Raw genomic sequence first — 66,577 nt, forward strand, 5'->3', positions numbered from 1 at the left:
GAAATTATTTTGCCCATAAGAAACAAATTTTGGCTACTCTCACTTTCTACACCCTACCCACTGCGCACCATCTGTTCTACATTTACATTTACAGTGAACTTTGAGAAGCTTGAAAAAACCACCCTCAATCAGTCTTGCTTAAGTGTCTCCCTCCCCAGGGTTGAAAACCATTTTCGTCCAGAACAAAGCTGTTTTTTCATTGGTAAAAGTTGAAGTCAAGAAAGGACATGTGAATCTGTGAGTGATGCTGTATAATATACCGAGTAATGTACAGTTGACGCTCTCTAATTCGACGTTCTACTATTCGATACGCTCCATTATTCGATAATATTGAAAGTCTCCGTTAACAAGAAAATGTCATAAACGACGTTCTACTATTCGATACGCTCCCTTATTCGATGAAAATCCAATTCCCTGTGGAAATCGAATTGGAGAGGCAGCTGTATATCAAAAAGTTCAAAAAAGTAGTAAAGAAGAAAATGTGTCGGAAAAAACTCCGACAAAGCTGTTGAATAGGACGCACTTTCATTGTACTTCCGACAGATGTATGACGGAAAGACGGAAAGAATGAAAAATCTAAAACTTCCCGTCGGGTGCTAGCCGGCAGGTTTTCAAAACCGATCACTTCTTATTCTCAGGATAAGATAATCGAAACAATTATTTTCAATTCTCTGTCACATGATATGACATGTGACGTTTTTTATCAACAACCCTACAATGATTCGTTATGGAGCATCATATAATGGGTGCCACCGCACGATATCTTGCCGTATACGATCATAGAAGAAATATTTTGCTCCACTAATAAGAGGCCTTTTTATTGACTGTAAGTTTGAAAGGGTACTAATTGAATGTCAAAACTTTTTAGAATTGGTTGGAGTTGAAAACAACAAATCGAAATAGTTTGAAATCAAGTAATTTATGACAAATCGTTCAGTTTTGGGCAGTGGCACGAATGTATAACATTTGATCCCCAAATCACACCGTTCGGCTAATTTTTTTTTTGCAGAATAAAACAGTGATAGTATAAAACCTCAAACTTAAGTGTACAATTCTTAAACGTGCGAATCAAATTTTGAAAGTAGCTCTATTGCTACACTCCCAATATTCACCGAAAAATGATATGAGACATCAAAGAACTGCAGACCGGCATGGAGTTTTGTCGTTCCGTGACAACAATCAGCTGTCGTGCATAAGATTTTTTTGTGGGGAGTAAGCGAGAAAAAAAAAGGAAGAGAATTTTTTGATTGTCTGAAATCATATTTGTTGTGTCTGACATTTGCACTTCCGTCAGCTAAAACTCTTTAAGTGATTCGATTAATTACTTTTTTATATAGTGGAAAACTTTTTTGAATATATTTACAAATTGGGAGCGTATCTTTAAATTAATTACCCTCCTACAAGTGCGTGAGCGAAAGCAGCCACACCGAGGGCAAATGATGGAAAGGCCGTTCCGGAGACCCCCCTCAGCTGGAAATGGCCTAGGCGTTCCGGGAAAATTTCATAAAGTTTGCTCCTGGAAATGCATAGCCGTTCCCTGGAAAAATTTTGAAAGTTCTTTAACAATTCTCCAGCTGGAAATTCACACGCGTTCCAGGCTGATTTTACGGAACTTTTTCACAGCTGGTAGAATTTTGGAGCTGTTCCTTCAACCAACTAGCTGGAAATCTGGAGCCATTCCCGGGACGATTTCTAGCTTCTTTTTCTTTTTTTCTGAGCCGTTCCTTGAGTTAGCTAGCTGGAAATTTGGAGGCGTTCCGGTAGATTTTTTCAGAGCTTTTTAAAACCAGCTCGGATCAAGATGTTTCCTGGAAAAGCACCCTACTGTAGGGGAACGGCTCATTTTGATGTTTTGATTCGGCGGACTTATTAAAAATTGACCCGTTCCACTCCAGTAGGGTACTTTTCCAGAAACCAGGAACGATTTGTATATGTTCCGAGCTGTCTTAAACTGCAGTTGAATTTTCTAGCAAAGTATACTCTTTTACTTTTTTCCGACAAAATATTAAAAAACTCAATCGCGAGTTCACCATTTACAACGCGAGAAAAAAGAGCGGTAACTAGTCTTGCTCAAAACTCGATCTTGGAGAGTAAAATGCCGAAACAGAAATGTTTTTTGAAATTTCTCTCTGATTCTCGTATTCTAAAGGGATCTATTTATCGTTTAGCAGTGTTAATATTAACTGAATTAGTTTTTGACATCATTCAACTATACGTGTATAAAGTTTGTAGGTGTATTTTTCAGTGATGATGGAGATACAGTTAGATATAATTTTTAAGGGTGAAATTTAAAGTGTCTAGCAAATGGTTACCAACTGCCAATATGGATTACAAAATGCAATAACATCTCTGTATTTTGAAATTTTAGAAGTATAGAATCATGCCTGTTATAAGTCTCAATCAAACTACCTTTAAAATTTGGATGCAAAAGAAAAAAGAGCTTGGATATACACAGAAAACACACAGTGCATTTGCACATTTTCTGGTAACACATCTGACTGCTGGTGAGAGTGAAAGTGAACCAGAAACTGATTCCTCAAACAGCCAACAAAGTGGAACAGATGAAGAAATAATTGTTGCTGATGTTATTGAAAGTGATGACGAACAACAGACTGTTGATGTCACTGGTGGTCTAGAACCTGAACATGATGATGGCGATGCTCTTCTTCAGCAAGATACAGAGTGAGTGATTCTTATAAATCCCTAAATTGCAGTAGCAATTTTTACTGCAATTGCGGTATAAAAATCGCTTTTAAATTTTTCACATACCCAGGCAGTGAGTGTCAATTGAACTGTTCGATTATCCCAGACCCGATCAATCGAACTTGTCGAACCAATCGAACTAATTGAACTCCATCAAACGATTAAAGTTCGATTAAAAAAATTAATCGAACCTAATCGAACACTCACAATTTTTGAAGCAACAGCAGTTCGATTAGTTCGGTCAGTAAAAAGTTCGATTAGTTCGATGATATTAAAATCCTCATATCTTCCCTCGCTTGCAAAAATTTTGTCCTGGCACGCGATTGCCAATTTCGACAGTTCCCGGACTTAACAGCTTGATGTTTATTGTACCCAGATATTTGTCTATCCGGAAAAAAAGTCTGTAGCCCCTCTGTTTCGATTTCAAGCGCGGCCGAGTGGCGGAATACTACGCCCGCCCCAACAAACCGCTTCTTCTGGCGCTAAAAGGATACAGAAAAAGTGTGTAATCCGTTATCGGAAGTAATTTCCCGATTTACATTCCGGATTTGGCTTTGAAAAGAAGCTAATATACGGTGGCGGAGCAGTACAAACTTGTCGAATAAAATTGGTTTATCGAACTGATCGAACCGAAACCCATTGATCGAACTTAATCGAACACTCACAATCTTTTAAAAAATCTTAGAGTTCGATTAATTTATTTAATCGAACTTTAATCGTTCGATGGAATTCGATTAGTTCGATTGTTCGATTGGTTCGACAAGTTTGATTGATCAGGTCTGGATTATCTAACCAAGGGATCTTCGACAAAAAACTTTCGAATTTTTTATCGGCATTGGGCCGATAAGGGGGTGGGGGGGGTCCAACTACATACCGAAAAAAAAACAAGTATTGAGACGAAAATCCTTTCAGCCAATTTCTTTCTGATTTCGTCCACAAGCTCCACTGAAAGCATATGATTTCACTTGCTTTCACCTTTGCGCGCAAATTCGCAACTTTAAAAGTACAGTTTTGAAATAGCTTTGATAAAAAACTCATTTTTCATTGGCCAGCGCGCTGCCTTTTCCTTCGAAATGTTGCGACTTCATCCCGTCATTTTAACTTTCGTTTTGATTAACAATATCAATGCGGGTATGAACAAATTCAATGTTGGTGCACAAATAGACAAAAATTCAACGATGACGGGTGGGAAGGTGATGGCGGACAAGATTGGAGGAAATTGTGTTTTCAAAGATGTAAAAGTTGGATTTGAAAAATTTAGGCCGATAAGAGCAAGGGGGGAGGGGGTCTGAAGCTTATCGGCCCAATGCCGATAAAAAATTCGAAAGTTTTTTGTCGAAGACCCCTAATCGAACTTAATCGAACCATATCAAACGATAGCTGTTCGATTACCGAACCCAATCGAACACCTATCGAACTGAGAAAACTTTTGTAAAGTTTGATGACTGTTCCATGGACCTTTTTGCCTTTCCATCCGCCATATTGACAGTTACATCAAAATGCCTCGAAAATGTCAAAATGAAAATTGTGTAATCAGAGACCGTATGTCTCGCTCATTATCAAAAGGCAGTGACAAACTTTCAATAATTGGATTGTAACATCGAGTTAAGTCTCTTTTGTTAAGTCACCAGGGGGTAAATAAAACAGACCTTGATACATTTATCTTTCGTTTCAACTTGACGATTTGTTAAAACTCAGCCTCCTAAATATTTGGGGTAGGTAAAATATGTACAAAGAAATTCATACTTTTCCAACCCGGTGAATCTTTAAAAAAGAAGCGAACAATAAAATATAATTACCCTTTCCAAATAAACCTCTTCGGTGGCGAGCGTAGTCTACTCTGACGTAATTGTAAAATTTATATGATGGAAGTTTAACATAGTAATGTAATGTTGTTTGGGGAATTATGAAGTTCTCTGGAATTTCAATTGCATTTATTCAGGTTGATTTTTTATGACTTCTAATGGTACTTTTTCTAACGAGTTTTATTACTCTGTTCTCACACTTATGTCTTTTTTTTTCGCGTCCTTTTCCATGATTACTTTTATTTATATTTTTAAAGACAGGTAAGAAGGCATATTGATGTAACTGATTGAATTGTATGCTAAAATTATGGTGGCCAAATTGCGGATGCAAAAAGGAAGTATTAATATAAAACTTACATGCATGATTGGCATTATATTAAAGTAATCTTGTTGAAGAAAGATTAAAAATTTGCTTCTCTTGAAATCTAAAAATTTAAAACTGCAATTCGGCCACCATTTCACCGAACCTCCAAAGTCATTTGATTTGAGTTAAGGAACGGCGTATTTAAAAGTACACGATTTCACTTTCAATTTTACAGTAAGTGAAAATACAGACCAGATATGCAACAGTCCTATGTTTCGACCAATCGTCCCAAGTTAGAGGAGTCGACGGTACCCAAATCAAAACAACATTTAACACGCAAAGAATTTTTTAGTAGACCTTCTTACCGAGAACTGAAAATAATAAAAAGAACCCAGTTTTCTTTTGAATCTAATGTGACCGCCATACTGGCCGTCACGGCGTGCAGCCTCTTAGCGCCTAGAGCGTGTGTTTTTGATAAATAAGGAAGGGAAATCCAGGCTAAGTGCGCAAATTATTTTTATCACCTGACTTGAAGCGTAATAAAGTTCTAAAATTTTAATATGGATGTTGTAAAATTTTAATGATGGATATGAGAAAGTGAAGAGAAAGTTTGCATGCGCTTCATATGTTGTGTAAAATTGTATATAATTTGGCTTCTTTTTTTATTGAAAGGATTGTAACGTTTACTGAACTTCTAGTTTGATGGATGAACTTGTTTGATAAGAATGATACCAAGAATTTCATTCAAGGTTTGTTTTGAATAAAAATAAAAAATAATAAAAAATAGTAAATTTGTATCTTGCTTTTCTCAAGCATAAGAATCGTAAATTCCCTGCTAGCACTTCTGTTTTTTATTCAAAATTACCTAAACTGATACCCTTCCATGGACAAAAATTTCATAAATTTCCAAAATAAAAAAAAATTCTGACCGACCAACCCACCTCCAGTCTGGGAAATCCTCTCAATTGCACGCTTATGTTCTGAGGGCGTAAGCGCGCAATTGCATGGTTATAATTTACGCCCGCTCCTGCCCCGGTTGAAATTGCTTAGGGATTTCAAGGGGTTCAGAATTCTCTAATTCGGGCGAAGGCATGGTTTAACGGGCAATCCAAACTGCCCTAGGCTTTTGAAATTCAACAGAGCTTTCGAAAGGAATTGCGTGTCAAAAATATAGGAAATTTTAAAGCGTGCAATTGCACGCTTACCGCAAAAGCCGTCACCTGTCAATCTTGCTTAACGCTTACCGTCTGTTTCAGAACAATTTCGACACACGCTTAAAAATTCTGCCATTTTGATGGTAACCGTGCAATTGCGCGCTTACGGCCTCGGAACATAAGCGTGCAATTGAGAGGATTTCCCAGACTGACCTCCACAATCTAGGGTGATGGCAAACCAACAATTATTTAAGCCCAGCCCCAGCTAGATCTATATCGATTCCTTTTTTAAATTGAAGCAAATTATAGGTCCTGCTTTTATATATCATCACAACACATTGTTGGTGCATTTTTATGTAAACAAAACTTGAGTTCACATTTTTGTCTGATTGTATGTTTGATGGCTTTTTGAAAGAAACTTATGTTCAAGAGTAGCTTTTTTAAAAGCTATTTCAAATTTTTGCTTTCAGATCACTCAATGTAACCCACGATGTAAATATAATTCGGATAAAATCAAAGAATGAATGACTAATTTTTCATAGGAATGTTTGATGATCAAATGTACTCTACAACATTGGGGAACGCATTGAGCGCAGTCATCTGTGAGTATAACCTTTTTAAACTGAAATTCTATTACTACACATTTTAATGGAACTGCTGTAAACAACGTCACTTCTCAGAGCTAAATGAATTAAAACATTTTTCTAGCTATTTTCATTGAAAAGTATGAATTCTGGCCCAAATACTTTTAAAAGGCTTTTTCGTGAAGGTGAATGCCTTTTTATTATATTAAGAATTCTTAACAAATTGCAAGAGTTTATGCTTGTATTTACACATTCAAATTTTTTTTAAATTTGAAAATCTTTGAAGCTGTGAAATCAAAATTTAAAATGTCCCTAGTAGTAAAATCAATCATATTGCCTTAATTTTAAGACTGACATTTTTAAACATTTTTTAGAATTGCTGATAGTGAAAGAACATTGACTGAGAGTGAAAGAACATTGACAGCATTAAACTTGTCAACACATGATGAAGGAAAAATGAGTGGGTTTTTACAGAAATGGCGATGAACGTGTCAAGGAAATTTATTCAGACAGACAGAGGGAATCAGAATCAAGTGATGAAGAAAAATCTGCACTAAATGTAGCATCCTTGATGGTGGACAAATAAGTGACTGATAATGAATATGACAAGGATATTGATACATACACAGATACTGAATCAGAATCGGAAAGTTCAAGTGATGAAGAAGAATCTGATACGGATCAAATTGAATATATTGGGTATGTTTTGCTTACTTTTTTACTTGATCATGATATCCAATCTGTTTTTCCACTGGTTCTCAACTTCAATTGAGCTAGAATCTGAGAATGTACGTCTGTTAGTCAGTCAGTATGTCACCTCAATAAAACATTTGGACAGACTGGAGACTTCAAAAATGGTCAGATTTGGCTTAAATTTTGCTCACTTGTTCCTTGTGTGAATATCTGGGTTTTTTTTTTTTAATTTACAATTTTGTAAGCAACAACACAATGGCCTTACTTTTTTCTTTCTTTGTTTGGATATGTGACAAAATTATGTAAATTCGTTCAACCTTATCTGGCAGATGTTTTTTTTATCGTTGTTGTAGAAATCTTTGAAAATCGGGAACTTTTTAACTGCAATTATGTATGAGAGCATTTGATTTGATTTGTTCTGAACTAACCATAAACCTCTGTCAGTAGAGGTGCTAAAAACTTGGAGCATGTGGCGGCAGGTCTGATAGTATTATCTTTTTTCTGGACCTGGTTAGCTCGGTTGAAGTGTGCCAATGATTATAAGATGGTTATCTTTCAATTAGCAAAATGATTTGATTTGATACACATGTTATGGATATACCATGTGGCTCCCTAGATTTTGTAGAGGAGGAGATCTCCTATAAACAACTTAACTTAAATTATTTTAATAGCTAAAAAAAGACATGGGTACAAGCTTTTTGCTTATAGCTATATAGGTAAATACTTTTGAAACATGAGCAGCCATGTGTCCTACATACAGGTGACAGGAAGAGATTCATCCTCAAAATTTGGCTTTGCTTCAAGTTTTACTAGGCTTTGCTTCAAGTTTTACTAGCCAAAGGAATATTCTTGCTAAACATAAGATGATTATGTTTATATATTTCCTACTGTCTGGATTTCTGTCTCATTTGAATGGTAACTCTTTAAATAATACACACAGAAATAAGAAAATAACATAAGAAATTGATTAAAGTTTATGAAAATGTTTGACTTTATCTGTTGTTTCTATTTATTATCAACACTTGCCTTTAATTCATGGACATATACCTAAACTTCCACTTACATTTCCATTTGTCAGATATTTTTTATGATCAGGCAGACAAAGTCAAGAAAATGAGATACGAAAACTAATATTTTGTAGTATGAGTGCATAGTGCTTTGTGACTTGGTTTATTGTACACTCAATGATCGATATATTTCATATCTAAAAAATTTGGGTTGGGAGACAAGATACATGGTGACGACGCGCCCCTCGAACTAGCTTATTTTTTCTATTTATTTTTTCATATTTTCATAGATTCCAGAGTTGTTTGCGACTTGCCTGTATCTTGTGATTTTTTCAAAAAACAAAATTGTCTCTCGGGATTGATATGGAGCGACGCGCTCCTTCTTCCAAGGCGTTTGCGAACTACAATACTTTCCCTTTGAGATGATTCATGCTAAATGGCATTAATAAGTAAAACGATCATAAGAAAAACCATGACAAAGCATCACAGTGTGTTCATAAACAATACAGTTAGTCAGCGTTTAATGAAATATATTTGTTAGATCTGGTCAGCTTAGCGGAGTCAGTCTTGGTTTACTTGTGATTGGAAAATCTAATTTCATATCCTAAAAAATTTGGGCTGGGAGACAAGATACATGGTGACGACGCGCCCCTCGAACTAGCTATTTTTTCCTTATATTTTTTCAAATTTCTTAACAATTTATATATTTTAAATTTAGTCAGGAATATTTTTTCCATTTTTATTAGACATTAGGGATTCCAGAGTTGTTTGCGACTGCCTGTATCTGTGAGTTTTTCAAAAACAAAATTGTCTCTCGGGATTGATATGGAGCGACGCGCTCCTTCTTCCAAGGCGTTTGCGAACTACAATACTTTCCCTTTGAGATGATTCATGCTAAATGGCATTAATAAGCAAAAACGATCATAAGAAAAACCATGACAAAGCATCACAGTGTGTTCATAAACAATACAGTTAGTCAGCGTTTAATGAAATATTATTTTGTTAGATCTGGTCAGCTTAGTGGAGTCAGTCTTGGTTTACTTGTGATTTGAAAAAATCTAATTTCATATCCTAAAAAATTTGGGCTGGGAGACAAGATACATGGTGACGACGCGCCCCTCGAACTAGCTTATTTTTCCTTATATTTTTTCAAATTTTCTTAACAATTTATATATTTTTAAATTTAGTCAGGAATATTTTTTCCATTTTTATTAGAAATTAGGGATTCCAGAGTTGTTTGCGACTTGCCTGTATCTTGTGAGTTTTTCAAAAACAAAATTGTCTCTCGGGATTGATATGGAGCGACGCGCTCCTTCTTCCAAGGCGTTTGCGAACTACAATACTTTCCCTTTGAGGTGATTTATGCTAAATAAGCAAAAAAGATTGTAACCAAATCAATACCAAGCTACAGTTTATTTATATACCAAAGACATGAAGTTAGATAACTTATGATGAGAAATAATTTGAGAATGTTTGTCTTTGATTTTCTCTTCATCTGTCTGTCTGTCTGTCTGTCTGTAACTTCAAAGATGTTCGTTTTTTTTTAGGTGAAACCTGGGGTAGTTTTTGTTTTAACCAATAGGTTTACAGTTTCTCAGGCTTTGTCATTTCAAAATTCCAGAATCATTCCAAAATTGCACTCCTAAAAAGTACTTTAGGCATGTGATAAATAACTTTCGTAGTAAAATCCAAATTTATGGCCTGTGTTTGATCGCACTCCTCAAGAATTTTAGGTGTGCGTGAATTGTTAATTCAAACAACTGCGACCCAAGTTTTTCTTTATACATACCATAGATACAACAGAACATAAATTTATCTTTAAAAAGCTCTAAACACTAAAATAAAATCCTCCAAAAGCCAAAGCAAGCTTGGAAACACAAAAATCCTTCCTCTCGCTAAGGACGTCATCTTGGTTTGAAAATGTTTAAATCAAAATTTATCATGGATTTCAGCGAATGGCAACATTTAGTGGGAAAGAGGATTTGCTGACTATTAAGCAGCCTCTATAAGAAACTTTTTCGTTAAACGATGAGCAGAAGCCTGGAGACTTCCAAAGACTTAAAGGGGAGTCTTTTATTTTCAATTTCCTAAAGGAGGTTACCACTTAACAGGGAGGATTCCCATAAATATCCGTTCTCGTGATAATACTTGAAAATAGTATTTCTCAACCAGTACTATTGAATTATTTCCCCCTGATAATGATATTGTCAAACCTTTTTAACAATAAGCTTGTCATTCAAGGCTTCAGGGGACTGAACAAAAAAATTTAAGGAAGTTTTTATGGGTGTTTTTGAGGAGATGTAAATCTGAACCTTTTCAGTCTTGAACCCAAAAATTCAAACCTTCAGACAGACAGGAAATCTAGTACTATTATTCTGGAAAGATGATTCAAGTTCTTGTTGTTTTTGTTTTGATTTTTTTGTTTACTCATGAGGTCCTGGAAATGTTCTCGATCTACACGTTATATTATTAGTTTTAACAAATTACTAAGATAACTGCTTTTGCAGCATTCTTTGTAATGCCAAATTTAAGATGGACTGAAATTAATAATTGAGTTTTAAAAAGAAATCATTTGCTAAAAGAAAACTATTCAAATAATTGATAACCAAATATGAGGCACTATTCCTATCACTGTTATCCAACTTGTCAGATTGTCATACTTTGAAATTGAATTTCCTCTATTTAGCTTATTTAATTTCTTACTTAGACAACATTTCAGAGGAGCCGTGCTTTCAATATGTGAGGGGACCTGGAATATTAGTTGAAAATTCTTCTTGCACTTATGGTAAATGAGAAAGTGAAAAATATGACTTATTTTAACTGCTTCTGCTTACTAGTTTGTTTTTAATTTGATTGGCTTGCCTACTTTTAATCGAGTCTGCTAAATTGCGTGGGTTGCGTGGGTGCGTGGGTGCGTGGGTCGATATTTTTGCGTGGGTCATTTTTTTTGCGTGGGTGCGTGGGTCAAAATATTTTTTGCGTGGGTCAAAAATTTTGCGTGGGTCAAAATTTTTGCGTGGGTCATCATTTTTTTTTGCGTGGGTCATATTTTTTGCGTGGGTCATTATTTTTTGCGTGGGTCATTATTTTTTGCATGGGTCAAAATTTTTGCGTGGGTCAAAATTCTCTCTGTAATTCGAAAAAATGCCTTCCCTTGAAATTCGAACTGGTCACATCCAAAATGTTGGATTTGTTTTACATAACACGTTTTGGTTTATTTTGTTTATTTTGCATAGCTGTACAGTTCCGTACTTTCTGAATAACAATATGGTGAATTAGTTCCAATAAACGAGGTCGGAAAGAATGTTTCCAACAAAGGAGTGTCTTTTTATAAGAGGAAGCTTTATAGAATCTTTTTAGAAGCTTTATAGCTTCTTATAGCACGCTTTAATCTTTTGGGTTTCCTTTGAGTGTTAAAGAACAAAGCAAATGGCGACAAAATCTGAAAATTTTTCTACAAAAGTTATATTCATTAGGCGACCGATTACTAAACAATTTAATCGTTGTCAATTATTTCGTCCACCCCACTTGTAATTTCTCTGATTTAAGTACATTAAAGGCCAATTAAAAAAATTGGACGAAATAAAGACGCTGTACTTTTTTTCAAAGCAAGAGAAAAGGGAGGAAAAAATTCCATAGAAAGAAAAGAAGCGGTCATATCTCATTTTTTTGCTTAAAGTTATAGTGTTTATTTCCATGACACTGAAATCCTGAAATATAGCATGCTAAAATTCAAAAGTGTGATCCTGAAGTGTGTCTACAAAAATTAGACGGGTGTGTGTTGATTCTGTATAATGTTATAGTAAATAAGTGCAGCTATGGAAAATAAACCACAAGGTGTTACTACATAAAAACTGTGTGCTTTTGTTTAGTTTTCGTAGATATATACACAACACATTTTTGTATAAGATAACTTGGAAATTTTAATTTGACAAAAAAACGTCTTAGCTAACTCGAAAGTTTTAGTTTGGTAAAAAAAAATCGAGTTAGCTAAAAAATCACCAACAAAATAGTGACCCTCTCAAAAACTTTGACCCACGCAAAAAATAATGACCCACGCAAAAAATATGACCCACGCACAAAATAATGACCCACGCAAAAAAAATATGACCCACGCAAAAAATATGACCCACGCAAAAAAAATTGACCCACGCAAAAAAATTGACCCACGCAAAAAATACTTTGACCCACGCACCCACGCAAAAAAATGACCCACGCAAAAATATTAACCCATGCAAAAATATTGACCCACGCACCCACGCAACCCACGCAATTTAGCAGACCTTTTAATTGTGATTTGTTACATTCTAGTAAATTTGTGTTCCTTTGAATGAACTACTATAGCATTTTTATCTACGTTTTGTTGATACAATATTTTCAAATTGAAGAAAAAGTTTGAATCAAATATTTGTAATCTGATTAATTTTTTTTTCACTCTAGTGATCAAGTGATTTATTTTGATGGATAATCAGCATTCAAAAGATGTCCAAATTGAAGAAATGGTAAAATTATTGTTTCTTGGGTTTAATGGAATATTACATTCGGAGTGGCAAATGTTTCATTTCAGGGAGATTCTGAAAGGAGAAAGAAGGAGAGTATGGGAAAAAAGTTCTGACAAAGCTCATACCATTTGCAGCAAATTTTATTACTTAGCAGTTGAAAAATCGTGCATTATTGGTTAACTTACAAAGGGCTGAATCACTTTCTAAAAAGTATGCATATTTTTGGCAAAATTTAAAAATAATGGGCTAAACGTCTCAGAGGGAGGGGCAAAAGATGTTTCCATTTTCTGGTTTGGAAGGTAATTTTTTGGTTTACAGACATTGGAATAGAACCTTTAGACCGGATGATGGAAAAAAAATTAAAATTAAATTATTATTTTTTTTCAAACTTGAATTAATGGTTGAGAAAATGAAAGAAATGTGTTTTGAGATACCAGAAACACACGAAAGTTTTGTAGTAGTTAACTTGTGTTAAGTGGTCCATTAAGGAAGCATACAGTATTGGAGAGCTTTTGTTATTCCTTTCTATCGCATCATACCATATCATCCGATACGATCAGTTCCATTGATATCCTGTGTCGTGTGGCATTCTTGGTAGAAAATTAAAACTATCCATCATGACGCCTGCTTTTAACCATGCAGATCATGGCTTATGATTGAAGCAATTCCCTTTCCATTTTAGCTGTTAACTGTATTTTGGACATTTATGCTGCCATACGTTGAAGTTCTTGAACGAAATTTGAAATGATAACAACATGATAATACTTCAAAAGACTGCCATCGGAGAAAGAGTATCGTGCTATTTCAATTGATTGACGGAGAACAAATTATGGTAAACGATCGAAAGAGACGATCCAACTTGTAATGGTTATATATTACATGATTTTTTTAGAAGCATACAAAAATCCGAAAACAGGCTCAGAGATGCTTAGGTCGAAAGCTCGAATAAGCTGAAAAATGAAAAAATGCTGAGGGATGCTTAAATCTAAAGCATAAATTTAGGAAATGCTGAAAATCCGTGAAAATCCAGCCAAAAAAGCCAAAATCAGGAAAAAAATATTTTTTGTAGGCTCAAGCAATGCTTGCTATATGCTAAATTTTTCCCTATATCTGAGCCTAGATATGCTTATAAGTGCAATGCTTATAAAAAACATGTATTCTGCTTTCACTGAAACTTTAATTTGGTTATTAAAGACTGATTGACAATTGACAATCCAACGCAGACTATTTCATGAAGGAAGTAATGCATCATAAACTCTCGACGCCTAGATATTTTTCAATTTATTGTACTCTTATTAGATCAATATAATTCTATGATTATTTTGTAAAAATGGGCTCTCCCAGAACAAAATTGTACATGGGAGGTGGAGAATATTTTGTCCGTGGGGTAAATTTGCTCTGTCCGGGGGTCAGCAGATGCTTGTCCGGGGGGTAAAACCTATTGTCCGGGGGGCCAAAAGTCATCCTGTTCGGGGGATAAATCACTAAAAATTGTTATATCCTCCACCCCCATGTACAATTTTTTTTCTGGAATAGCCCGATACATGGAAAAGATAAACTTTAATTAGTCTAACCGAAAATAAACCCTTAGAGAGGTGAAATATTCTTTTTTTGGGAACCCTTGGAAAGATTTCCTAAATTTTGGTAGATTTTCACCAAGTTTTAATCGAAATTTCTGGGAATTTTGACCCTTTCTGAGGGAAACTCTCGATTTTCGTGATTTTGGAACCACTCCTTCAGAGACTAACTTATAAATTCGAGAGGCTTTTGAGGCGTGAAAAAAGATATCCTTATGGCTCGCACATACCCGTCTCCTGTTTTGATCAAGTGCACCCGGTGGGCTCTTTTGCTATACTATCAAAATGTTCGAATAGTGCCTTCAAAATTCCCAATATCCAGAACATTCGGATTTGGAGAATTTAAATAGACTTTTAAAGTAGTGTTTTCTCCGCAGAAGGGCCCCTTGCGAACTTTCTACTTGATTTTCGACCTTTGAATAAGTATACGCCTGTAATAGATTCTCATGGCGTTGAACTAAAAATCTTGAATTTTCCGACCCTTAGAGAGACTAAATTAAAACTTTCTGATTTTTCCGACCCTTAAAGAGACTTTGACGGGTGAAAAAACCGACCCTTACCTTCCGCACATACCCATCATCCATTTTTGCCTAAGTACCCCACCCCCCCGGCCTATCGTCACTTGAAGGACTGCCAAATGCCTGAGCCAAGAATGCTCAGGCATTTTACGGCATGTCCAAATTTTTTGTAATTTTTAAACACCAATAGCACTCATCAAGAGGTGCTCATGCATACCTTATTAGAAGCGTATAAAGATGTAGAATATGAAAAGTGCTGTTTGATAATTGTTTAGTTTGCCTAAATAAAGATATAAGGGTAAATACTGCAAAATATGCAAAAATGCTGACGTCAGCAAAACTTATTTTTTGAATAACTTTCGATTGGCTTAACCTAGAATTATGAAATTTTGCCCAAAGTAGCACATCATGAATGGGCACATTTCAAATCAAAAATTTTTTTGAAATTTTGCTTATATCAGCATATTTTTGCAAAAATTCATTTTTTGCTTATTTTTGCTGACGTCATCAAATTTCAAAAAAGATTTTTGACCCAAAGTGTGCTTATTGATATTCTCTTCCACTCTGCAAAATTTGAGCATCTGAAGTTGAGCCAGTAAGAAGTTATTCAAAAAATAAGTTTTGCTGACGTCAGCATTTTTACATTTTTTGCAATATTTATCCGTATGTCTCTATTTAGGCGAACAAAACAATTATCAAACAGCACTTTTCATATTCTACAACCTAATACGCTTCCAAAAAGGTATGAATGAACACCTCTTGATGAGTGCTATTGGTGTTTAAAAATTACGGAAAATTTGGACATGCCGTAAAATGCCTGAGTGCTACATTTTCACCTCTTTTCAGCTGGAAATACAGTGCCGTTCCCATTAAATACTGTGATCATTCTAGGCAATTTTGGGACAGTTATTTTTGCATTTTTATTTCCAGCTGGAAATAGAGAGCCGTTCCCATAAAATATCTATATTGCTCTAACATTTTTCCTTTTTTATCTCCAGCTGGAAATAGAGAGCCGTTCCCATAAAATATCTATATTGCTCTGACGTTTGCTACATTTATTTTCCTTTTTCATCTCCAGCTGGAAATAAAGAGCCGTTCCTATAAATTTGTATATCTCCTCCTGGCAAATGTGAACGGCTATTTTCAGGAAAAGGTCGAAACTTTTTTTTTGAGAGCTGTTCCCGTGCAATTTGTTCCATTTTCCTGGCGTATTTTTCTTTTCCAGCTGGAAATTTGGAGCCGTTCCGGACAACCCGATTATGTTCATTTTATAGAAATTTTCTCCTGGCTGGCAAAAAGGAACGGCTTTTTCGTGTTTTGCCTCGGTGGCTGCTTCTGCGTGAGTGTCATCATTTTGATGTGGATTAGAGAGGCACAGAAACATATCTGCCCAAAACTTTTCAACCTCAAATGTACTACCTCTATAAATAAGATGCGTAGGTAATATTATTGACAGAGATAACACGCCATTATTATTGAATACTAATTGATAAATTTGTTCGACTTTTCGATATTGTCTGGGTCATTCTGGAAAGCCAGTCTTGAACCAACACGCATCTTCATAACACAATCAAATCTTTCAAGTAGTCTAAAGTAGTTTTATCGATTCAAAAACACGATAAATGGTTATTCAACAAGCCTCGGGTTCACTAGGACGATTTGAGATTTGGTTTTTCGTCTGGTGAAGGAATGCAATGCAAAGGAGAATGTATTGAGTAATTTCAAAAGATAAATGATAAAACTGCTATACGGTGAAGGGAAAAAAATTAAAAGTAGCTCTCTTTCTTTGTATAGATGCTAAAGTCGCAGAATCTATTCCCAGCTTATAAGATTCGTCTGAAAGTGTTCCCGGAATCGCAAAAGTCTGATTCGCCACTTTTATTCCTAGTCATCCATCATCTAAGAAAATAACGCCAACCCGAAGGGAAATTCGAAAAGAGATTTTTGCTGCCGAGACGATTTTACAGCGATAAAGTTAGGATTGTTGCTCGAAATTCTACCCGAGCTACTAAACCACAGTTTTCTTTGGTTTCTGTCCGAAACGAAATAAGTGGGAGGACTGTATATTTCTATTAGATGTTTCTTCTTCTCTATCTAGTTTCGTACTAATCATAAATTACAAATGTCGCGCTATTTATATATCCACGTGACCCTACTGGTCACGTGGTCAAACTGTCAATCATAATTTCTATTCCACGACATTCCCCCCGAAAATATAAATCACAACACTCACCCTGCCAAAATAATCTAAGTTCCTATAAAAAGTGTAACAAAATGTTCTAATAAATCGAGTAAATCCTAGTTCATAAAACGTTCATAAAGCAGGTGAGGTCTAAATTCAAATACGCCCTTTTGACGTCATTCTATTGATTCGTTATTCATTCTGTAAATATCTCTCTCTCGTAAACAAAGTTCCATGTGTTCGAAAAAAAATTCCAGAGGAATTTTTTGAAAATGTTTTCTTGCGTAAACAAGTCTCCTTTAGCAGAATCTCTCAATAATTTCCAAAGTAAACTTCTTTCAAAGTTCCAGCAAAAAAGATTCTAAAGTTCGACGTTTTCCCAAACCAATCTCCAGTTCCAGTAAAGTTTCCCAATTTTGACGATTCAAAATATCTTGCTTTCTAAATACGTACAATTCTCAACGTTCAAGTAACCAATTTTCGATATATTCTTTAGTCGTAGGGGCCAAATTTCCAATGGGGCCGAGAAAATATCAAACTTTGTTCCCGTTCGTTAAAAGTCGTAAATCTCAAATTCTCAATCAAGTCTGAAGTATCCAAATCATGTGTAACAATGTACTCCAAAGTTCTCAAATCCTAAAATCAAATGTGTAAAGATCAAATTCTCAAATCAAATGTGTGACGATATATCCCCCCAATGACGGATAGGAATTATTCGTAAATGTGTATCCTCAAATCTCAAATCAAATTGTATGACGATATATCCCCCAATGACGGATAGGAATTATTCGTAAATTTGTATCCTCAAATCTCAAATCAAATGTGTGACGATATATCCCCCCAATGACGGATAGGAATTATTCGTAAATGTGTATCCTCAAATCTCAAATCAAGTTGTATGACGATATATCCCCCAATGACGGATAGGAATTATTCGTAAATTTGTATCCAAAGCTTCCAATTTTCGATACAATCTATAAGGTTTTCAATTCAAATCTCAAATCAATGTGTGACGATATATTCCCCAATGACGGATAGGAATTATTCGTGAATTTGTATCCAAACTTCTCCAATTTTCGATACAATCTAAATGTCAAAAGTTTTCAAATTCAAATCTCAAATCAATGTGTGACGATATATTCCCCCAATGACAGATAGGAATTATTCGTAAATTCGTATCCAAAGTTCTCCAATTTTCGATAAATTCTAATTCTCAAAAGTTTTCAAATCAAATGTAAATCCATAAATCGTATCCGTGTGAGTTCCAAGTTCAACAGCATAAGTTCAATCAATAAATGTTTCATTAAATTTCCAATCAAATCCATAAATCAGTGTCCAATAAGTTCAGGTTCAGCAGCACAAGTTCAATAATAATTTATTCAAATCAATTCCAAAATCATTCCAAGTCGGTCAAGTTCAACAACGATAATTCAATAAAAGTTCTTTAAAAAAACTTTTATACCAGATTCATATCCGGTTCGTTTGGACCAAATGTCCGAAACGAAATAAGTGAGAGGACTGTATATTATTGCTCCGGCCTAGGAGCCTTTAATTCTCTCTTCCGACGGTCAAGACATTTTTTGTTTGTTTATCTAATCCGATAATCTATTCCGATTTAATAAAAACGGATTATCTGGATTTCGATAATATTGCGAAAATATTTAGAAAAAGATGGCTGCCGAAAGTGGGCTTATAGCTGCAAATCTCAGTGAAAGATAGTGATCATTTTCATCATTATTCATGATGTTTTGGACATGATTTATGAGAATTCTGATGCATACTTGTCTATAAAAATGTGGAAAGACTTTGGAGAAATTTTGGCCATGAATTAAATCTTGCATATGGCTAACTTCTCTAGTTTTATGGACGCACAAAACAACCACAAAACCATAAAACTCTGAAACTTTCAAACACACATCCATTGGAATTCGAAAGACAATACTAAAATTACAACATTACAGTGCAAATTTGAAAACGATATGAGCAGTTGTTGTGGTCTTATTTGTATGGCTGAAAATGATCCTGTTTTGTATTCATCATTTTTTGACTGGGCGACCGTTCCTTTTGATTTTTCAAACCCGACACAGATATTTTACAAACATATCACTATGATAATTCAATAGAGAATACTAAAACACAATTCCTGTGTAAATTTGAACAAGATTGGAGAAATTTTCACAGTATTATGGCTGAAAATGATCGTTTTTGGACTTTGTCGTAATTTCATCGACGACCCTGCCGATTCACCGGACATTCCGGTGTTGTTTTTCATGTGTCCGGTGATTTTTTAAGTAATTTTCAAAAGTGCGCACCGGACTTCACCGGACTGTCCGGTGTGCACTTTTCTAGTGGGCGTTTCGTGGTACCGCGCGGTCCGCACGGCCTTTTCTTAAAATGAATAACGCTAATGCGTGGTCACGAGCGCTGTTTTCTAAAGTCTCGAAAAGCTGGATATTTTAGCTAAGTAATTACAACCAAGGAACTCCGCCGAGAAAAGTGAAACTTCGTGTTTTCCAAAGCTTAGTTTTTCGAAATTACCACTTCTGGGCATTTGAATGTTGCGAAGTGTATTGTGAATTTGAACATCAATCAAAGTATATTGGGCGGGACTGAGGAACATTAAGAAAACGCCCTTGCCCATTACCGTAAGGCGGGGTAAATCGGATAGAATTGGAAGGTTATGGGCAAATTGCATCTTCCAGACGAAACCTACCACCTAATAAAACCGCAGAACTTGGCGAGTGGGGTCTAATTCGCGAGTGTAGAAAATTTCATTTTCAAAAGTTTCTTCTACGAGGAACAATCTTCAATCGAATACAAGAAAACGAGTCACTCGTTTCGGGGTGAAGTGGATAGAATTTGAAGGGGCGCCATTCGGAACATAAACAAACGCTCTCTATATTTTGTGGTGGAGCAATACCATTTTTCAAAAATTACGTTTTGCCGAAGTTATAATTTGAATTCATGCAATCCTCACCAAAGTGATTATTCATTAGATGGAGCGTCATAAAAATGTAATACCTGGGTAGTACGTTTAGTATCATTGATAATAAAATTTTGATTAGTGTGCGCTATGAAAAGTGTCGGTTGAATGCACGATAGAAAGTGCAATGTAAGAAAATGAAACGTCTCTGAAAGGTCTGACTACAATAGCTAAATCCAAGTTTGTTTTTTTATCTAACGCTTGCGTTTCGTTCCAGAGAAAATGAAAAGGGAGAAGTAAATAAATTATTAAAAAAAAGAACATTACAGAAACTGGAAAACTTACGAAAATATCAAATTTTCATCGAAGCATCGACCGATAGAGTCAACAAACACATGGTCGTTAGTTATATGGTCGTTATATTCCGCGGTTACGATAGATAGCATTGAATTTAAAAGCAGAAATATATCATACCCAGCAGGTGCGTATTTCTTTTAATCCCAGAAGAGTCTAGCATACCCACACCTCTGTTTCATATTCACAGGCTAAATTAGGTTAATATAATAGCAGTGTACACTTTCCATTGTTTTACGGACGTTATAAAAGAAAGTTGTTTTGACGTTTAGCGTCCATAGAATACCCCTGTCTCAAGTATCCACTGGACTTCTACTAATGCCCCATGAAAAGCTAACTTTTTCCAGTTTCGCAGTGATGCTGAGTGTGATATAGCTGAGCCGATAAAAAGAGTAGAGAAATTAACCTGATCATCGTATATTTTTGTTTTCCTGTTATTTCAGGTGGTACTGACCAATCTTAGATACTTGAGAGACGGGAGAAGATTATCAATAACGCTCTGGTTAACTCTAAGATTTGTCGACAAAATGATAAGAGAAAACGTATGATATGCACCCCTGTATCAGTGATCCGGTCACAGATCCCGTTTCGATGGAAACCAGTGAAAAAAAATACAAAGAATGACCTAACTCTAACACGTTCACTGTCAAGCCATTTTCAGAAATTTGGCTTTATTGAATTTCATCGAAAGTTTGACTTTCAGAGGCTCCGGTGGCCTTGGTTCTGCTTTAAGTGCGTACAAATTGTATACCGATCGACGCAGAATTTAAGGAACATTCCAAAAATACAAAAACGAAGCAAACAAAAGTATTTGTATCAAAGGTTATGGCCCTATTGGAGAACTGTCGTTATTTTGACACCTCTACTGCAACTAGGTCAACCCAGTCAAAATCGAAAAAAAATTATTAATGAATTCTAGGAATAATGCTTAAAAGTGAATTTTTCCGTACTCCAGCGAGAATTAAGAGATTACAAATACAGACCCGGTGTGTTTGACGTTTTACGGTTTTACTTGTTTCATAACTTCTCCGACATGGTCGATTTCAAATTTTCACTGAGTTACTGAGACAGGGGTATAATGGTGGCACTTAAAGAATTCAGAACCAGCGTGGACTCGCCATAAACACAAAGACAGGAGACAGTACTAATTCTATATGGTATTCAATGCTTAGATGCATAGTATACTCGTACTCGTAGTTGGCAGCAAACTTTTTAAGCTCTTATTTGGAAAATATGTACTTTTTATTCTTTTCTTAGCGAAAGAAAATACTTTATAACACTGTCTCTCTCAGTGCCCGGTGAGAACTTTTATACCCTTTGGAAAAATGAAGGGTAAAAAAAACGGTAAGGATAATACAGAAAATAAAAATTTCTCGGATTCTTAACTGTCTGGGGCATATTTTCTCACCGGGCCGATTATTTATTGCCAATTGTTCCACTAGGAAGGGGCCCACCGTGTCATACTTTCTTGCCCCTTTTTCCAATTTCTGCTTGCAGAAATATTTGCACCCCTGTCTCAGAGATGATTTAACCCAGGGGATGCGAGACCTCCGAGAGAATGAACAGCATATGAACGAACGGGAAATTATGTCTTGCTTCATACTGTACCCCGTTTCATTATCAAGCCTTTAGAAATAATCTCTTTCGTCATAGACATTTCCTAGGAAGGACGAGAGACCGCGGCGTCCGTTACTTTAATAAATGTTCTTATCTTGTTGTAAAGTGTTTGCAGCCTAGCCTTACCCCTCCCACTATTTTCTTCTGGAAAATAATACATAACATATAAACACATACAAAATATACAAAGACATTGTATTCACATGAACAATGAGTGGCTATTAACATTCGAACATTTATTCCTAGCTACTCTGAACACTAACAAGTCTCTTGGGATAGTGTGGCAGTAATTAAAAATAACACGATGACGGCATTTGATATCATTATTAATTATTCAATAATTAAGTTCTTTCCATTTCTCGGTCCCGTATCAATCACTTAACAACGCCTTCAACTTGGGGCGCAAATGGGCGATTCGCGTTTTAACGCGAATAATTTTCTGCCCTAACTTTAGTTAGAATGAAAATAGACGTTGTTTTTCGTTTAGTGAACCAAAGATTGTATACAACTGGCTTTCGTAGAACACAATGCTTCATTATGGTCGCTTCATTATTTCTTATTCGGTATTTCAAAAAAGGATCCAAAAATCAGAAGGTTTTCTTCTTCAATTTCCGAAGAACATGTTACAAATCTTCGAAGCCATATCTTTCCGATAGCTTGATCGATCAGGGAACGGGATCTGAAAACGGAAAAGAAAAAGACATCGTTAGTGAAGTATGAGAGGCGATTAAACAAATTATCCGATTCACCCCGGGTATCCGATTCACCCCGTCCTACGGTACACCAGACATCGGAGAATGCCGCGGCAAAAATGTCCGGTGCAATTTTTTCACTTGCAAATAAAACACACCGGACACTACACCGGACTTGTGTCCGGTGATTTTTCCAGTTTTTTTTAAACCGGACAAACAACACCGGAATGTCCGGTGAATCGGCAGGGTCGTTTTCATCGCGGCTGGCGACCGTTCCTTTTGATTTTTCAAACCCAGCACAGATTTTATACAAACATATCACTATGAGAATTCAATAAAGGATACTAAAACACAATTCCTGTGTAAATTTGAACAAGATTGGAGAAATTTTCACAGTGTTATGGCTGAAAATGATCGTTTTTGGACTTTGTCGTAATTTCATCGCGGCTGGCGACCGTTCCTTTAATTTTTCAAACCCGACACAGATTTTTTACAAACATATCACTATGAGAATTCAGTAAAGGATACTAAAACACAATTCCTGTGTAAATTTGAACAAGATCGTAGAAATTTTCACAGTGTTATAACTGAAAATGATATTTTTTGGACTTTGTCGTAATTTCATTGGCTGGGCGACCGTTCCTTTTGAAGATTTTTCAAACCCGAAACAGGTTTTTTCCAAATATATATTACATACACACTATTGTACCATTTTATTTGGTTTATCCTACTCTCCCCCAAGTATTATCCCAACAGAAAAAATAATGCTTAGCTAAAAGCCCGTGGCCTCTAATTTAGGCTATTTTTCTCCCCGAAATTTTATCTGGACAATCAAATCAAGAACTTGGAAATATTGACTTCTAAATGTTTATCTCATTTAGCTCCAATTTTGAACTTTTTAGTCGAGGATGAGTGGGCGGGGGGTGGGGTTGGTTCTTTAGGCAAGAAAGTGCATGTGTAATCACTTAGAAGAGCTAAACTTCCAGCTGGTTTATTTATTCGTTAAGATTATTTCTCATACTCGCTCTGCAATAGAATTATTACTTTGCTTTCTGATCTGTTCTGATTAGCAGTTTGTGGGCAACGTTCTAACACAACTAACTCAACAAGCTCATCTTTCACATCTTTTAATCTCTTAAGCCGGAGCTTCCAGCGCAGCTGGTTTATTAGATGTTGCTTCTTCTCTATCTAGTTTCGTACTAATCATAAATTACAAATGTCGCGCTATTTATATATCCACGTGACCCTACTGGTCACGTGGTCAAACTGTCAATCATAATTTCTATTCCACGACAGTTTCAAATTTTGTGATTATGCGTATTCCTGTGAGTTTTCGGACATTATTATCGTGAATACTGAATACCAGAAAGATTAATCCATTTAGTTTCAGGCATCTACTGACAGTTAACGAAAGCTCGCAAGTTCGGATCAAAACTTTTTGACATTAGTCAAAACTACGGCATTGTATAGATGATATAGAATAGAGTTATCGTTGCCTAGACTTTTAGGATCTTCTGTCGTGCAAGCTATATTGAGGCGAAACGTGTAAATGTCGAAGGAAGGGTAGTTGTTTTGTCTGAATATGGCACATTCTTTTTCACATGTTGAAATTTGTGGTGCAGTGATTTAACAAATATGGTCAGGAGAGTACAAAGCTAAAGGTTTTTTTGCGAAAGAAGATAAGTAAACGTCTAGACAGTGGTATACTTCTTCACTAATTTAATAATGCCTTTCTCTAAAAAAAGGATATTGCGTTTGCAAGAAACATCTGCGTAGGGGAGCATCAATATTTTTTTCTCACGACAACTGAAAATGAAAGAGATTTCTAAGAAGAACATTCAAACGGGAATTCGAAACCTTAGTGATCGAGTTTCGTAATATTGAAGCCCTAAACATTTGCTCGAACAGGTATTGAGCGCAGAGTGAGCAAGGATTATAGATTATTATAGATTCGTACTGTCGGTATCTAGGGAGTTTTTATATTACACCTCGAGCTTTTCTCGATCAAAATAAACAGGGGTCTCGACTTATTTTTCCACAGTTAGATAGGTATATATAAGGTCAAGAATTTGAGCTTCAGAAGGGTAAGAAGAGTGGTCTAGTGTTGATCTCCAATTTCACTTACACAGATGACCCGAATAATAAAGCCAATTCTAGCGAACAAGAACGAGAGTTGAATGCCTGTACACAATGAAGTACAAACCCAAAGGGCTAGAAGTGAATCTCCTTTGTAGGATTTGAAGCCATTAAGGGCTCTGACCATAGTCGGAAAATTGATTTTAGTATTTGAACATAAAAGTTATGTTTTAGGTTCTTCAACAGTTTTAACAAAGAATTGCCTTTATAAATTGCTTTTTAATCAAATCCCTTCAGAGTAATTAAGGATTTAATTGCAGAAATGACGTTATGAACTTTAAAAAGACGTTAATAATATGTTGTATCACCTTCTTTTATAAAAAGCGCTAAGTTTTAATGGGTATAATTAACCTTTTTGTTTCAAAATTTCTTTACACTGTCTGCAAAGAATTGAACTATTTTAAATTTTGCGGAAAATTTTTCTAAAAAGATGTGTCAAAAGTTACGACTGTTTTTTTAAGCAAAATCCAGATGAAAAATTGATGAAAAACCACTATTTTGAAGATTTCGAGATTGTTCGGTAAAAGATACACCATCTACTGCGAAAATTTTTTCAAAATGTTTTTTCTTCGCCGAAACTAAGCTCTTCAAAGTTGAAATACTCCTCCTCGAAAAAGTCTTCATTTTCTTCTTCATCAAATTTTTTCATTGCAATTTTTGAATTTTCAGATTCAGGAATAGTTTGTCTAACAGAAAATGTATAACATGCCATAGTTTTGTTGGTTACATCAGTCAGAAAACACATTTTAAACACGGCAATTATAAAAAATTCATTATGGTCAGAGCCCTTAAATCCTACCAAAGTTGCGCGGCCTTGAGCAACTCGCCTAGTTTTCATATAATTATAAATGCCGAATTGAAAGTAAAATTTACCACCAGACTTTCAAAAACCACTTGAAAACAAGGAGATCGCTAGATTCCATCCGTTATTAAAAATACGGCGCACATTTTAAAGGCTTCACTTTTCCTTGCCTGAGAAAAGTTAAAGATTCGCTTCTATCCCTACTTCATTGCCTGTACGTACTCGCTCATGATTTCATAACGATTCGCTTTCTCATTGCGACGAGTGACGTCAGAAGATTTGTCAAAAAATAAACCGCAATTTTGTGGCATTTTCCCAATCATTATCGCATCAACAAAGAAATGCGTTGTCTGAAAATGACTTGCATTACAAAACATGTCATTTTGATAGACAGCGTGGTATTTTGTGGAAATTCTGGTGTAAAATAGCCAAGAGTTGCAAAAACTCGTCATTTCGCCTCAAGTTCTCCCTTAAAAGCAAAATTTTGAACTGTCTTGTAAAAGCGTCAGACGGGAGATTTTCAACATCTTTTCTACGGTACCGAGCTTATTGTGTGTGGAAGGGGAAGGAAGGAAGTGAACTGGAGGAAGGAAAGAAATGTTCCAGTTCAACCAGGTAATATACACGGTTTGTGTAATTTACGATGCGCGATCCAACGATTCACGATGCGCGATGCACGATCCATGCATATATTATGTTAATTATTCTAATTATGCACGAATAAGTATTCACAATGCTAGCTACCAACATCCTATAACAATAACGAAAAAAAATTAAAAAAAGAAGGGGAAATAATTTATCATAATCAGAATGATTAAAATAACTTATATCTTCTGTGTAGAAAAAAACTGAAAGAAAAAGCCTTGACGTCATAGAAAAGTTTTGGCGCGAAAAATTTATTAAAACACATACTCATTTTTGTACGTTCATTATTTTTTAAGAACAGTGAATAAGGTAAATAAGGAATCATTGGCTACATTATTACTTTTTGCATGTTCTTATAAAAGCATTTCACCAACTGAATTGCAATAACTGGTGCTTTTATTTATTTGATATTTTTCTTTGTTTGATGATCAAGTTAATTCATTTGATCTTTCTCAAAAAAGGTGAGTTTAGACACGTGCTTTTCATTAAAAAACGTCTTCTCTACTTTACCACAACATTGTAAATTTTTGTTTATAACCCTGTCTCAATCCAATGCATTTGGTTGGTTTAATCGGAGAAACGTTTTTTTTTTAAATAAAGAAAGCAAAAAGGTTACAAGATATTCAATTCAAAGCATGGGCAAAAAAGTTATGTTCTGATTTGATTTGATTGTTCAGGTTAAAATATATACACGCATACTTTACATTGGTTTTCCAGGAATACAAAAGAGGGAATTAAAATATGTGATTACTAAAACCTGTAAATGCATAATTAGAATAATTAACATAATATATGCATGGATCGTGCATCGTGCATCGTGAATCGTTGGATCGCGCATCGTAAATTACACAAACCGTAATATACAAATGTCTCGACGTCTGAAATAATCTTAAAGTATGACAAGTTTGATCTTGTTTTTTTTCAAATACATTTTTGTCGAAAAGCAACAGAGCGCCTTATGAAGGGGATCTTTTGTCTAGACAACGAAATCACTTCAGACAAGATGATTCACTGTTGTAATGCAGTTTTTCAGTGGAGCTACTTTTGAAATTGAAAGTTTTTGTCGGTTTTCACGGTAGCATGATTCCAATTTAAATTTGAAGAGTTTTTGCTCATGATTTTGCCCCCCGTTTCGGACAGACAGTTGTCTCAAAAGAAGAAAAAAAATTATTCGAGTGTGGTTTACAAAGACGAAGGAAAGAGAAACTCTTTCATGAAAGTCGACAAAAAAAGAAACTTAGAAAGCAGCTTAGCAAGTGAAATTGAGTTTTTATATATAGACACGCATTAGGAATTAAGCTTTGCTGTCTGATCTTGTGTCTGAGAAGAAAGGGTGAATTCAGTCACTTCAAAAAGGTTAAGTTGTATTCAATTAAGAGAAAGAGCGGTTCAGTCTATTTCATCAAGCTGTTTCTTTGCTTCTTATTTCCAAAAAGAAAACACTTTTTTTCCAGACACTACATTAGACATACAGACACATCCATCTTTCGACCAGATTGTACGAGAAAAACGTGGGAAGAAGTGTGGCTGGTGATTTGAGTTATCTTCAACCCCGAGACAAAACAAAATCTCTCTTTCGAAAGGAAACAGGGTTAAAGTCTAAAACACAAAAACCTTACACCGATATTACAAAATTTCTTATCTATAACCAGAGGGAAGTGAGTTCTTATTATCAAAAATTCATTTTAAATACGTGTGAAAATTTATTTCCAAAAAAAAAGTCTATTTAAAAAGAATATCATGACTGTACAAGGGAATGCATTACTGACTTGGCTTTTTCTCCCTTCCGTCATAAATAAGGAACAAACGACCAACCAACCAACATGAAACAAGGTGTGCTTGAAACAATTCTTATTCGTAGCCCCTGAAAACACAAGAGTATGAAATTTTTCTTACAAATCTATAAAGAAAATTCCCTTGCTCTTGGAAAGGAATTTGTTTGTATGTGTGACTAGTACTTTTAATGCTTAGCCTATACCCTAAAGTATGCAACTATTATTAATGATAGTCATTTAGGTGGGTGGAGGAATTGATTTGGTTGTTTTGCCATGTAAAACATACCAGTAGTGATCAATGACGTCATCATTTTGTCCCGTTTTGGAAGACAATCCTCCCTGTCTAACAGATTATTATTATTAGCAACAACTTACTTAACGTAGTGTGCAATTTCCCAATTGGTATCAGCCGTCATATTACTTTCTATGTTCACCCCTTCTTCTGTGATCACTGCGATCTCGAACTAAGAGAGAATGAGAGGGAACAATTTTCAGTATACAAGTTATCGACTAATCTTTTAAAGAAAAGCCAACACGTTGGACCAAATTATACCACGGTTCCATGAATAGTATAATGGAGCTTCGAAATGCTTCGAAGTACAAAAGTATACAAATTCTTTTTTCGAAGTAGATTCTACATGCAGACGATTTTTTTACACTGTCCTCCTTGATCTGGTCACAACAATCAAAGAAATTTTACAGAAAGAACTTGAAATTTACTAATAATTTCTTCAAACAGACGAGAGTTTAAAATATATTTGGGTGCCCGTCTGAGACTGAAGAACATTGAACATTGTGAAAATAAAAGACTAGGATAAAACTTTACTTTATTGATGGAGCGTGCATCTCTGTAATATAAGATCTTCAAGCATTCGATCAAGACTTTTACTGCTTCGATTTTCGTCAATTTGCCTCCTTTCTCTTCGATGGCTTTCTCTATCAGAGGCTGGAAATGAAAAGGAATTTCACTAATAAATTCAAAGAGAAAAGGTATCGACTTTCGTAAGCAAGATAACGCGGTTTTAAGTGCTGAAAAATTATCAGTGGGTAAATACTCAATTTCACATACTCGAGCGATATAAGCACCGTATCCAGTCGCGATTGCATTTTCTTCATAAGCCGAACCGATTTTGTCAACATATCCCAAGAATCTTAAAGAGAAAACACATCAAATTTTAAAAAGGATATAAAAAAACTTTCTCAAAAAAGATCACAACTTCTTTGGGGAAAAACTTTCCAAAGTTAAAAATGAAGTCAATATTATTTTTGATCGAACAATGCATCGGGAATCCTCGACAGAACAAGAATGTAAAACACTGAGCTCTATAAAAGGAGGGAGGACGACCACTGAGCTTTTAATAAACTAAATAAACAATTTCTCAAACCCAGTCAAACAATATAATTTCAAAGCGGTACCCTAACGGTAGCACTTATAAAGCTCAATGAGGACAACTTACGGTTTTCCATTACTGTAACCACCAACTGCTAACGTGTTCCAGATTGGATTGAATTTGTTACGTCTGAAAAAGAAGGGAAAGAAGTTCATTGAAAGTCTTTGAAGAAGTAGGTGGTGAGCCGTTCACTAAACGAGTAGGGTGCTAGACTATGAGAGCTACATGAAAAATGAATGAATCTTTTGTTCCATTATAGTCTGTTCGCTACAATCTCAATAATCGTTAACGACTATGAAAACTTTTTTTTTTCACTACCAAATTAATGAAAGTAAATTTATACATTATCAGTTTGATAGTGGATTGACTTTGGTCCAATAAATCCGGTAAAAAAATCCTACCTGTAATACATCAATAAACGCAGATAAGCAAAGATGGATTTGGACGAATAACTATGACCGTCGTCTTCAATATCATTCTCGATCCTGCAAAAAACGTCGTAAATGAAGCATATACTGATCATGTGTGCAAATGGGTTCATTAAATTTATCGTTTGCTGAGTTCGCAAAGTTCACAGTGGCCTATCCATGCACTTTTTGGGGATTGGGAAAATTGTTGCTGTCTAGCCATCTAAAAAAAGGAACCAGGAAAAACGTCAAAAAAAAATTCAAATTTCAAAACATTCGAATTACAAAACATTCGAATTACAAAACATTCGATTTTATCAAAAACATTCGATTTCGAAGGTCCACCGTTTGAATGACGTAATAAGATTGGAATGTCAGACACATCGTCAAAAAAATTGCAGATTCTTCTACAACAAAATCAGTTCAAACTGCAATTTGTTCTGCAATATTTTTATTGCGTTGCAGAGCAATTGCAGAAAAATTGACGTGCTACATTTTGCAATTTCTTGCGCGCTTGCAACGCAACGCTAATTGCATTGCAGCCGCCTGAAAAAACTATCAGTGTAGCCTTAGCTTAAGAGCTAAGCTAAAATTTTCTGGGGGGGGGGTATCATACTATACGCAAATTGAAAAGAATTACTCAACCTTTATCCTGAGTAAGAAATAGGGACTCACGACATTCGTTGCAATTCTTCTTTCAGGTATTGGTAATCAGCGTAATCTCCAGACGCGAAGACAACTGTTTTATCGTCCACCTGAATTAAACGAGACACTCCCGGATATCTTGCCAAAGATCCGTAAGATCCTGAAATCAAACAAAATGTTGTCAAGAAAACCATGTCATGATTGAAGTATGGATGTCAGGTGTAACCCTATTTTTTAAATCCAAAATCTGATTCATTCAATAATTTCCCTTTTCCTTACAAGATCTTCATGACACCTCAGGCGGTACAAAGATAAAAAGTTCGTCGCATACCGAGCATATCACCAGCCAGTGCAACACCTCCATCAAATTTGACACCAAGAACTGATGTTCCAGTGGTGATAGGTTGTCTAAACGAAAAAGAAAGCTCTTGTGAATTACATTTGGTATTCTATTATAACCAACGGAAGGACACCTTTTATACCATTGAGGTATAAAGAAAAACAGGAGTTGAATTTGTCGCTCATTGGTTTTTTGATTTCTTTTATAAAATTCATTAAAACAAAATTCTAAGCTCGCCCGATGAAGTAAGACTTTTTAGTAGAACTCATTCTAACTATCAGTATTGAAGATTTATAGCCATTTAATATAATAGGATAATTAATTAACACTTAGCCCCACGAAACAAGTTTATGTTCCATTTCGTTATCTTTTAAATTTTGTTTTGAAAAAATATTTCTTAACCCAGAAAATGGAAAGTTCTTTATAAGCATACGCGATTTCAGATTCAATTTTTACACTTTTACACATTTTGTGTATCGATTGAGAATATCACTGGAGAATTTTGGAAAAAAGTATCAAGCAATAGAGTTCACTTTGAAGAAAACATTGATCAAACAATCTTGTCATTTGATGAAGGATTGCCAAGTTTTCAGGCCTTTTTTTAGTCTAAATATTTTCTTACACCGATGTCAGAAACAATGGATCTCGCCTCATCTAATTTCTACAATAATTTGAGCCTTCCTGACTAACTGGTAGAGGTCATTTCCGTAACCAAGGATTAGTGTTTGGCTCACTTGCACTTATCTTCCTGATAACAATCCAAAATATTGATGCCAACATCCTACATTCCCGTTCTATGCACTGACCTTTATCAACCCCAGACAAAGTTACATCTGCCATTTTTGATCAGAGTTTTTTTAAAAAGTGGTACCCACTAAGAAGCCATTACAGTGTTAAAAATTAATGTCAAGTGGCACTACATCATCCAAAATACCGGGTGTGTCACAAAAAAGTTTCTCTCTTTCAAGTGAATTTTCTCAAGATCATTGAATGAAAAATTTACTTTCGAAAAGTGCTTGCAGACGTTCAAAGTCAACCTATCAAATTAAATAGAAGCACATTACAAGATACATCAGTATTGTTGTTTTGGTCACTAAAAAAGAATCATGAATATATAACATCAACAATTTTTTCTTAAAATTTTTCCTTTGTTCGATGTTAACTCATTTCCAAAATTTGAACGCCGTACCTTAATCTGTTGCAAAGATATTTAAGTTTATAATTTGTTAGAAAATTCACTCATTTAAAGTATCAACATACTTTTGTGTTGATTTTTTTGATTAACCTAATGTCATTAAAATCTGTCCAGATTTTAATGACATTAGGTTAATCAAAAAAATCAACACAATCAACTTTGGCCAGCATTTAATTTTGCTGATGCCTTAAAAAATAAACATGACAGGAGTTTAATCTGGCCAGATTTAGGTAAAATTTGCCAAATTAAGTTCCTGTCAAAATTAATAAGGCCAAATTAAATAACCCCAAATTTAAATTTCTATACTCAATCCCTAAATGCCTGCTATTTTAGTCTTTAAACAGTTATTTAATAGCGTTTTTTAATCCTTCATCCGTCAAATTTAATTTTTGCTAAATTTAAGTTTTTTAGCCATCGGTCTGGAAAAAAACTTTTTGACGCTACAAGATTTGACTATATCTTTTTATACATGAAGCAATTACTTTCAAATAAAAAATAAATTGACAATGAACGGGTAAGCTTTCTAGAAATCCAAACATGAATTGCATAGCTTTTACCAAAAAATAGCACTTCAGGATAAGAAACAGTCAAAAACCAGCTTTTTCCAATTTTCATCGAGTTACAGGAATTTATTCCTTTTTTGTTTTGATCTGAAATTTTCAGGAGAGGTGACTAACATGGTTCCCTCGCTCATGTCAAGACAGCGTGGGACAGGGGTAACAGGATTAAAAGTGCCTTTTATTGTCCATATCTTTTAAATAAATAGTCCCAGCCTTATGCTGCCTTCAGTAAAGCTTCCTATACCTTTATCGTTTGCTTTCAGTTCCTGGAGCCAGTAGTGTGGCCCCTGTATTTCTATTTTATTTTGCGCGGGTTTTCAAATCCCGTGTCGAAGGTGAAATCGCGCAATCTGATTGGATGAAAAAATTTCCATACGAACTGGCACGAACAATAATTTTCATTCTAAAACAAGATGGCGGCGAGAAAAGCACCTCTTTTTGCTTTGGATAAAAGGTTGTAAATTCTGGTTGATTTTAAGGTTTTATTTTATCTTCTTTAATTTACTTTAATTAGTACCCTGAAGTCGGGTAACTTGCATCAGTGGAGGAAAACTTGCACTGCCATCAAGTGACTGACCAATCAAAGCATCGGACATGGGAATTGTCCGACCCAATCGATGATATGGACCAAAATAGATTCTGGTCGGACAATTTGAAATAGTGGAACGTGCGCAACGCACTGGGCTCAACTTCAGTGACTTCAAATTATTCATCGGCCCAATTGTAGACCCCCAGATATTCGCCCAATAAACAAGTGTGCCAAATTTCAGCCAAATCCAACAATTTTTGAAGTCTCCAGGCTGCCCCAAAGCTTTAGCCTCGTTTTGGCAAAAAACTCGTCCCCAGGCCCCAAAAAACAAAATTTTTGAAAAATGAAAAAAACGCCTCCAGATATTCACCCAAGGAACAAGTGCAAAATTTCAGCCAAATCGAACAATTTTTGAAGTTTTCAGGCTGCCCCAAAGTTTTCGGACAGACATGCAGACAGACAGACAGACAGACATGATGACTGGCTGCATCCGGTTCTGTATTGAGCAGTCTAGGAGTCGTCTCATTAGAACCGTTTACGCGATGGTTTATACTGCGACCAGCTTGCAAGACACTGACACACAGTTTTTGGATCGAGTGCGTTAAGTCCAGCGTGAACCACTAGGGAACAAGGCCAGTGCACTCTCACCTCATCCACGATGGATTGTGGAATCGATACCTAGCACAGTCCCCGACAGGCTTCTTGAGTTTCTGTCTACCCAATTCCCCTCACATGGCATGGGTTGGCCCGGGCGAAGGTAGATTCACTTGCCAAGTGAATCACAGCACCGAGCGGGAATCGAACCCTGACCTCCTGGACGGCAGTCAAGATTGATAACCACTACACTACTGCGCCTACAGACATACATACATACAGACATTGTCAGATTCTAATAAGCAACTTCCTTATTTACACAGAGAAACTCTCTGCAGTTAAAAATGTCCTCTGTTCGTCGTGCGTGAAAGCAAACAATTCATCCTTTTTCAAGTCAAAATCATACTATCAACTTATGTCTTTAAAAATTTCTACCTGGTATTTTTTTTTGCCCAACCAGATCCAACCAAAAAAGAATCACGTTAGACAACAATCTGACCAATTTAGCTAAATCAGGGGGGGGTCATGCAGTTATTATATAAACACTATGACAATTACTACCGTGGTGGTATATAAACCAAAATTTGGGAAAACAGTTACTCCACCAGTGGACTAACTGCAACATGGGTGGTGCCTAAGCCCAAAATTGTCGATTTTGGTAGGATATGGTGTACTAAGTGAGCACATTTTTTAATTTTTCACTTAAAATTTTAGGTTTTTAAAAATTCCGGAAGTAAAAAAATTCAAAACATTTTTTTCAAAAGTCAGAAAAAATCACAAATCTTTTTCTTCAATCAAGGCATGAAAGATACTTTAACAAACTTGGAAAATAATTGAGATATATAACTCTTGAACGGTCGTTAATAAGACGAACCCAGTAAAATGGTATCAAAAATGAGGAATTCATTGAAAAAATTGCCAAATTTGGCACTTTTGGGGGTGGTATACACCAATTTTGAGGGTAAAATCAGTTAGTACACTATGGAATAACTGCAAGGGTGGTGGTGTCTGTAGAAAATGTCCAAAATTGCAGTTACTCCACATAGTGTCAAGGAGTAACTGCAAGACCCCCCCCTGGCTAAATTTTAATTAAAATCACGAGTTGCATTTTAACACACAAAATTTGGGAGTTGCAAATCGAAAAGTGGGAGTTGCAAATCGAAAAGTCAGTAAGGGTGAAGAACATTTCTATTGATAAAAGAAAAGATATTTCTTAAATGATTAAATGATTTTTGCTGCTCACTATCATACATAAAAAAAGAGCAAACGGACTGACGGACAGTTTCATTGGTGAAAACTTTATTGTAATGACATAACCTTAGTTTGCTTGAAGCGCCATTTCTCCAAAAACAGACTGACGGACGGAAAAGCTCTCATGAAAGGCCTGATTGCTAAAGCTTACGAGTGTCTAATTTGGAAAAACGTCTAAACTTTTGACTATATCTGTAAATAGCTCTCTACTCCCAAATAGTTCTAGAATAAACCCTGGAAAAACCAAGATAATTGATAAAAGGCGCTGTGTTATAGTGGTCATTGACCTTAGTTGCTGCACAGGCGACTGAGGTTCGATTCCCACTCGCAGCGGTTCACTTGGCAAGTTAATGAACCTTCGCCCGGGTCAACCCATACCATGTGAGGAGAATTGGGTAGTCAGTTCAAGGTGCTGATGGGCGCTAATTGAAAGTGTCTATAGTTGCGAAAATGAGCCTCAAAGCCTCCTGTGACTCAACCAAATAGAAATAGAAATAGAAATAAAATATACAATCTTTAAAGAAAGATTGAAAATGAAAATTCACAAAGAAAAAACAAACCTTAAGCAAAGAAATTGCCTTTTATAACTCATTTTTCCATGAAAAATAGAAAAACTTTTAGATATTTGAGTTCCCCAAACATTGTAGAATCTTTTGGTACACATGGCAAAAGAAAAAGAAATAATTAAAACCTTTAAATCAACTGAACTCTTTCCATAATCATATACATAAAAAAAACGTCCTTTCGTCATTTTGTTTTTTAAAAATGTGAAGTCGGAACTTCTTGTCACCTGGCAAATAAATTTCCAACATACAATGAAAATGCGCGATTTGTATCATGAGGTAGAAAAAAGTCACGTGACAGCAATTTCTGTAGAATGGTCGTTCTGTTATATTTATAGGATAAGAATACAAAGATTCAACCAGTGGGTTATGTTATTAGCTGGGGCTTCGTGAAGCTAAGCTTTTAGGGCAATGTTTTTGGTTTTTCTGAAGCACATAAGATAGAGGAAGACCTACTGAAAAGGGGAAATTAGGAGAACAATTCTATCAAAGGTTATTGGCAAAGAAAGTCACCTTTGGAGGTGGAAAAACTGATTGAAAACAGGGAACTTCCCCACAATCTTTAATGCAGATTTATGCAAAACTTTTTGACCACAAATAGGCCCATAACTTTTGATCTAGAGAAGTAGGGACTTTGGTGTAATACACGTTTTTGCTCAGTTTGAAGATATAGGTCTTTTTCTAATTTGAAGACCCCCCAAAAATCATGAATTTCCAGGCCTTGCAATTTTGCCTGGAAACGCAAAAAATCGCCAATTACTCGTTACTTGCACAATAATATCGCGGAAACTTTTTGATTTTGGAATCTACATATACTAATTCGTGAGTTTCCACCAAAAAAAGTTAGTTCTAAGATGTGTGTCACGAAAATCGTTTTCTAGCCACTTTTTTCAATCTCAGCAGCGGGACTATACCTCGAAACGTGCCGACCCAAAAAATTTTATTGCCATTTTAAAGAAAATTTTTTTTCCTTCAAAAACTTCAAACAATAAAAAATCATAACTTGTATCTTGTTTGTCTCAAGCATAAGAATCGTAAATTCCCTGCTAGCACTTCTGTTTTTTATTCAAAATTACCTAAATGTAAACAAACTGTTAACCCTTCCATGGACGAAAACTTCATAAATCGCCAAAATAAAAAAAAATTCTGACCGACCGACCCACCTTCAAAATCTAGGGTCGGGTGACGGCAAACCAACAATTTTTTAAGCCCAGCCTTGGTTCGACAAGTTCGATTGATCGGGTCTGGCTTAGGCGGCCAGCGAAAAATTGTTCTGTTCGCGTCGCATCAGGTCGGAAAAATTCCCGGGTTTTTTAAAATGGCTTTTGTAAGTCGGGGGCAGGTGGTGACAGGTCAGGAACAGAACAATTTCCTGATGGCCGCCAGAGCGATCAAGAAAAAAGCTAGGGGGGGTCAGTCGAAATTTCAAAATCATTTTCAAAATGTCAAACCAAGTTTAATGAAAAGCCCTTGTCCTCAGAAAAAAAATGAGGGGTCACTTATCTTTCAACCTTAAGTAGTTTTTCAGATATTCCATTTTGAAGTTCCATTTTTTTGAAGATTCCTGTTCAAAAACTTCCTACCATCTTGTAACATGTCCACGTCACTGAAATCGAAAGTGTTTTACAAACAAATCAGCGCAGGAAGTTTGGGGCGAGAGTGTTTTTCCGTAGTGCGAGCCATAGAGACGGGGGTCACTATACCATTAAACTTCCCTTAATGGGAAGATACACAAAAGATAATTGCACAGCATGAAAGAGGAAGGTCTAAGCTCTCTGCTGTTACCTTTTGCAACATAAAAATTTGACGGATTCTTCGAAAAATTTACGATTTAATTCTTTGATTTACATTTGCTGGAAGACAATGCACGACCCCACAGAACGAACGGTTTCAAAAGAAAGCTTGATCTACCATCTTTCAAACACAAAAAACCATTTGTTACGGGACCAATCTGCTCCTTCGTGATCTTAACAAAAGTAACCATGGTTTTTCCAAATTCGCGGTGCCGTAATCTTGTTCACAACAAATAGGGCAACCCAAGCTCTGAAAATCGAAGATTACAAATGAACGAAGAACGTTAAAGATTTCTGTTTTTTTGCACTGTAAAGGTGATTAAATTCTTTTCATTTTGGAACAAAAAATCATGCAGATATCTTTCTTTATCATTTAGATATTAAATTCTGAATTTTATTTTTATCCTTTTTTTGTTGCCGCGTCTTTTGTCACGCGGGAAAATACGCGACTTCCGACTGCCCTAAAAAACTATACGTCAAAAGAAGAATTTGCTTTTTCCGGATTTTTTCCCGCATCTCCGCACCAGAAAATCAGGGGAAAATATGATGCAGGTGGGTGACGCGAATAGAACAATTTTTCGATGGCCGCCTTAAATATAAAACAAGAAGCCTGTTGGCTTGAAGGCCCAGCGAAAAGTAACGTGTTGATAAAGAGCGTGCAAAACAGCAAATGTATGACCCTGTTGACATGGATCAAAGTGAAGACAGGGAAAATTTTTCCAAAATCACCGCTGTACTTCTCATTGGTTAGACGCTTGAAATTTTATTGAATGGTCTCCTACCAACCGGCGCAGGTTCACCCGGTTGAATACTCTCAGGTACCGTGAGATTGGGTAACTTGCATCAGTGGAGGCTAACATAACATGCATAACATGCATAGCCCTCAAATGAAAGACCTGGCTGGTCACTAAAATACAACTATGCAGCTCCGCTCGCAGCTCTACTCTACCATTTTTGTTTTGATTTAATTTTGTATTTTAATGACCAGCCAGGTCTTTCATTTGAGGGCTATGCATGTTAGCCTCCACTGATGCAAGTTACCCAATCTCAGGGGGGGGTGGAATAGACCTTTTTTCAAAGAGGCCACGGGCCACCCTGTTGAATAATTATGTAGTCCAGCAGAAAAACAATGATAAAACCATTCATAATTATTACAATATGCATGATACAGTAATTATGCATGGCTCTATCATTGTTTTTATGGCTGGACTACATAATTATTCAAGAGGACGTCCTCTTTGAAAAAAGGTCTATAAAAATGTCCTAGGTGGAAAATTTCCATTTAATATTATATATTATATTTAATATTTTAAAAAACCCGCGAATATATAGTGAGTGGACGCTTTTTAAACAATTAGGTGCACTCACATATTCAGGGAGATATATCCCTGCAGGCATGTTACATAGTTGGACCAGACAGTAAACCAGAAAAATAATCTTTAAAAAACTAGACGATAAAATAGTTTACGGTCTGCATATCAAGGCTAATAAAATTCATGAGATTTAATGTGAGTTAACAGTTAATGTGAGTGATAGATCCAGAAATGACCATTTTCACTGTTCATGCATTGTAACCATGAAAAATGTTTCAATCTAGTTCAAATTTACCCATGAGCTGCATTTTAGTGTCAATTAACAGATTCCAGAATCAGTTTATACTTTAAATAATTACGTGAGTCGAGTTTGAAAAATCAAGCCACCGATCGTTTAATGCGACAGATCCAGAAATGACCATTTTATTTAATATATGTAGAATCATGAAAAAAGTCCCAATCTTGTTCAAATTTACACATGAGCTGCATTTTAGTCTCCATTAACATGATTCCATAATCAGCTTATTTGAAATAATTCTGTGTCGAGTTTGACAAATCAAGCCACCAATCGTCAAACGAGAGACAGATCCAGAAATAACCATTTTCACGCGTAGCATCATGGAAAAAGTTCCAATATTGTTCCAATTTACACATGGGCTCCATTTTAGTGTCCATTACCAAATTCCAGAATCAGTTTACTTGAAATAATTATGTGTTGAGTTTGAAAATCATACCATGTCCCACCACTGCTGATCACCGTTGTTTCTTGTTAACAGCCTGAACAGCGACAGATCCAGAAGTGACTGTTTTCTTATGTAGCATCAAGAAAAAAGTTGCAATCTTATTCAATTTTACACATCAGCTGCATTTCAGTTTATTTATTTCTATATCAGAAGCCATTATTTCCTAAAAATTTATCAAGTCCTTTTGAAAACAAGAAACTATAAAAATGAAAGTGATATAAGGTAGAATTTTCACTCATAAAACTTTATGAAAACTTGAGCAAAGACTATAAGGTATGGCAGAATGTTGAAAAAAGGTTTATAAAGAAAAATAATTACAAAATTTCTTTGGTTTGAAAGTCTCTTGACCACTAAAGCAAAGAAAATGTTCAAGAAAGTATGAATCAACCTCCTCGCTTCGACTGCCATCTTGTTTTGTTTTGAAAATTGTTTTGAAGGAGCGCGGAATCAGAAAATATATCTTTTATAGCCAGTATCGGACTTTAGCAAGCTTTTCCCTCTCCAGACGGCAAAATTAAAAAGTGTGTTACTGGTTTTAAGCGCCGTTTCTACCAAAACGGACAGACAGATACACGGACGGAAAAGTGCTAATGAAAGGCCCTATTGCTAGCGCTGGGCCAATGAAAGAGTATTTCACTGATGGTTATCATTTTTTCACAGAACACAGTTTAAACTATTTACAAGCTTGGAATTTTATACAAAATTTCAAAAAATCTGTTAGTTCAGGAGATATATTGAAAAATTTAGACAGTAGTTCGCTTTCCACAAAACCAAACGACGGAAGTGGTTCTCCCCCAAACGACTAGAGTACCCTGCCCAGTTGGCGACCGAAATTTTTTTGATTCAAATTTTTCACTTACTTTTTACTTTTTTGAAAATCCTTTTCAACCAACGATTAGACAACTTTTAACATGCTCTTTGTGTTTGTTTTGATTTTTCATTTGAGGCGATCTTCTTAGAATAAAAAACTTTCGAAGCGAGCGGTACTAGTGCCCAGTTCCCGACCGACGTACCAGTCTGCGACCGATCGCAAGAAGGAAAAAATCAGTGCTCTACTTACAGGTAAGGTCGTATTAATTGATCAGGATGATAAAAAAACTCATAAGCTTTCCCGTATTAAATTTATTTACATTCGTTCTTTTGTTTTAAAATAGCTTACTTACTTTTGACGCGGAGGTCAAATTCTGGGATGGTGTACAGCGCGGCATAACTCACCAATCTCGCTTCAAGGAAGCCTTAGTACAGCTACCAAGTGAATCTATCACCGAGCGAAAGAGTACCTTACTGTCCTTCATACCCTTCAAAGCAAATCCTTTGCTTCTCATCTCTACGACTTAAATCACTTCTTCAAAATGAACCAACAAAAAAATTACAAAAAGAAAAACACCAAAAAATTTCATCAATACTGCGAATGGAAGTTTGGATCACTTAATATTCGTACACCGGGAAAGAAAACGATGACGGAGCCAAAATATATTCGGTCGCCAAAGAAATGTCAAAAACAGGCCTACAATTTCTCTTACTTCAAGAAGTCAGATGGAAAGGTGTCGATAGTAAATTAATTGAACTTGACACTGGAGAAAAATATGAATTCCATTGGTCGGGCTAAAAACGAAAACGTGAAGCTGGTGTCGGTATGCTGATTAGAATTGATAAGTTTACCGAAATTGAAGCCCCAGATTTCAACACTCCACGTATTATGGGAGTCAACCTTAAAATACATGGTTTCAACCTTCGTGTTGTAAATGTTTATTCGCCCACAGACTGTGACGGTACAGATGAGCAAAAGAACAAATTCTACTCCGATCTCAAGAAAGCCAGCAAAAAGCAACAGAAACACCAAAAACTGATTATTGCTGGAGACTTCAACGCCACAACCAATGTTGCAAAATTCAAAAGTAATTTCAGCGGAAACACAAATGTAATAATAGATCGAAACTGTAATGATAATGGCCAGCGACTCAAACAATTATGCCAAGCTGAGAAACTCAGTATTTCTTCGACGTTTTTCAAACACCGTCTGTTCCATCGCTACACTTGGCACAGTAACGACCATAAAACCCGAAAAATACTTGACTATATTTTAACCGAACAATATGTTCAACAGTTTATGACAGATTGTCATGTCTACAATGGTTTTGATGTCGAAACCGATCACCGCCTTATAAAAGCTACTATGTACGCTCCTTCCACCAGAAACGCAAGAAAACGATATTGCAAAAACCCTACCCCGCCCAAAAAGAGACTTGATCTGAAAAAACTTTTAGATCCAAATATTCGTACAAGATTCTCTGCCAGAATAAATGAACAGATTATAAATACCAAAAATGAAAATGTTGATGCATCATCAAGGTCACAAAACCTGATAAACGTTATCTCTGATTCAGCCAACGAAATCTTACCAGAAAAACTGAAAGCAATAGATACATCAACCAAATTTCACGATGATGAACGACTCAACGAACTACTTGATATTCAAAAGATTCTAATACTTACAAACTCTTGACCAAGAAAATCAAAAAACATGTGAGATATCTCAGAAATAGCCGTCTCCATCGTGAAGCTGAACAAATCAACAGCCACGCAACCCGTCGTCAAACCGAAGAAATATTCCGTCTCATGAAAAATAACGATTCTTCCTTTAAATCATTAAAAAACACTGGTAAATGTGAACCACAAAAACTGAAAGAGCATTTCTCTAAACATTTCAACGTTGCCCCTCCAAACGAAACGCCTCATGAATTAAAAGAATCACCGCAATTCATTAGAGACTTACAAACCTCACATCATTTCGATCTTGATCAGAGCCCACCGACCATCAAAGAAATTAAAAATATATTGGTATCGTTAAAAAATGGAAAAGCTTCCACTGACATCCCTCCTGAATTTCTAAAGTACTCTGTGAACTCGGAAGAAATGTTAGATGAAATCTACAAAATATTCTGTACTGTTTGGGAAACCAAAATCATTCCGATCAACTGGACACATTCGAAACTTGTTTGTTTGTGGAAAGGTGCATCTAAAGGAAGTCCAACAGATCCTAAAACATATCGAGGGCTTCAGATTGGAACCATTATGTGTAAAATTCTTGTTATCACTATCTTAAATAGACTGAAAGGCTGGTACGACCAGACCCTACTCGACCAACAACAAGGCTTTCGTTCGGGAAGAGGAACCTCTGACGGTATTTTCATGACGAAAAGAATACAGCAAATAACCGATATGATGAAAAAGCCCGCATTTGTTTTGTTCGTCGACCTCAGCTCAGCTTTTGATCATGTCGTGAGAAGTTGGCTATTCAAATCCATCCAACAAAGGTTTCCTCCTAATACCGATAACACACTCTTTCAAATTCTGGAGGCTGTCTATTCGCACACAACTACTGCTCTATCGGAAACACCGGAAGATATATTCAACCTAACGACTGGAGTCAGACAAGGTGGTCCAGAATCTCCTCCTCTCTATAATCTATTTATGGACTATGTCATGCGGGTGTTCGAACAAAAATGTGATACTTTTACCTTTAGACTATCAATAAACTAACTAAATAATAGCTGTGGAGGAGCTTGGAATTATACAAGTGAAATTGTACATTGTTTGTTTTATGGTTTCATTGTTGGAGTTATTTATATTGAAGTCGTGTTATATTGTTTTATGGTTAAACGTTACTCGTGTTGTGGAGTTAATAATCGTTAATTGTTTTATTGGAGAAATATTGTTTATTGTTTTGTTGGAGATATTGTTTTATGGTTACCAACAACAAGGTAACTTACTTCAATTTTCATGGTAGCAGAGAAAAATGGCAACATCAGCATCATATAATAAAGCTCCTCCTCTGCTATCCCAAAGTAAGAACTATGAGGATTGGAAGAAATTAATTGGAATTTGGACGGAGCTTACAACATTAGACAAAAAGAAGCAAGGACCGTCCCTTGTACTCACTCTTGACGGGAAATCACAAGAAGCTGCATTGGAACTTTCGAGAGAGCAGATATCTTCTGAAAATGGAGTTCAAAACAACATCAATAGGCTTGATAAGATCTATGCAAAGGATAAGTTGACAGAAAAGTTTGATGCCATTGAGAAATTTGAGACTTATAGACGAACAAAAGAGAAGAAGATACGAGATTTTCTAACAGAATTTGACAAAAGATATTATAAGATAAAGAACTATATTAACTACCCAGATGATCTGCTAGCATATCGGCTTCTAAAAGCTGCCAATCTCGACAATTCTCATGAAAGACTCATAAAAGCAACAATAACGGATTTAGTTTACGAAGATGTGAGACAAAAGCTAATAAAAGTTTTTGCAGAAGAGTCTATCGAAGGAGATTTAGAAAGCAGTATGTCTTCTGTAAAAATCAAGTCAGAGCCTGCGTTTTATACAAATGAGGCCCACCCAGACGATTACCAACCAACATCATCAGATGAAGAAGGTGTGTATTATGTTAAACGTAATTACAACCAAAGATTTTCCTCATCAAAATTCAATAAAAAAGGAAATAATTGGCGCCAGGAGAAACCTGCTGTTCGAACTAAGGCAGATTATTCGAGAAAACCTGGCAAAAATCCACTTGACAAGAATGGCCGTGTTTCTAGATGTGTGATATGTGAAAGCGTATACCATTGGCAACAAGACTGCCCAGAGAAACAAAATGATACGTACATGGTACATGAAATCGTTCTTCATAATGAAAGCAACAAACCAGGTCAACTTAAACATCTAGTATCAGAAACTTGGAATTGTGGCTTGCTCGATTGTGGTGCCAGTAAGACGGTTTGTGGAGATGTTTGGCTTGAACAATATGTCAACTCTTTATCTGATGAAGAAAAGAGAGAGGTAAAGCATCATCACAGTAAAAGCCTATATCGCTTCGGAGACGGAGAACAAGTCCAGGCTTGTGGAAGAGCCTCAATCCCTGCTATTATCGGCAACACAAAGGTCAAGATAAACACAGACGTCATACCAAAAGACTTACCCTTGTTACTATCAAAATCATTCATGAAAAGAGCTGACATGATCCTGGATTTTCAGAATGACAGTGCAAATGCATTGGGGGAAACTGTTCACCTAGCAACAACTTCAAGTGGACATTATACCATTCCTCTGACCAAACCACGTCAAATAATTGCTTCAATAGACAAGCCTTTTGAATGCAATTTTGTTTTCATTTCGAAAGAGGACAAAAACATGTCCTCGATTGCTGAAAAACTTCACCAGCAGTTTGCTCACCCATCTCTCAACCAAATCTTGTCTCTTATCAATAAAGCAGGGGCACCATGGAGCAACAGCAAGGAGTTGATATCAGAAATCAAAAGAGTAGACAAGGAATGTACAACATGCCAAATCTACAGAAGATCACCACCTCGTCCTGTTGTTGGATTACCCATGGCATCAAAATTTCTTGAAACAGTTGCCATGGACTTGAAATTCTACGATAAGAAAATAATTCTCCATCTTATCGATATGTGTACTCGCTTGTCAGCTGCAACGACTATAAAGGATAAAAATCCGACCACAGTCATTGAGGCAATACTAAAAACGTGGATATCCGTCTATGGCTCATGTGAGAAGTTCCTCGTGGATAATGGAGGTGAGTTTGCAAATGAGGAATTAATCAATCTAGCAGAACAGTTTGGAATCACGATAAAGACTACTGCGGCTGAATCTCCCTGGTCAAATGGCATTGAAGAAAGACATAATCAAACACTTTCCAACATGCTTGATAAAGTACTAAACGATACAAAGTGCAGTATTAACACTGCCCTTTATTGGTGTGTAAATGCAAAGAATTCACTGCATAACGCACATGGATTTACCCCATACCAATTATCCATTGGAACGAATCCACAGTTGCCTTCACTAATAGACGATAAACCACCAGCTTTATCAGGGAAACCAGCCACACAAATGATGAAAGAAAACCTTGAAGTACTTCACAAAGCAAGAGAAGCCTTTATTGCAAGCGAACACTCAGAGAGAATACGTCGCGCTTTAGCCCACAACATTAGGACTTCAGGAGAAATCAAGTACCTTACAGGAGATCGTGTATACTACAAGAGAAATGATAGCAACGAATGGAAGGGTCCTGGAACTGTGCTTGGTCAGGACGGTCAGCAAATTCTAGTCAAACATGGGAGTTACTATGTTCGTGTTCATCCTTGTCGCGCTAAATTGGTACATGAAAACGACAAACCCATTCATTCAGAGGAGAAAACGGAAACAGAAACGGAAACGACGACCAGTACCACTGAAGAAAGACTCCCAAGATTAAACATTCCAAACGTGAGCCATCAATCATCAGAAGAATCAGAATCAGACGTAGAAGATTCTCTAACACCCATCAGTAATGATCCACCAACTACACTTACCCAGCAATTACAAACTCAATCCACTTCAGTTGAGACACACAATCCTCCTCAAAAGGAACAACTTAAACTGAAACCGAATCTTTGTCTCAAGTATAAAGACAACGATGGAGAGTGGCAAAAGGCCCGAATCCTTTCAAGGGCAGGAAAAGTTGGAGGAAAGCATGAAGGCTGGTTTAATGTAGAGACAGAAACTGGGATGAAGAGATCAATAAACTTTGCAAAGATCAAAGACATTGAAATTGATGAAAGTCCCGAAGAAGTTACTCTGATTGCCAACAATGATGAAATAGTCAGAGCAAAATCAAAGGAGCTGCAATCATGGATTGACAACTCAGTATACACTGAAGTACCTGATCAAGGTCAGAAAACCATCAGCCTGAGATGGGTGGTAACACCAAAATTAATTGATGGACAACCTTCAGTCAAGGCAAGGCTCGTGGCCCGTGGATTCGAAGAAATACAAAACTTCAAGACAGATAGTCCTACCTGTTCAAAGGAAGGATTACGATTAGCATTGACGATTATTGCATCAAACAATTGGACACTCAACTCCCTAGATGTCAAAACTGCCTTCCTTCAAGGGAAGGAAATTGATCGAGAAGTGTTTGTTCAACCACCAAAGGAAGCCAACACCAAGTACCTTTGGAGACTTTCCAAAACCGTATACGGCCTTGCTGACGCAAGCCGTAGCTGGTATTTAAAATTAAGAAGTGAGCTTATCAAACTTGGTGGAAAGCCCATCGATTTAGATCAAGGGATTTTCATCTGGTCATCTAATGCATCATTAATTGGAATATTAGTGTGCTTTGTTGATGATGTGATTTGGGCAGGAAGCACTACCTTCACAAATACTATATCAAAGCTAAAGGGCATCTTCAGGACCAGCAGCGAACACGTGCAACACTTCAAATACATTGGCATTAATCTCAACCAACACGAGGATGGAACTATTACCATCAGTCAAAATGATTACGTCACAGAATTGGAACCAATCACTCTAGAATCAGAGAGAATGAAGTGCGTAAACGATGATCCAATCAATGAAATTGAAAGGACTAAATTGAGGCAAACACTTGGTAAGCTCAATTGGTTGGCATGTATGTCAAGACCAGAAATCAGCTTCACGGTAAGCGATTTGTCATCAAGAACAAGAACAGCCACAATATCTGACATCAAACTTGTTAACAAGACGATAAAGTTCGTAAAAGCTCACACCTGTCACATGACGGTGCCAAAACTGAATTTGAATAGCTTGAGCATCAAGGTATTCACTGACGCCAGCTTTAACAACATTGAAGGTGGTCAAAGTCAAGGTGGCTACATTGTCTTCTTAACTGATGGCTCAGGAAAATCATCACCGATTTCCTGGAGCTCAAACAAGGTTCGTCGAGTAGTCCGATCAACTCTTGCAGCCGAGACACTAGCTTCTGTAGATGGTGCAGACGCAGCGTTTTTCTTGGCAAAAATGATTAAAGAATTCTTGTCCAAGGCACCAGAAGTTGTCTGCCTAACTGATAGCAGATCACTCTTTGAATGTGCCGGTTCAACAAAGGCTGTGACTGACAGACGACTCCGTGTAGAGATAAATGCTCTACGTCAAATGATCAATACTGACGAAATCATCCTGCAATGGATTGGCGGAAGTCATCAACTGGCCAACGTTCTGACAAAGAAAGGCGCATCCCCCTTTTCCCTAATGGAAGTACTTGAATCAGGGGATTCGACATCGGTCGTAATTAATGGTGAACAATAACCACATCACCATTGTTCGTGTTAAAACAAAAACAAAAAACAAAAAACAAAAAAAAAATAAACAACGGGTAGAAGTTATCACGCTATAAGTGTTAGACATTTGATACGATAGACATTTGATACGATAGACATTTGAGATTGAAGAGCCATCCGAGATTGAAGAGACATTCACTTTCAGGAAACAGCAAACCGTGAGACTGTGGCCTGATATTTTGTGAATGTAATTGACATGGTTCAAGAATTACTATCGGTTCAAGGACAATTAAAGAAAAGAAGAAAAGAAAGCAGATTGATACTTTTACCTTTAGACTATCAATAAACTAACTAAATAATAGCTGTGGAGGAGCTTGGAATTATACAAGTGAAATTGTACATTGTTTGTTTTATGGTTTCATTGTTGGAGTTATTTATATTGAAGTCGTGTTATATTGTTTTATGGTTAAACGTTACTCGTGTTGTGGAGTTAATAATCGTTAATTGTTTTATTGGAGAAATATTGTTTATTGTTTTGTTGGAGATATTGTTTTATGGTTACCAACAACAAGGTAACTTACTTCAATTTTCAAAATGTGCTCAAGAGAATATCCAATTTGTTAAATTAAAATGCATGTACACGTGAACAAAGAAGGTCTGGATATCAAGGTGATCATTATGTGAATTGGTCAGGATATGCTGACGATATTGAACTTTTTCTTGAAAATGTTCACGATCTTGAAAAAGCCCTAAATATTCTCCATTCATTATTCAACAAATTTGGATTGCACATCAATATTAAAAAGACTAAAACAATGATTTTTAATTTCAAATATATCGAAAAAGACTTTGATTCTGTCTATCCTGAGTCTATCGTTTCTCTTGAAAATATACCAATCGAAAATGTCAAGGTGTTCAGGTATCTTGGTGATGAAGTAAAATACGACGAGCCGTCTACGGGAGATGCCGAGATTGACCTACGAATCAATATCGCACAAGCCAAGTTTTACGAAATTATAAAGAAGCTTACAAACTTCAAGATCCATCTAAGCACAAGAATAATGATCTTCAACTCGCTTGTTAGAAGTCGTCTCACATACTCATGCCAGACTTGGAACTTATCAGAGGTACAAATGCAAAGGATCAATTCAATCTACGTTTCAATGTTAAGAAAACTTGTGAGAAACGGACGCAAACGTGAAGAGTTTAGATACATGTTGACCAATCATGAGATTCTTCAAAGATGCAAAACCTCTGACATTCAAAGCTTCATCCTTAAACAACAAACCAGCTACCTGGGACACTTAGCTCGCCAACAAAATAATTCGCTGACAAAGAGACTTTTGTTTAATGACAACAAAAGAACAAAACAAGGTCGTCCAATGGAGTCACTCGAAGACAAAGTTATAAAGAAGCTTAATGTCACCAAAGATCGATTTTATAAAGATGCTTTGAAGAAGAAAGGAGGACATGATCATCCAAACGTTGATCGCCGACTGTTGTCGCAATGATGATCCGGCTAAAGCTGCAAGTACAAGTAAGTTACTTACATTTCCCTTCGGCATGTTTTTTCAGAATTTTTCTTCAAGTCGCCATTTTTTTCTAAAGTTTGTTTTTGTTTTGTTTTGAAAGTGGCGGTCTATGGAGAGAGTCTTCATTTGATAAAAACGCGGGAATTTTTTATGTCTGTTTTTTTCTCTTTGTGTCTGGAATGTTTTGATCGCAATGTAGAGTCTTCTTTTTCATTTTTTGAGTTTGGTAGGTCGCAGACTGGACGTCAAATTTCAAAGCTGATTGCATCAACTTTTTTACCAGTATGGATTCCACGAAATCTCGCGCCGAAGATATTTTTCCGTGCAGCAAGCCTCACGCCAAGCAAAATTTCTTTTGTACCAACATTCAATTTTTCAATAAGGGTGTAAGATGGGAAAAGAGGCGCATGCACCAACATAATTAATAAATTGACGCGAGCGCAAGCGAGCGAAAGCAAATTTAGCCAAACGGAAGCTAAAAATTGATGGATTATGGAGTCATTCACGCCGAGCTGGAATTATTACTTTACGCCAACTGAAAATCAAACAATCTTTGTAAGTACCCTTACGCCAATGCGCCAAAAACGTTTCAGTTGTACGCCGAAGAACTTCGGCGTTAGTTACACCACGAAATCCATACTGGCTTTTTTATCAATATTTCAAACGAAGGAAACTGTATATCGAGCTGATTTTTACAGAAATGCTTTCTAACATATTCATCGTTTTGGACAAGTATTTTTTAGAGTGGGAGTTGAAGCGTTTTTTCTTACGAAGCTTTTTTGTCCACAGGTAGCCATTTTTTATTTTTTTCGAAAAATCCGGGTTTTTCATGTGCTTCCGTGCAAAGTTGGATCTTTCGGATTCTACTCGTTCTTTTCTAGAACTTTTTTTACACAGTATGGGAAATAGGTCAAGGCAGATTACTACCAAAAGAAATTCTCAAGAGGTTTGTTTTTGCATGACTTTTCTGGGTTCAAAGACCACGTGCGTTTGCGTAGGGTAAAATGGCGAAATGCGAAAATCGAATTTGGCAAAAAAATTTTGAAAAATGACCCTACAAGATTTGACTATATCTTTTTATTCCATGAAGAGATTACTTTCAAATAAAAAATGTATTAACAATGAATGGGTAAGCTTTCTAGAAATCCAAACATAAATTGTATAGCTTTTACCAAAAAATAGCACTTTAGGATCAGAAACAGTCAAAAACCAGTTTTTTCCAATTTTCTTCGAGTTACAGGAATTAATTCCTTGTTTGTTTTGATCTGAAATTTTCAGTAGGGGTGGCCATCATGGTTTCCTTGCTCATATCAGGGGGGGCCGAGCCGGGGGTAAGAGAATTAAAGTTTCTAAGTAAAATCTCAATTATCACCCAAAAAAGTGCCTTTTTTATGTCCATATCTTTTAAATAGATTGTCCCAGCCTTATCCCTCTTTCAGTAAAGCTTCCTATACCTTTTGTCCTTCAGAAAAACCAAAAATATTGGCCTTAATTGCTTGCTTTCAGTTCCTGTAGCCAGTAGTGTGACCCCCTGTATTTCTATTTTTGACCCCCTGTAATTCACGCGGGTTTTTTAATAGAAAAGTCACATGACTCAAATCCCGCAGTCTTATTGGACTAGAGAAAGCGAAAGTGAAATCGCGCGATCTGATTGGATGAAAAAAGACCGCGGGAGCTGGAAACAAATGGAATTCTCTAGAATTCTCATTTTAAATTCAAGATGGCGGCGAGAAAAGCACGTCTTTTGCTTTGGACGAAAGGTTGTAAATTCTGGTTGATTTTAAGGTTTTATCTTATCTTATCTCATTTACTTTAATTAGTAGAGGCTTCTTCAATGTTTGGGGAAGGTAAGTCTGTAAAAGTTATTTGTTTTTCGGTGGAAAAAAGTGTTTAAAAAAGCATTTTTTGTGCTCAAGGTATATTTTTCTTCGCAAATTTTTGTCTTCAATCTTAAATAGATGAACGAGTATTTGACTGATGCTTATGATTTTTCCATAGAACATAGTAAAACTATTCAGGAACTTAGACCTTTTTACAGAATTTCAAAAAATCTGTTAGTTCTGGAGATATATTGAAAAGTTTAGACATGGGTAGTTTGCGTTCGTGTTTCGCGTTCCCAAACCAAACGCACGTGAGACGTTCGGTCGCCAACTGGGCAGGGGACTCTATGTGGTCCATAGTAGGACAAATTGACTGCCAGAGATCGACACTAATATAATTTCAAATCATACTTACAAAGTTCTTTTAGATTCTCCCTTTGATCCTTGAAGAAATGTCGGTGTTTGTACTGGGTCAGCTGAAACTTTTAAACCGACATGAGCGGGATGACTTGTTATTGAGAACGCCATTTTGAAACTGAAAAAATGCTGACTGTGCTGACCAAGATTTCTGGGTGGTTTATCTTCAAATCGGGCGGGGAGGTATTTAACCGAACCATTACATATTTCGTAAACTAACTCAAAAATTTTCGCTTAATTTTAGAGTGCTAATATTTGGTAATTTTCTTATTTTTGAGATTTAGACCGTCTAATTTCACAAATAAAAGATATAAGTTACTGCGAATTCCAATATAATCGAATATTTTTGCATGATTTTTGAAGAAAAAGTAGTTTTTGTAAGAAAATTTTAGAATTTTTGCCTGTTCGGTAAATTCCGATATTATATGTTGCGCTCACATGGCGTAACATTTTCGAATAAGAGACATGGTTCTGTTACCCAGGCTCCTTTCAGTCAAATAGTCAAGCGATAGCACAGAAGCAGCAATATGCCTGTATGTAATTTATTTGGTATTTTGGTTGTTATTGTTTTATTCTGGATTATTTTTGGAATATTTTGGAGTTTGATGTTGGTATCATGTGTTGAGTTTGTTATTTCTTTCTTTTTAGCTGTTCAAAGACTTGCTAAACCCATCCCTTGAGGAAGAACGAAGAAAACACAAGTTTTCAAGGCTAGTGCCCTCTCCCAACTCATATTTTATGGATGTTAAGTGTCCAGGTAATAAAACTTTACAACATTAAATCACATTTAAAAGTAATGGAGTTAAGACCTACTGAACTTGTTACATAAAATATCTTTGATTTGCTGAGTTAGCACTTTTCTCTGCTGACTTACAAATTCAGTATTCAAACTAGCCACTTAAATCACTCACTCATTATTTGATTCTGGTACAATTGAATAATGAAATAGAGGAAGGCTAGTAATTTTTACATCATCATTAGCCTCATTTGGGTGTGCGACGAATGTACGATAAGTATAAGACAATCCAACCTAATTAACCATTTGTGGATAAAGGACCTTGATGCTTTCCTTAGTGCTGTGGAAAGAATGGCAGAATTCAATCTAACATTCTATGTCTGGTGGTAAAATTTGCAATTTATTAATTATGTTGGCGCGTGCGCCTCTTTTCCCATCTTGCACCCTTATTGAAAAATTGAATGTTGGTACAAAAGAAATTTTGCTTGGCGCGAGGCTTGCTGCACGGAAAAATATCTTCGGCGCGAGATTTCGTGGAATCCATACTGGACAGTATGTATTGTTTGGTTGTGTATAATATTCTCAACTTCAGTTGAGCTACAATCTGACAATGTCTGTGTGTGTGTGTGTGTGTGTCTGTCTGTCTGTCACAAAAACTTTAGGGCAGCCTGTAGACTTCAAAAATGCTTGGATTTGGCTGAAATTTTGCACACTTGTTCCTTGGGTGAATATCTGGGGGTGTTTTTTTCTTTTTTTGAAAATTTTGATTTTTGGGGCCTGGGGACGAGTTTTTCGCCAAAACGAGGCTAAAACTTTAGGGCAGCCTGGAGACTTCAAAAATGCTTGGATATGGCTGAAATTTTGCACACTTGTTCCTTGGGTGAATATCTGGGGGTGTTTTTTTCTTTTTTTGAAAATTTTGATTTTTGGGGCCTAGGGACGAGTTTTTCGCCAAAACGAGGCTAAAACTTTAGGGCAGCCTGGAGACTTCAAAAATGCTTGGATTTGGCTGAAATTTTTGCACACTTGTTCCTTGGGTGAATATCTGGGGGTGTTTTTTTCTTTTTTTGAAAATTTTGATTTTTGGGGCCTGGGGACGAGTTTTTCACCAAAACGAGGCTAAAACTTTAGGGCAGCCTGGAGACTTCAAAAATGCTTGGATTTGGCTGAAATTCTGCACACTTGTTCCTTGGGTGAATATCTGGGGGTGTTTTTTTCTTTTTTTGAAAATTTTGATTTTTGGGGCCTAGGGACGAGTTTTTCGCCAAAACGAGGCTAAAACTTTAGGGCAGCCTGGAGACTTCAAAAATGCTTGGATTTGGCTAAAATTTTGCACACTTGTTCCTTGGGTGAATATCTGGGGGCATTTTTTTCTTTTTATGAAAATTTTGATTTTTGGGGCCTGGGGATGAGTTTTTCGCCAAAATGAGGCTAAAACTTTAGGGCAGCCTGGAGACTTCAAAAATGCTTGGATTTGGCTGAAATTTTGCACACTTGTTCCTTGGGTGAATATCTGGGGGCGTCTTTTTCTTTTTTTGAAAATTTTGATTTTTGGGGCCTAAAATTGTTCGATTTGGCTGAAATTTTGCACACTTGTTCCTTGGGTGAATATCTGGGGGTGCTTTTTGCTTTTTTCAAAAATTTTGATTTTTGGGGCCTGGGAACGAGTTTTTTGCCAAAACGAGGCTAAAGCTTTGGAGCAGTCTACAGGCCTCCAAAATGATCGGATTTGGTTGAAATTTGGCACACTTGTTCATTGGGTGAATATCTGGGGGTCTACAATTGAGCCTTTGAATGATTTGAAGCCACTGAAGTTGAGCCCAGTGCGTTGCGCACGTTCGACTATTTCTTTATCAGATGCTTTGTTGTTTTGTTAATCTTTGTGTAAACTTGCATATGTTTTGCATATTTTCCAACCAAATCCAACGACACTATTTCATCCCTATATTTTTGCATATAATTGAATATGGCGAATGGAGAAACAAAAAGGTTCATAGAATTAGGCACTGCACTGGGCACCAAGTAAAGACTTCCCAATACAGCTTATATTTTCAAGTAAGGGGTCGCTCGCATATCGATGTTTCCTGCAACTAACGTCATTGTGACGCGAGGGGGTGGGGGTCAGAGCCTTTGACGCTAAGAAATTTCAACAGAATATTGATTTTCAAACCTGTAACATTTTGTATTCCGTCCTTCGCTACACCTGCCATCTTATAATTCAAATGCATAAAATATAACAGAGATGATATCCAATACTCTTCCGTTACGTTTGTAGGAAAATGTTATTATCTCCCTAACCATAAAAACAGAGATACCGCAATAAAAAATAGATGGGCCGTATTTTGATATACAAGGGCCGCGCTGATGGACCGTCTACATAAATATGACAAAATAAGGACCCGTTTGTCTGGGGACAAACAAATGTGAAAGTCATAAGTCAAAACCACTGTTTTAAAACCAAGCGAAACGAAGCACAAAAATTAATGTGGCTGGAATATCAATATCTGTAATAATATAGAAGAAAAATTACTTTCATCGATTTTTGCTATAATTAATGTAAATGACGCTAAGAAAGAGGGGTGGGGGGTTCTTCAGATAGTGTCACAATGACGTTAGTTGCAGGAAAAATCAATATGCGAGTGACCCCTAACTGTTATTTGGCAAAGTTTTAAGTCAATTTTGTAGGGTATTTTAGTTTGAAAACCAGACCCCCGCGCTCGATAGGATCGGTCATCAGAACGGCTCGATGACTGATCGATAGATTACTTAGCGATCCGGATAGGAGATCGATAGAGGATCGATACTCAAGATTTTTTAAGCTTATGATTAGTTATCGATCTATCATCGATCTTTTATCGATATTATCGACCCTATCGACTCTTTCTAAAAATTGTGCTTTAATATTAATTGATCTTTCTTTCTATCGATTACCTATCGATTTACGATCGATAAAAAATCAATTAACGATCAATGATGAATCGATATACTCGATTGAAATACTAGCTCGATAATGGATCAACAAAGGATCGATACTCAAGATTTTTTAATGGCTGAATCTTCCATCGATCTCCTATCTGGATCGTTAAGTTAAGTAATCCATCCATCACATATCGAGCCGTTCCGATGATCGATCTTATCGAGCGCGGGGGTCTGGTAAAAAGTACAACTGTTCCCCCTTCCCATCCAGAGCCCTATAGCAAACTCTAATTTCACACATATTTTTCAAAATTTGTACATTCACACATATTTTCATGCTCACGCAAACCTGTGTCACACAAAATTGGTAAACTTTTTGGGAAAATCAGATAAGTTGGATGTGATAAGACAGTCACAAGCAGATTTGTTTGCGATCAGGCGTCTGTATAACTGTATTAAAAACTTGTTGAATGGAGGTTACACACCTTGCCTGACTCTCTGGTTACCAAAGCACAAGACTTAATATATTCATCCATTTTCAGGATTATTTAAAATGCTGTAAAATGTATGAAATTGTGATGAGAAGATTAAAATTGCCTTACAGGATAACTCAAACTTGATTTATTTTTTTTACAGGATGTTATAAAATCACCACCGTTTTCAGTCACGCACAAACTGTAGTCTTATGTGTCAGCTGCTCAACTGTTTTATGTCAACCAACTGGTGGAAGAGCCAGATTAACAGAAGGTATTAAATAACTTTATTAAAAAAAAAAGGGTTATTCAAAACAAAGGGGTAACCCATTTTTTTAACCTTGCTTTCCCAATGTAGACTTTATACGTATAGAAAGAAAAAATTTTAACTAGAGATTTGTCAAAGTCAGATTGACAGTCATGGAAGGTCTGAATCACTTTACCAATCAAAAAAGAGTGAGCAAGAATAGAAAAAAATTTTCTAAACATTTTTCATTTCTTTTGGGATATCAGCACAACTTTGAGGTTAAGAAGCTGTATAATAGTAATAAAAAACAAATATATTTTAAAAATATCTTTAATACTGCTTCTTTTGGTGATTTTGGTCAAGCTGTCACTTTTTATGGGTTGCAGGAAACCCAAACAATCATAAGATGACTGCATTGAATCTGCAAGAAATATTTCTATTGAACTAATCTTAAGGACTGTCTTTACACTTGATGCAGCTTGATGTATGGTGTTTGTTTTTTCGATTTAACTTTTTTTCCTGAAATTTTTTCATGATAAAGGTATATATTTCTGAAAGCCAATAAAATTATCTATCAAATGTAATCAATTAGGATTATTATGCACAAAGTGAGTAGAAATTACAATGCTTTGAAAAATATAACGTTTGTTAACTTCAAAGAGTTCAACTTGCCCAACCACTTACTTTTTGGACCTACCCTAAGGTAGTCCTTTAAATTAACCCTTGTCCGTCCGTCCGTTCGTCTGTTGCCAGCTTTTCTCGGGATCGGCTCATCATTAGTTTTTTCTAATTTTTTGCACAATGATGCAAAATGGCAATACCCAAAATGTGACGGAGCCCGATTTTCGAAAAAAAATTATTTCCGGCCGAAAATGCCGGAAATATGCCGGAAAACCCGTTTTTTTGGCATTTTCTCAAGATTTCATCATTAGTTTTTTCTGTTTATTTGGCATTTTCTTGAGATTTTATCATTAGTTTTTTCTGATTTTTTGCTCAAAGATGCCTAATAACAATGCCCAAAACATGGCCGAGTCCGATTTTTGAGAAAAAGATTTTTCCGGCTGAAAATGTCGGAAATATGCCGGAAATCGCCGTTTTTGCAGATTTGAATTGGGCTTTTTCCATACATTTCTTTGTTTTTTCACTTAAAAAGATTATTGATAACAATGCCACCATCAAGCAAGATTCAATTGTCAATAAAACTTTTGCAATTTTGCAACCAGAACTTTCAGGGGGGGGGTCAGTACTAAAATGTAAGACATACATGAGTACTAAAAGGATTTTCGCTAATTTTTGACATACCCCCACCTATTTTTCGAAAATGTTATTTTAGTACACATGTACTAAAATTATTTTGAGCAATTTAACATAGATACCACCCATTTTTTGCCCTTTTACGGCTTTAAATTTACCAAAATTGGGTCATTGTTACAAACCTAGTCGAATTTAGTGCATCAATCTGCAAAATAATATAATTTTATTACTAAATTGTGCTGAACTGTACATAAAAATATTTTTAAAAAATATTTAAAAAATTAGAAAAATTCTGAAAGATTTCTGAAGATTTTTTCGAAAATTCCTGAAGAAAAAAAATCAAATTTTTTCCAAAATTGTTAAAAAAATGCTCCATTTTGGCTGATTTTAGAACAAAATACTGAGATTTTTCAAAAATTTCTTTCAGGTACCACCCTTTTTGGTATTTTAGTACACATGGTACTAAAATCATTTTTGGGCTTTTTTGCAGTACCACCACGTCACTAAATGTCATGATGTCTGAGATTTTAGTACCGACCCCCCCTGGAACTTTCTATTTCTTTTTTCCCTAAACACCTCCCCCCATCAACAATCAATGATGACATTTAATGCATTTTCGCTAAGCGCTATATTTTCTTAATGATTGCTTTTCTCCTTATTGCTATCTAAGTTTCATCATCAGGTAGGTCCATTCAGCATGTTGCTTGTTCAATATGATTTTTAGCCTTCTGACTAAGAAAAAGTTGTTCTGTTTTGTTTACAGAAGAGATTAAACATGAAAAGAAACAGATGTAAGTTCGACTTAATAAGAAATTTTGATAAGGTTCAGTAAACACAAAGAGTAAGGCTTTTACATAAATGGAAATATCTCGAAAACCACAAACAAATTCATATTTCTGACTTCAGAATATGATGCAGAACCAAAATTTACATGTTCTGAACTTTATTGAGTAGAATTGATTTTGAGTGTAAAGACGGTCCTTAAGTTTGTTCCTAAGGTTATGATGGGAAGCACCAGGGGGGGGGGTCATGCAGTTATTATATAAACACTATGACAATTACTACCGTGGTGGTACATAAACCAAAATTTGGGAAAAACAGTTACTCCACCAGTGGACTAACTGCAACATGGGTGGTGCCTAAGCCCAAAATTGTCGATTTTGGTAGGATATGGTGTACTAAGTGAGCACATTTTTCAATTTTTCACTTAAAATTTTAGGTTTTTTAAAAATTCCGGAAGCAAAAAAATTCAAATAATTTTTTTCAAAAGTAAAAAAAAAATCACAAAATTTTTTCTTCAATCTGTCAATCAAGGCATGAAAGATATTTTAACAAACTTGGAAAATGATTGAGATATTTAACTCTTGAACGGTCGTTAATAAGACGTACCCAGTAAAATGGTATCAAAAATGAGGAATTTAGTGAAAAAATTGCCAAATTTGGCATTTTTGGGGGTGGTATACACCAATTTTGAGGGTAAAATCAGTTAGTACACTATGGAATAACTGCAAGGGTGGTGGTGTCTGTAGAAAATGTCCAAAATTGCAGTTACTCCACATAGTGTCAAGGAGTAACTGCAAGACCCCCCCCCTGGAAGCACTTTAGTAATCCAAAAGTTGTAACACTTTTCTTAGTTAAAATTTCATTTCTTTTTAACTTAGTTAATTTTTTCTTATCTTAAGGAAAAAAATTTATAGGTAATCGCCAAAGTAAATTCTTTCAATTTAGTCTCTATTTCTCCTAAAAGCCCTTTTTTCCTACTTTTCAGTTAACATTTTGAACAAAAAAGGGTCGTTTGCCAAAATTAATTCTTGACAAATTTAGAAATTAAATTAAATTGTCAAAATAAATTCTGCCAAGTTGCACCGAAAATGGCAAAATAATGGGGTTATTTGCCAAAGTTTCTTCTCTTAAGGTATTTAAAGTACAAAATGTATAATAGTGCAGTCTAGATGTACCAAAAGTCATTAACATTGTGCACAAAGGTGTAAAAGCATGAAACTTTACACAATTGCAGGGGTCAAAAATGCATTAAATCACAGACCCAAAAATTGGCACCTGTTTAGGTCCGAGATTTAAATCCATTTTTGACCCTTAAACTACAATTTAGCAATTTCTCATGCTTTCACGCCTTTTTAGTGAGGTCTGGTAGCACTTAATAACTTAATACTTCAGAAGATATGGAAAAATATTATTTGTTAGGTTTATCTAATCACATGATAATTGAGCCTCATTCCATTCTCTTTATAAAACATAAAACTTATTAACACAATTATTAAGGTTGTTAAACTAACTGTAGGAAATTTATTGTTTTTGCCGACCTAAGCAAGCTACTTAGGACGGCTTTACCGACCTAAAATGACCTCTAGGTCGGCAAAATTTTGCCGGCCTACGCCCGGTTTTGGCCGGCACTTACATGCCGATATGATTTTGTCTGAATTCACAGGGCTGAAGACAACAGTTAATTTATAGGACCTCCAGGTAGGTCCAAAAATCAGTCGGTTGTACACTGTGTTCCTGAAGGGACAACGCTGCGTTGATTTGCGTTGATTTGCCTTGTAAATCTCAAAATTTAAGTTTTAGTATTCTGTAGGATTTGAGCATCAAAATAAGAAAAAGCAATAAATTTTGATACAAATTCATGTTTAAAACATGAAATTTGGTCAATTTGTTTCAAAATTATGAGGTTTTTAAGTTTTGCCTGGAACTTTAAACCTTCATAACTTTTGATAGGGAGATTTTCAAGTCATGTTTTATACCTCAATTTCCATCAGCATTTCACGCTCTTTCTGGAACCATCAGAATTTGAATATTTTCAAAAACGTCATCTGGCAGGTGGCAATGTGACAATTTTGGTGTTACTGTTTAAAATTAAGTTTTAAACCCTCCAAGGATCATCTGTGCCAAATTTCATGCTTTTATCACCATCTGAAATTTTTTTTGTGCTAACAGACCTCACATATAAATGAATTTGTGTTGCAATTTTGATTACTTTTAATCCTGAAGAGCTTTCCTAGGAAAGAAACAAATTTAAGGTAGCTTCAATAAGAATATTTTTTGACTGTCCACGTGAGCAACTTGCAACAGTCTTAGTTTCGTATGATTACCTGGCGTTAAAACTATAAATTTGACTAGGCTTAATAAGATTTTCATTATTTTTCAATCAGGGTTAATTTTTATAATTTCATTATTAATTTTTCACCGGACTGGCGGCTACTTGCCCTGCCATATTTCTCACCAAATTTGTTTTCTTTTTTTTTACTAGGGTGTTCATTCAGGAAGAAGCCACAATAAATTCGATCAATGAAATGAGGGGATGTCAAGCGTAAACCGTTTGCCAACTTATCACCTGAAGGATTATATACACCTACTGATGGATATCACTCGAAATATATCATTTAAAATAATATTTTGTACATTGTAAAATTCAATCCTTAATGAGTTGGGAAAAGATTTGTGCTTGAGATTACTTTTCAAAATATTTCGTTTCAATTCTTTTAAAAGTTCTGAAAATGCATGTAGTTAACCATCGTCAGATCACAAGCAAAATCATTGAATCAGATGCATCTGGAAACTTTCTTCACTATTTTGACTGCACAGAATCACACGTATGCGAATAGCCAAATCGCACACTCTTAAAGAGAAGAAATTTTGGTGAAAATAAATTTGTTTTGGTGCAATTTGGCGAGGATTAATTTTGGCAAACGACCTATTTTTGTTCAATTTTAGCTGGAAAAAGAGCAAAAAAATGTTTTTCGCGAGCATTAACTTTCGCGAATCGTTGGATAAAAATGAGAATTTTCGCATAAAAATTATTAAAAATATTTTTGGGATAACTTCCCTCTTGCTGCGAAAAAACATAAAAAATTTATTTTCGAGTTACGTAACTCTAAAAAAAAATTAAAAAAAAATATTTCGAGTGACAAAAATTTTCTACCCAGGACATTTTTATTCCAACCCTCGCCTATTAGATACCAGAGAGAACTTTTACAGGGGGTATAGCCATTTGCGTACGCTTGCATATAGGGGGGAGGGGGTACTCGATTTTCGACATTTTATTGCGTACCACGTACTATGTGGACGGAGGCCCCGGAAAACTCGAGTTACGACGAATGTGACGTCATAAGTCTCAAATTATGACGTCATAAGGGAACTTCTTAACTCGAAAAAGTTTTTTACTGTTGTTTTGTCACTCGAAATATTTTTTTTAAATTTAGCTTTAGAGTTACGTAACTCGAAAATAAAATTTAAGTTTCATTTACGAGTTACGTAACTTGAAATTGTAGTACATTATTTGAACTTTCGAGTTATCTTCAGGTGAAACCAAGTCGGCCAAAAATTCTACAATTCATATTATTAATAAATATACAACCTTTCTTCGAGAAGAATCAATAGATCCGATTAGAATAGAAACTTATCTTAAAGCGGAAATGATAGAAACATCGTCAAAAGATCTAATTTATAAAACAATAATTATGATAAAATAAAAGAACAAACGTCATAAACATGATTTTGAACAATCAGAAGAATATTTTAAGCAATGATTTTAACGATTACAATTCATTATATTATTTTTTTAAAAAATGTGTGAAAAACCTAAAGAAACTACAAGTTCTAGAGGCACATAATCTTCGAGTTATATGATCGAGTTATATGGCTTCGAGTTATGAAATCTTCGAGTTAAGGCCCGTAACTCGAAATAAAAATGAAGCATTTTTATTTCGAGTTAATTTTTTAACTCGGTTTTTTTGTTGACCATTTTCCTCTCGAGTTATATAACTCGGATTTTTTATTCCAAATAATTTCATCGAGTTATATTCCTCGTTTTAACTCGAAAGAAAAATAATGATTTTTTCCATCGAGTTAAAATGTTGTTTTTAACTCGAAATTAAAATGGCAAATTTTTTCATCGAGTTATATAACGTATTTTAACTCGAAAGAAAAAAGGCAAATTTTTCCATCGAGTTAATAATAACAGACTCTTTTGTCGTCGATTTCCACAGATTGTGGATGGGCTATAGCTTTTCTTATAATAGTAGAGTCAAATAAATATATAGAATAATCACACCAAGCAGAGGCACATAATCTTCGAGTTATATGATCGAGTTATATGGCTTCGAGTTACGAAATCTTCGAGTTAAGGCCCGTAACTCGAAATAAAAATGAAGCATTTTTATTTCGAGTTAATTTTTTAACTCGGTTTTTTTATTGACCATTTTCCTCTCGAGTTATATAACTCTGATTTTTTTTTCCAAATAATTTCATCGAGTTATATTCCTCATTTTAACTCGAGAGAAAAATAATGATTTTTTCCATCGAGTTAAAATGTTGTTTTTAACTCGAAATTAAAATGGCAAATTTTTTCATCGAGTTATATAACGTATTTTAACTCGAAAGAAAAAAGGCAAATTTTTCCATCGAGTTAATGATGACAGGCTCTTTTCCCGTCGATTTCCACAGATTGTGGATGAGCTATAGCTTTCCTATAGTAGTAGAGTCAAATAAATATATAGAATAATCACACCAAGTGTGTCTATTTTTTATTTTTTATACCGTCAGTCCAAAATCCGACTACACCCCCTGGGCTCTTAGAGAGACTGCCTTTCGAAGATTCTGCCCATTTTCTGACTTTTTCTCTCTAAGAGAAGAGAGACTATTTCCTCCCTCGAAATTTCAGCCAGAATTTTCATAAATTTTGGTCTAAGATTCAAGAATTTATGACCCTTTGAGGGAGTCGGTTTTTTTTATTTCGGTAATTTTGGAACCCTTACAGAGACTCAATTGTTTGTTAATGGTTTTTGTACTCCTTTGAGGAACTTTCGAGGGCGTCTGAAAAAAACCCTTATTATGGCTCGCACATACCCGGCACCCATTTTGCCTAAGTGGGGGTACTTAGGCTTTAACGGTTCTAGAACCACCAGAATGCAGGAAGCATAGTCGATTGATAAAATTTTGGGCATTTTTTGATCGACCCTAAAATGGCTGAAAAAATGGCCAAAAATCCGCAACATTGCTTGATTACTCAGCAAAAATCCATTTGCTTTAAACGGTTGAAATTGTTATTTGAAAAGTCAATTTTTCCATCCGACATGTACCTAACTGACAGACACAACTAACCCTATTCGATACCCTATTTACGTAACTCGAAACCAATATTGTAACATTTTGAGTTCGAGTTATATAACTCGAGATCATTTATACAGCATTTTAATTTCGAGTTACATAACTCGAAATCATTTTGACGAAATTTTCATTTCGAGTTATTTAACTTGAAATCAAAATGCTGTATAAATGATTTCGAGTTATTTTCCTTGATTTAACTCGAGAGGAAAATGGTCAATAAAAAAACCGAGTTAAAAAAATAACTCGAAAAAAAAATGCCTCATTTTTATTTCGAGTTACGGGCCTTAACTCGAAGATTTCATAACTCGAAGCCATATAACTCGACCATATAACTCGAAGATTATGTGCCTCCACCAAGCATGTCTATTTTTTATTTGTCAATCACCTCATGGACAAAAACTAGACTACACTGTAAGGTTATTCGACGAAAAATGCACTGTAGGGGTGTATTTTTCGGGAAAACCACTGCAATTTTTAGCCCGCACATACCGTCAGTCCAAAATCCGACTACACCCCCTGGGCTCTTAGAGAGACTGCCTTTCGAAGATTCTGCCCATTTTTGGACTTTTTCTCACCCTAAGAGAAGAGAGACTATTTCCTCCCTCAAAATTTCAGCCAGAATTTTCATAAATTTTGGTCTAAGATTCAAGAATTTATGACCCTTTGAGGGAGTCGGTTTTTTTATTTCGGTAAATTTGGAACCCTTACAGAGACTCGATTGTTTGTTAATGGTTTTTGTACTCCTTTGATCCATTTTGCCTAAGTGGGGGTACTTAGGCTTTAACGGTTCTAGAACCACCAGAATGCAGAAATCATAGTCGATTGATAAGGCTTTGGGCATTTTTTGATGACGCCACTTTTTAATACAAATTCCTGTAATAGTAGCAGGAATTTTGTTCGATTTTTTGAAATCGCTCGATTGTTTTGTTAGAATCACTTGTTATACATTTTTGGAAACTTCAACCTTAGAGAAATCGAAATTACGATGTTTCCAATTTTTTTTCGGACACTTTGGTGTGATTTTCGGACAAATATGACGGTCTCAGGCAAACATCGTAGGGTTAAAAATTAATGAAAATTTTAGCTTGAGAAAACGGAGACCTGTTTTATATTTTTGGAAAGCTCTCAAAAAATTAGGATTAGAGATATATTGCAAGTATAGGTGATTTCAGTACCTAACTCGAGATATTGAGCTTCAAAAAGCGCAAAAACTGGACAAAACAGCTGTTTCTGGCTGAAAAACACGGTTTTCAAGGGTATGTATACAATCATGGACAAAAGGTTTGTAGACTTCTGCAATATTTGCAAAATACTTCAATATCGATCAAAAACAAGTTCCCACGAGGTTCTGGGTGCTTTCCAAACCCATTCAAAGCTGTTCAAAGTCTTTGAAAGTCACCCACTGCAGTCTACCTTAAGGGAAGAAATTTTCGCGAGAAGAAATTTTCGCGGAAGAAATTTTCGCGGAATTTAATTTCGCGAATTGGGGCATAATTCGCGAAATTAAATTCTGCGAAACACACCAAAATTGTTAAATCGCGAAATTAAATTTCGCGAAATTCGATTTTTTTTTTCTTCTTCTTTTATTTAGTTGTTTTTGACCAGGTGTTACCAAAAAAGATGGACACAATTGATTTTTAAGCATTATAACGTGTATTTTTTATCAAATATAAACAACTCCGTGATGCTTAAAAGTTAATCTAAGTTGATAACTTCTTCTCAATCGCGAAATTAAATTCCGTGAAACTTTTGAAATCGGCTCATTCGCGAAATTAAATTCCGCGAAATTTGCCATTTTGAAACTCTGATTCGCGAAATTAAATTCCGCGAAAATTTCTTCTCGCGAAAATTTCTTCCCTTAAGGCATATGAACGAGGAGTGTTCACTTCGCGTTTAGTGAAGTAGTTCGCGAGCGCAATGTCTCTCAAGAAAACATCGAATAGTGGCGTCTTCAAGAAGCGATCGGGAATCAACCAGTTTTTGAGTGAAAAATCTCTATTTCAAAGCCTTCAAACAAACGAAACAAAGTCTTTCAGCGAAATCGAATTGAAAAAAGAGAATAAAAGGAAATGCAGATACAAACAGCTGGAGTTTTCTCAAACTGGCTCTTCAAAGGGATCAAAGTTGTATCAAGATCGAAAGCAGAAATCCAGTAACCAAGAGAACGTTATAACTATCATACCAGAAACAGATACAGAGGGTGAAGCAGAGGGGAGCAAAATGACTTTGATGGCTGAACGTTTTCAACCAAAAGTGGTATTGAAAGACATTATTAACATATGCAGTGATTCTGATAGTAATGCTTGACCTTGTAAATTGTATGGGATGGGGCCTTTTAGCTACCTTCTGTTTCGCCCTCTTTGTGCTATCAAATGCTTCTTGAAAATTCTAAAATGCTCTTTTTCTCTTTATACCTATGGTCAATCAGTTTGTTATGATTTGCTGACATAGGAAAATAATATTAAGACTTACTAGGTATGAAATGATTTGAACCCTTATTTCTTTAAACATCAATTAGAAGAAAGGTATTAGGATTATGTTAAACTTAATGTTTATAGTTATACAGTTATACCACGATTTGTATTTAATTGATATCGTATAATTTATTACGATTTCCTGCAAATGATCATAATATATTAAATAATGTTAGGTTTTAAAGGTGGATACAACTTGCCTAGGTTTCAACATTTGACATTATATCCTTACTTATCTTTGTTACTGAGTGTTACTCCCCTTTAGAAATTATGACTAATTATTTCGATTTCTACCAAAGAAAGCTAAAACAAGAAATGAAACCAGAAAATGAATTACATTTAGAACGTTATCATTCGAGCCTAAAAATTCCAGTACCGAAAGTGTCTCTTGTTACCCGTTGTTACCCGTTGTTACTCGTTATTACCTGTTGTTACACTTTTTCTCAAACTAACTCAAATTTGCCGAAAATGTTTAAGTCCAGAATCGAAAGTGCCTCTTGTTACTTGTTGTTACCCGTTGTTACTCGTTATTACCTGTTGTTACACTTTTTCTCAAACTAACTCAAATTTGCCGAAAAAGTTTAAGTCCAGAATCGAAAGTGCCTCTTGTTACTCGTTGTTACCCGTTGTTACTCGTTATTACCTGTTGTTACACTTTTTCTCAAACTAACTCAATTTGCCGAAAAAGTTTAAGTCCAGAATCGAAAGTGCCTCTTGTTACTCGTTGTTACCCGTTGTTACTCGTTATTACCTGTTGTTACACTTTTTCTCAAACTAAGTCAAATTTGCCGAAAAAGTTTAAGTCCAGAATCGAAAGTGCCTCTTGTTACTCGTTGTTACCCGTTGTTACTCGTTATTACCTGTTGTTACACTTTTTCTCAAACTAACTCAAATTTGCCGAAAAGGTTTAAGTCAAGAATCGAAAGTGCCTCTTGTTACTCGTTGTTACCCGTTGTTACTCGTTATTACCTGTTGTTACACTTTTTCTCGAACTAAGTCCAAATGGGCCGAAAAGTTTAAGTCCAGAATCGAAAGTGTCTCTTGTTACTCGTTGTTACCCGTTGTTACTCGTTATTACATGTTGTTCACTTTTCTTCGAAAAGTCAATTGGCCGAAAAAGTTAAGTCCAGATCGAAAGTGTCTCTTGTTACTCGTTGTTACCCGTGTTACCGTTATTACATGTTGTTA

At 35.7% G+C, this 66,577-nt stretch overlaps 3 protein-coding genes and 1 long non-coding RNA gene across 4 annotated transcripts; 3 read left to right on the plus strand and 1 right to left on the minus strand.

Annotated features, from left to right (window-relative positions):
* The first annotated feature begins 2,158 nt into the window (after nt 1-2,158).
* Nucleotides 2,159-6,568, plus strand: LOC136801230 (uncharacterized). Its single transcript, XM_067057864.1, has 2 exons — nt 2,159-2,682; nt 6,509-6,568. The coding sequence occupies exons 1-2, from the start codon at nt 2,381-2,383 to the stop codon at nt 6,516-6,518; spliced, it is 312 nt and encodes a 103-aa protein (XP_066913965.1). The 5' UTR covers nt 2,159-2,380; the 3' UTR covers nt 6,519-6,568.
* A 362-nt stretch (nt 6,569-6,930) lies between these two features.
* On the plus strand, nt 6,931-13,688 carry LOC136801231 (uncharacterized). Its single transcript, XR_010845819.1, has 3 exons — nt 6,931-7,249; nt 12,691-12,752; nt 13,435-13,688. It is a non-coding gene; the product is annotated as an uncharacterized lncRNA (long non-coding RNA).
* A 14,200-nt stretch (nt 13,689-27,888) lies between these two features.
* Nucleotides 27,889-51,306, minus strand: LOC136801232 (proteasome subunit beta type-4-like). The gene is made up of 9 exons (XM_067057865.1): nt 51,165-51,306; nt 30,748-30,824; nt 30,447-30,576; nt 29,766-29,849; nt 29,431-29,493; nt 29,043-29,124; nt 28,800-28,919; nt 28,349-28,437; nt 27,889-28,062 (listed from the first exon to the last, which is right to left on the minus strand). Exons 1-9 carry the CDS (start codon nt 51,275-51,277, stop codon nt 28,050-28,052), a joined length of 771 nt encoding a protein of 256 aa, XP_066913966.1. The 5' UTR covers nt 51,278-51,306; the 3' UTR covers nt 27,889-28,049.
* Nucleotides 51,307-51,608: 302 nt separating this feature from the next.
* Nucleotides 51,609-60,271, plus strand: LOC136801233 (small ribosomal subunit protein eS27-like). The gene is made up of 4 exons (XM_067057866.1): nt 51,609-51,699; nt 51,815-51,923; nt 55,455-55,565; nt 60,058-60,271. The coding sequence occupies exons 1-4, from the start codon at nt 51,694-51,696 to the stop codon at nt 60,084-60,086; spliced, it is 255 nt and encodes an 84-aa protein (XP_066913967.1). The 5' UTR covers nt 51,609-51,693; the 3' UTR covers nt 60,087-60,271.
* Nucleotides 60,272-66,577: the final 6,306 nt, after the last annotated feature.

The sequence above is a fragment of the Clytia hemisphaerica genome, unplaced genomic scaffold (assembly GCF_902728285.1).
Source record: "Clytia hemisphaerica strain Z4C2 unplaced genomic scaffold, Clytia hemisphaerica genome assembly, whole genome shotgun sequence".
NCBI classification, from domain to species: domain Eukaryota; kingdom Metazoa; phylum Cnidaria; class Hydrozoa; order Leptothecata; family Clytiidae; genus Clytia; species Clytia hemisphaerica.

What these genes read in the sequence shown, in the direction of transcription:
- LOC136801230 (XM_067057864.1), top strand. Translation starts at nt 2,381, where the DNA reads ATGCCTGTTATAAGTCTCAATCAAACTACCTTTAAAATTTGGATGCAA.
- LOC136801232 (XM_067057865.1), bottom strand. Translation starts at nt 51,277, where the DNA reads ATGGCGTTCTCAATAACAAGTCATCCCGCTCATGTCGGTTTAAAAGTT. An exon ending in GGAGAATCTAAAAGAACTTT is followed by an intron (nt 30,825 to 51,164) that starts GTAAGTATGATT and finishes TTTTTCGTTTAG; the next exon opens with ACAACCTATCACCACTGGAA. An exon ending in ACGGTGCTTATATCGCTCGA is followed by an intron (nt 28,920 to 29,042) that starts GTATGTGAAATT and finishes TTTCATTTCCAG; the next exon opens with CCTCTGATAGAGAAAGCCAT.
- LOC136801233 (XM_067057866.1), top strand. An exon ending in TATGGATGTTAAGTGTCCAG is followed by an intron (nt 51,924 to 55,454) that starts GTAATAAAACTT and finishes TTTTTTTTACAG; the next exon opens with GATGTTATAAAATCACCACC. An exon ending in AAGAGCCAGATTAACAGAAG is followed by an intron (nt 55,566 to 60,057) that starts GTATTAAATAAC and finishes TTTTTTTACTAG; the next exon opens with GGTGTTCATTCAGGAAGAAG.